This window comes from Ovis canadensis, chromosome 7 (genome assembly GCF_042477335.2).
Source record: "Ovis canadensis isolate MfBH-ARS-UI-01 breed Bighorn chromosome 7, ARS-UI_OviCan_v2, whole genome shotgun sequence".
Lineage (NCBI taxonomy): Eukaryota > Metazoa > Chordata > Mammalia > Artiodactyla > Bovidae > Ovis > Ovis canadensis.
The window spans coordinates 108,110,519-108,182,607 of record NC_091251.1 but is presented as its reverse complement, the minus strand read 5'-3'; positions in this window follow the sequence as shown (position 1 = coordinate 108,182,607).

The window sequence follows — 72,089 nt, the reverse complement described above, 5'->3', positions numbered from 1 at the left end:
CCACAGATTTTTCCCTTGATAGGATTAGTTTTCTAATAATTGTTTAATAGGTAGTCCAGTTAAAGTAATACAAACATGAGAGATGAGATTAAGCATATGAATAGCTTTTCAGTGCCATGTAAATTGACTTGATTATATGCCAACAAAATACCAATGTGGATGAATTATTAGCTGCTTACAACTTATCTGATTTTTTCTAGTGGTAATTTAAGAAGCAAAATGGCTTCCTTAGAGTTCTCTGTATTATGGTTTATGTGATGGGGTTGAAGCTGCTTTTCGTAAACTATGGGTTAGAAGGTAATGTTCTTTTAAAAAGTTCAACAGCAACAGAGAAATGTTCCTTGATCAAATAGATTTGGAAAAATGCTATGTTTCAGAAAATTAAGCATGATTTTTGCTGCAGCTTTGATCACTGTTTTTCTATTATTGGAGACTGTGATCTCAGAGGATAGTATAGCATACAGTTCTTTACAAACTGATTTTTTTCCCCATGGAATATATTCTGTGATGTATTAGTATATATTCCATAGAATATAATCCATGAAGCAAACATTTTCCTAAAGCTTAGTGGAAAATGTAAGTATCTGATGGAATTCAAATCAGAGTTTATCTGTTTCTTTTCAAGCTGTGAGAAAACTGCCTCAGAAAGTCCGTGAGCAACTCTGAAGATGTCTGTAAGGGATAATTTCCAAGAAATCTTGATAAATATTAACTAAAGGGAGGCAAGGTAGAGTGAGTCAACCTCAGCTGCTTTAATTTTATGGTATAAAGTCATCCAGAGAAGGGATTGCCAGGTAAGTTCAGGCAAAATCTCTAGAAAAGCTTTTGCTTTGATATTGTCACCAGCTAAATGGCCAAGCTCATACAAAGCCCTCCCAAGGCTCTAGAGAGAACCAAACTCATTTACTCTCTTAAGTGTTTGTCTCTATACAAATCCTTTCCTTCAGTCAATCTACATCATACTCGTTCTTCAAGAATGGTTCAGATCCTACCTCGACCACCAAGCCTGCCCAAGAAACCTTTCTTGACCACTCTAATCTCATCACTAAGACAGAGAAACGTTCATTTTGTTTTTTTTGTTCAGTCACTCAGTCTTGTCTGATTATATATGTATTATATATATAAACATATATCTATACACACACGTACACATATATAATATCTTGTTCAAAACAATCTAAAGTAACTAAAAATATGGAGCATATTTTTCTTTTCCATGAATTCATGTTCTTATCAGTAATTTGCTTCTTAATTTGCTGCTGCTGGTGCTGCTAAGTCGCTTCAGTCCTGTCTGACTCTGTGTGACCCCATAGACGGCAGCCCACCAGGCTCCCCTGTTCCTGGGATTCTCCAGGCAAGAATACTGGAGTGAGTTGCCATTTCCTTCTCCAATGCATGAAAGTGAAAAGTGAAAGTGAAAGTGAAGTTGCTCAGTCATGTCCCACTCATCGCGACCCCGTGGACTGCAGTCCACCAGGCTCCTCCGTCCATGGGATTTTCCAGGCAAGAGTACTGGAGTGGGGTGCCATTGCCTTCTCCTTTGCTTCTAAAGCTAGGGTGGCAAAATAGATTTTATATAATATTTTCAATTATCTTTAATTAACCAAATGTAATATCCCACACAGTTTCACTGAAAAGACCACAATTCCTTCAGGCATCTCAAATGAGTCTCAGTCTTCTCCCAGATCCAAGTGCATTGATGTAGCTAAGCTTAGTGAGGTGTGGGAAGAAAACAAAGTAATTTTATTTTAATTAGAAGGAATATTTTTAGAGCCTAGAGCTCCATAAAAAGGAAATGCACACAGTCATTCATTTATTATTGATGTGAGAAGAATAGCAACCTTTAATTTCTTCTCAGACACCTTTATTTGGGGGGCTTTCCAAGCGGTGCTACTGGTAAAGAACCTGACTAAAAATGCAGGAGATATAAGGGACTTGGGTTCGATCCCTGGGTTTGGAAGACCCTTGGAGAAGGAAATGGCAACCTGCTCCAGTATTCTTGCCTGGAGAATCCCATGGGCAGAGGAGCCTGGGGGGCTACAGCCCATGAGGTCACAAAGTCAGACACAACTGGGAGACTAACACTTTCACCTTTATTTTAAAAGATTATATTTCATTTGTAATTAATAGAATTGGATAGAATTGAAATGGATACAACCAGATGCCAAAACTCATGGCAGAGAAATAATTTCAGGTATTTGGGGGAAGAAATCTTGAAAAACATCAGCTTTGCCTGAGTATCCACTCACATCCATCCTAAGTCCCTAACTCCCTCATATTATTTCTGCTTTATTCAACTACCCTTTCTTTAAAAAGAAAAAAAAGAGGAAATTATTGAGAATGTATTATGTGACTAAACTTGGGGATAAGATAGTGAAAGAAATACAGTTTCTAAACTCAACTGGAGAAGGGCATGACAACCAGCTCCAGTATTCTTGCCTGGAGAATCCTATGGACAGAGGAGCCTGGTGGGCTACAGTCCATGGGGTCACAAAGAGTTGGACAGGACTGAGCGACTAACACACAAGGAAAAGGAACTCAGCATAAAAGCCCTGGAAATAAATAAAATGTAAAGGTGAACAGTTGGAGGGAACAAGGCCGCAGAACAACTTTTCTAGATCGAGTTCCCTTTGCACAACATTATAAATATCAGAGACGTATTAGTGATTTTGCTGAACTTTAAGGCAAATACAAGTTATCGAATCATTTAGCAAGTATTCCCCAAGCCTCTGGTGCGTATATTGCCATTGTTCAGTCACTAAGTTGTATCTGTATCTTTGCGACCCCAGACACTGAAGCATACCAGGATCTCCTGTCCTTCACTGTCTCCTGAAGTTTGATCAAATTCATGCTCATTGAGTCATTGATGCTATCAATATAAATAACTATTCACCTATACCTATTTATATTCAGGTGGGGTTTGGAAGATCCCCTGGAGAAGGAAGTGGCAACCCACTCCAGTATGCTTGCCTGGCAAATTCTGTGGACAGAGGAGTCCATGGGTTACAAAATAAACAGACATGACTTAGCGACTAAACAACAGCAACAAGATTCATTGAAGATTAACCATTGATCAGTATCTTTAATGTAAATATTCACAATTAATGTCATCATATAAGGATGACATGAAGAAGCAGTAACACCGTTTAATGAGATGAAGAGACTGAAGGCAAAGGATATGAAATATTAAATGGAGGGATAAGAATTCAAATTTAATCCTACTGTTCAATGCTATTACCTCCATATCACAAACAGTTTTATACTCAATAGCAGATAAAATAAAGAAGTCCGGGAAAGGAGGCCACATTTTAATCTTTTGGCAGAAGAGAAGGCATAACAAAGGAAGTCAAGGAAGACGGCCCATTTTCAAGAATGCTGGAGCTATCCAGCTAATCTTTCGGTGCCTTTACATGTCCTCCCTCTTTTACCTGACCAAAAAAAAAAATCTCTTTGTATCCCCTGGATCACATTTGCCCCATCACAAATGATGCACACTCTGTGGTGTAAATTTAACTCACTCAGTTGCTAAGTGAGGGTGCATATAGGGAGAAGATTAGAAGAGGGTCAGTGGGTATATTTTTACCTGGAGCTTGAGTAAGGAGCATATTATTCTTAATACAAATAGGAAAGGAAAGTATGTAAGTGAAAAATGAGGTTGGGGGAAAATAATAGCAGGGGTTTATAAAATCCTGAGAGGCATTTTGTAACATGAGGATGAAGCTAAAGTCATATATGTAGAGTAGGGAAATATTTTTTAGTCTTCTCTCTAGTATTTTTGAGTCATATCTGAAATATTCAAGTTTTAATTGCATTCAAGTATCATCACTACTTAAAACAAGAAAGAAATAATTCTGGGTTGTTTGTTTTGAAGTGCATTTATTAGCATACTGACAGCTTTGATTTCTTTGAATCCAAATTTTTTTAATGTTCTGCAAGAATTATTTAATATATTTTGCGAATTATAATAGCAATTAATTCACTAAGAAAATAATTACCTTAAACCATCTATTTGATATTTAAATTAACTTCATTTGAATTAAAATTATAATAATAAATTAGAAATGACATGAAGAAGATTAGGTATACATATATATATATTTTAATTATGGAGTGATCATTTTCTGGACTTGTGTAGCATATTTTTTCTACACATTTGCAGATGAGCAGGGTCATTCACTGAAAGACTGATTACTCCATGTGTACCCTACCATTTTGGGAGTAATGTAAATGTACAAAAGTTGAGATATCTTAGTAAGTATAACATTTGAGAATTTACAACGTTTTGATATAAAAAGTTCTCATAATACCAAATTACATACCTACTAAAAGGGTTATTCAAAATCCCTTTGTGGATTTTATTCTATGCCTACACGTTGACTAAGAGTTCTTTGAAATAAATCTTCTGGTGCAGGTACTATTCACTAGTAGTAGTACAGATACAAGTTTAGTTTGGGCAACTTTTGATAAGTTAGCCTGAGATCGCTGCCTGATAGACAGCTCAATTTCCTCAGAGCTCAGGAACTCATACAATAGAAAGCATCAGCTCTTTGCTTTCTAGGAAGCAAAGTTGAAGTACCCTGGGGTAAACCCAACCAAGACTCAGTGAAATTATCCTGAAAAAATATATGATAAGAAAAGATGAAACACTGAGCTAGTAACCCAGGTTCAATACAATGGGCTTAAGGGTCAGGGTGAAAAAGAGTAGTACTGTTGTCTCATCGCTGAGGCTGGGGAGTCCAGAATCTAGCCATCAGGTCAAGATGTTGCACTTTGAGGAAAATGGGAATTGGAAATGAGGCAGAAAGAGCGAGAAAGAAATTCAGAGCCTAAGAATGTGCCCACTGAGGGCAAGTATCACTGTAGACCTGGCATCACCCAGGCATAGACAAGGTCCACAAGAGGAAGCGCGATTAGTCTTTGAAACTGATTCTCTGAGGAATGATGGCTATGCGTCCAAACTCCTGCTTTCCTCTCGGCCTGACCTCAAAGCAACTGACAAAGTCAGCGCCTGGACTTGGACAGTTCAAGGGACTGTGCTTAAATTCGTGCTCAGCGGCCGAGTCCCGTCGACTCTGCAGCCCCATGGACCGTTGCCCACCAGGCTCCTCTGTCCATGGAATTTCCCAGCAAGAGTACTGGACTGGGCTGCCATCACCTCCTCCAGGGTATCCTCTCCACCCAAGGATCGAACCTGCACCTCCGGCATTGCAGGTGGATTCTTCACCACGGAGTCGCCTGGGAAGCCCTCAGGAAACCGTAGCGCAGCTCAAGAAGGCGGCATTAGATTTCCTGTTTATAAAACTTAGGGGAGGGGCTTATTAGTTACTTTAAAAAATTGCTACCATTTGTAGTTTTAATTTATGAACCAATTCATGTAAGTAAGCAAAAGTATAATGGGTGGGAGAAGTTTGATCATATAGATTTTGAACCATTTCAATCACTTTCCAGGGGCCGCAAAAAAGTCACACAAAAAAAATTGTTCAGTGCGTGTTCTTCTTTCCTAGGCTATCTCAAAAATTAAAATAAAAAGTATGCTAAATATTTTCCAGAGGGAAGATATACACGGGTAACTTGATAAATAAAGAACTCTCCCCCAAGACTTATTTATTGTGATTAAAGCATTATCTTTCAAAAGGTACATTAAATAATTTTCTTAAAATTCAGCATTCCTTCCCATGCATAAATATGTGTATATCATTAAAACAAATCTGATCTAGCCTGAATATTTAGATTTCTATAATAGATATATTTACTTAGTGAATAAATATTAATTGAACACCTGCACATATTAGATGTTCAGTTATTTATTTGATTGTTAGCTTTACAGAAGATTTTTTGTAAGTATTAAAAAATTCTACTATTCAGTAGGATCTTAGAAAATTACTCAGTCAATGTTTTTTAAATTGCATTTGTTATATAATGACCTATTTGTTCTCAAAATTTCATGATCATACCTGGCCTATTGAGCAAGCTAATAACACTCACTTGAGTGTTAATTTAACTCTATCCAACCAGACCGGGGTCACTTCAAGTGCCAACTATTGTTGCATAAGTTGTATATCTTGAAACATTCTGGAATTGTTTCAGACTATTTCTAGGCATTGCCCATCACAATTATTAATGTATTTCTGGAACACATTTTGGATGAGTGTTAATAAATTCAGATCAAGGTGATTCAAGTTATTGACCATCTAATCATTTACCAAAGGCAAGTTACTCTAAATCAATAAATACAGTAATTGGACAATTCATTGGAAGGATGCTTAGAATGTCACAATGGTTAAAATAGTCCCTTACCAATATTCAGCATTTCAGAGTACATGAATTGATTACATTTTTTTCATTTTTACTTAGCTGTTACAAAATGAGTCTTTAAAAAGAAACCACATAATTTGATGTGTATTAAGTATTCCATTTGACTGTAAAATAGTTTGTATTTATAGAGTTACAATTAAATGCAAGTGAACAATTTTTATTCTTCTCCCAAACAGGGGTCAGGTTAAAATATCTATAAGGATACATATATATGTGTTTCATTTATTCAAACTTGTGTTTCTAACAATATTGGTGGCTCAGAAAACATAATGTAAAAAGAGTGGAAATTGCTGTTAGTTTTTTTTTTTTTTAATTATACAACTTTGACCTATCTTGATGGACTGAAGGGATGGTGATGAAAACTGTAATCTTAATAAATCTCCCACAGCTAGAGGTTTAAAACTCATACTGTTTCAAATTAGTGAGGACAGCAATATTTATTTGCTGCTGAATTCCAGTCAGCATGGCATTTCAGCAGGAAACACTTTATAAGACTTAAACTTATGAGTAGCAAAGTTGAAAACTCTAGTAAAAGAAAAGGAACAGAAACTAAACACACTCAGTGATTCATTTTAAATCAAAAAGGAAACAAGCCACCCTTTATCATTTCCTTCTCGTTGTCTTGCCTCACTCCCATTGGCTTCTATTACAAGTAACAACAAAGAACCCTGGCTTTCACAGAGTACTCTGCAATGTTCAAAGGGCCCTGAAATGCATTATCTCATTGGCCCAACAAAGGATTAGTTACAGAATAAATGCTATCCTCTACTAATAAAAGAGGTAACTGAGGCAACATCCCCAGCTGAAGTTGTCAGATGACTGGACCTCTGTCAACAGCTGGTTTGACAGAGGCAGTGAGTGTGAAATCTGCCATAAGGTCAGGTAGAGTCACAGCAATTGTGGAACGAGAAGAGATGCAGGCAGCATGGTTAGGGAGAACCCAGTGAGGAAAAAAAAAAAAAAAAACATCATGCATTCACTTCTCTCATTTATTTCTTTACCAGGATAAAAAACACTCTTGGTTTTCCTCTGGTCTCAGTGGTGCCTTTTCTTTTTGTCTTAGTCTCTCTTACTCAGAATCATTTTTCTCCCCAGTTTGGGAGTGCCACCAAATAAATTTTTTGGCCCTTCCCCCGATGATACTTAGAGCCTCTGTGACTTTATTCAATCTACAGATTTAACATCATCTCTACACAGGTGACTCTTGCATTTATATTATAACTGCTTCCCTATCTTTCTCCTGGAAACTACATTTATATAGAACTGCAAATCTCTGATACTTCTCAAGCTTAACATGGCAATACTGAACTCAGTTTTCAACCCAAACCCATGCTTCCCCTTCTAAATAAATAGCACTGCTATTGACCATGTTGCTCAGAAAACAAACTGCAGAGCCGCGTTTGATTTTTCTTTCTCTCACACCCCATGGCTAAACCACAAGCAAACTCCGTCAACCTCACCTTGAAAATATAGTCCATGCTTACTATCTTTACAATTAAGCTACAACCCAAACCATCATCATCTCTCATCTGGGTGACGACAGGGGCCTCCTGCCTGGTTTCCCTGTTTCCACTTTCAACCCCCAGCAGTCTGTGGCTCACACAGCAACTAGAGTAGTCTTCTCAAAATGTAAATCAGATTAAGCCATTAATCTTGTCAAAACTAATCTTTTTTTTTTTAATATTTAGAGTAAAATGTAGGGGCTCTATGTAGTCTGTTTGCTGGATAATCTTCAAGTGCCATTTCCAATAACCTCCCCACTTACTAAGCTGACGTGCTTGGTCATCAAGCACATACCAAGTATACTGTTGTCTCAGGGCATTTGGCCTCCAGGTCCATTTGCCTGGAAGACTCTTCACTCACAGGGTGTAAAGGGCCCCTTGCTTATTTGTTTATTTACTGCCAGTCTTCCATATTTAAATGCAAGTTCCTTTAGAGTGATTTTCTGTATTGCTTTCTACCTGTATAACTGAGAACAGTGCCTGGTTGGGAATTGGCTGAAGGCAAGAGGCCAGGGAATAACAAGGGGAAGACTAGAGAAAGGAAGGAAGGCAGAGAGGGAGGAAGGGAAGAAGAAAGGAAAAGAGAGAGGGAAGGAAAAACAGAGTAACTTCGTGGAAATTTGTCTTACAGACCAATTTCTGTGCCAGGAATATGCCAAACACATCCCAAATATCTAAGGTACCATAACTGCAGAAGGGTTTGAAACTGGAATACCTTTCCATCAAACTGCAGTGGGCTAGACTAATAATTGTTTGTGTTACAAAAAAGGGCTTCCCTTGGGATCAGCTGATAAAGAATCCACCTGCAATGCAGGAGACCTTGATTCGATTCCTGGGTTGGGAAGATCTCTTGAAGGGAAACACTACCCACTCCAGTATTCTGGCCTGGAGAATTCCATGAACTGTATGTTACAAGAAAATATTCCAATAGGGCCATTTTTTTTAATAAGTAGCAATAAATAAGAAAAGCATTTTTGAGAATTTTTTTCATGGTGCTCTATTTAAAGCAGATGATTACTGGAGAATTCAGAAATCCTATCTTGAAATGAGACCATACTACAAATGATAAAAATAGTAACAGATATATTTACAGTTCCAATACTGAATTGATGATGGTGGGGCTGCCCAATCACTTCACTTGCAATAAAACTACTGAGAGTCTATCCTGTACCAGACTTTGTTCTAAGCTTGATATTTTTATTGAAAAAATAGTAACATTAGGTAGATTAAATAACTGAAGCTAATGATTAAATGCTATTAAAAAAAAAAAAAAACCCTGTGACCGTTTGGGCGACAGGTAATAACTCTCTGAGTAGGTGACATTTAAGCTGCCATATTAAAGACCAAGAAGAATCAGGCAGAAAAACCTTCTGTGGCAGAATGCAGTTTAAAAGGAAGAGAAGTGGATAGAATTGGAGTGAGCAATGTGGACGCAAGTCTGGTATAAAGTCCTCTATAACTATGATCAGAAATTTGAATTTTGTACTAAATTAAATGGGACAGCTTTGGATATCATAAACACTATCAAATAAAAACAAAACTAGTCTAAACCAATTAAATCTTCTCAAAATATCAATTGAATAAAAATTGTTCAATTTTACTATACACAGAGGAAAGCTGTGGTAGAGGTTTCACAATTCATCTAAGATCACAGAGCTGGGTAACAGTGGAGCCTGGACGCAAGCCTTGACTTGCTCCATTGCAAAAGTGATGCTTTTCCTACTCTAGCACTTTTGAGATGATCTTCATTCCCCTCAGACGGTAAAAGCATCGGCCTACAATGAGGGAGACCAGGGTTCAATCCCTGGGTTGGGAAGGTCCCCTGGAGAAGGAGATGGCACCTCATGCCAGTACTCTTGCCTGGAGAATTCCACCAAGAGCCTGGTGGGCTATAGTTCATGGGGTCACAGAGTCGGACACTTTCTTTCCTTCTTCTTTTCCTTCTTTTCATTCCCTAAAGACAATTACAATATTGGTGGGGTTTTGAGGTACATGAATAAGGCCATAAAAAGGAGTGAAACACATTTCACAATGATCAGAAATTTTAGTTTTAATTCTAAAGGCTGCTGGTGTTGCTAAGTCGCTTCAGTCATGTCTGACTCTGTGCAACCCCATAGACGGCAGCCTACCAGGCTCCCCCGTCCCTGGGGTTCTCCAGGCAAGAACACTGGAGTGGGTTGCCATTTCCTTCTCCAGGGAATCATCCCCACCCAAGGATCAAAACTAAGTCTCTTAAGTCTCCTGCATTGCTGTATATTGTCACCCTGCTTATTTAATTTATATGCAGAGTACATCATGTGAAATGCCATGCTGGATGAAGCACAAGCCAAAATCAAGATTGCCAGGAAAAACATCAGTAAACTCAGACATGCAAATGACACCACCCTTATGGCAGAAACCAAAATAGAACTAAGGAACCTCTTGATGAAAAAGTGAAAGAGGAGAGTGAAAAAGTTGATTTAAGACTCAACGTTCAGAAAACTAAGATCATGGCATCTGGTCCCATCACTTCATGACAAATCGATGGGGAAACATGGAACCAGTGAGAGACTTTATTTTATTGGGTTCTGTAATCACTGCAGATGGTGACTGCAGCCATGAAATTTAAAGACACCTGCTCCTTGGAAGAAAAGCTTTGATCAACATAGGCAGCATATTAAAAAACAAAGATGTTACTTTGATGACAATGGTCCATCTAGTCAAGGCTATGGTTTTTCCAATGGTCATGTAGGGAAATGAGAGTTAGACTATACTCTTGAGAGTCCCTTGGACAGCAAGGAGATTCTAACCAGTCCATCCTAAAGGAAATCAGTCCTGAATATTCATTGGAAACACTGATACCAAAGCTGAAGCTCCAATACTTTGGCCACCTGATGTGAAGAGCTGACTCATTTGAAACGACCCTGATGCTGGGAAAGATTGAAGGCAGGAGGAGAAGGGGATGACAGAGGATGGGATGGTTGAATGGCATCACTGAGTCAATGGACATGAGTCTGAGTGGACTCTGGTAGTTGGTGATGGGCAGGGAGGCCTGGCATGCTGCAGTCCATGGGGTCACAAACAGTCAGATGTGACTTAGCCACTGAACTGAACTGAACTGAAGAGAACTTTACCACCTTGGAAGCCCTATCCTCACTCTGTCCTGTGCTGTTCTTAATCACTCAGTCATGTCGGACTCTTTGCCACGCCATGGACTGGCGCCCTCCAGGCTCCTCTTTCCATGGGGATTCTCCAGGCAAGAATTCTGGAGCGCATAGCCGTGCCCTCCTCCAGGGTGTTGAACCCAGGTCTCCCACATTGCAGGCAGATTCTTTACTGTCTGAAGCACCAGAGAATCCCATTGCCCAAATCTAAGTCACCATCTTTTTTAACCACTGGAATAGCCTTCCAGGTTATCATGGCCTTGTTTCTTGTCACATTATAATCTAGACTTTGTTGAGCAGCCAGAGTGATTTCAACTTTTATAAAGGAAAATTATTCTTTAAAAGTCAAAAGGAGAGCTAGTTCCATTGCATAGGAGTTGATAAGGCCAACAATCAGATTAGAAGGGCATACTGAATATACAAAGTGAGATATAGATACCTATACTGCAAGAATTTGTAGCCAACTTCAAAATTTGTTATAAATTAAGATATGTTTAAACTACTGCTGCCAGTTTCTCATCATTTCATAAATTTTCAGCCAATCTAGAAGGGTGCAATCATACCATTCTTTGAGTTCATCAAATATGTCCAGTTTGTTTACACTTTCAGATCATTGGTTCGACTCAGGGTCGGCAAACTGTAGTCGGAGAGCCAAATCCAGCTGACCACTTAATTTTGTAAACAAAGATTTATAAGAACAAAGCAACAGCCATTGGTTTCTATAGTTCTGATGAAGCTGATTTTGTGCCATTACAGCAGAGTTGAGTTGTCATGAAAGAGACATCTGGCCCTCAAAGCCTAGAATATTTAATCCTTTGTAGAGAAGTTTGTTAAACCTTGGGCTCACTGGTTTCTCTGTATGCTCCTTTGTTTCATATTTACATAGTTCTTCTTTTTCTTTATTTCATTCAGATTCCTTTCAAAATATATTGCCTTATAGAACTTTTTCTCTGAATAACCAGCACAAGGCACTTTCTATCTTGGCACCTAAGTTTAAATGTCTTCACAGAATGTATAGCTATCTGGTATGTTACTGAAAATATTTTAAATTCCTCATTCATTAATTCATTGCCACATCTTATTGGAATATAAACAATATATGCTTTCCAACAGAAACAAGCTTATTGGTTTTTATAACTGCTTATGACCATTCTCAAAAAATATCTATTGAATAAGTAAATAAATATATAGAAAAAAATAAACTGCCATCTCAGGAAATGCCATGCTTTAATCCAGTTGACTTCACAGAGTATGTGTTAAAGAAGCAAAATAGAAGGAAGAACAAATAATTAGTTAAATGAGAAACTGAGAAATAATAGATCCCCAAATTCCAGAAATTTGGTGACATGAGGAAAGTCAGATATGTTCTCAAATGAAGCCTAAAATGCTTGGTTAAAGCCCATTTCACCCAGTCAAAACATGGTAAGGTACCAAGAACTGAGTTCAGGTTCAGTGATCCTTCAACTTAATTGAATGTGAAATCCCCTTGAGGTACAGAATGAATCCGCAACTCAACTGCTGACCCAGGTGCCTTGAATTCACAGGCATTGACAAAATGTCAAAGTCAAAGTACAATCATCTCAGCTTTTCCACAGGCCCTGAGCTGTTATGCATTGGAGTCAGTTAATAGTTATGCTGGGAAACACCAGAATAAAGTCATTGACTCAAAAGATATAGACTGGTTCCTATAAAGACATTCTAGAAAAAAGAACCACTGTTTCTCTCCAAGAATACTTGTGGGTTAAGTTTCACGATGAACAATTTGACCTCAGCAATCCTTCTTTCATTCACTCATTCCTCTGTATATTTGCTAAAGGTTAAGACCATAGATTTAAAAGGATGCCTATTCCCCTGAAGAGTTTACAGGTGAACCACAGATTGTCCATCTGTGACATCATGCCCTCTCTCTTCTGTATTTTTCTCTGCATCTTAAGATAAATAAATTAGGTGGTTACTGTAAACCATGTGGGACAGAGCTGGAACTGTTAGGGATCTTGCCATTTTGTAAAGTTTCTCAGTTCAGTTCAGTTCAGTTCAGTCGCTCAGTCATATCCGACTCTTTGCGACCCCATGAATCGCAGCACGCCAGGCCTCCCTGTCCATCGCCAACTCCCGGAGTTCACTCAGACTCGCGTCCATCGAGTCAGTGAAGCCATCCAGCCATCTCATCCTCTGTTGCCCCCTTCTCCTCCTGCTCCCAATCCCTCCCAGCATCAGAATCTTTTCCAATGAGTCAATTCTTCACATGAGGAGGCCAAAGTACTGGAGTTTCAGCTTTAGCATCATTCCCTCCAAAGAAATCCCAGGGCTGATCTCCTTCAGAATGGACTGGTTGGATCTCCTTGCAGTCCAAGGGACTCTCAAGAGTCTTCTCCACCACCACAGTTCAAAAGCATCAATTCTTCGGCACTCGGCTTTCTTCACAGTCCAACTCTCACATCCATACATGACCACTGGAGAAGCCATAGCCTTGACTTGACAGACCTTTGTTGGCAAAATAATGTCTCAAAGTTTCTAGGTATGTAGTGAAATGGGTTTGTTAACACGTGTTAAAGACGGAGGGCAAGATGTTAAGCTTTCCAAACTCTACAACTAAGAAAAATATACAGTGCTCCATGTTCTTGAGGTATGTTTGGTGACCAGGTATACTATATTTTGGTGTGCCAAATAACCTATTGGACTATGAGATGTAAAAGACTGAAGCAGGTTCAGGATCAGTGTGCCGAGAGCCAGCACAGGAGATCCCACCCATGGCAAAGGTCATGAGGAAGAGCCCTGATGGGCAAAGGCGGGTCAGGACTCAAGGGACCTTGACCCCACCCATAACAAGGTCATGCAGGCAAGGCGGATCAAGAACTCAAGAAGTCCCTTAGATCTACTCGAGCATCTACCCCCAAAACCAAAATCTGTCTGTTATACTACACTCTTCTGACATTAACAGGGGCTATCCCCGACCACCAGCACAGGAGATCCCACTCATCAGTGCAAATGAGTTTTATTTAGACCTCGCACCCAGCTGATTAATTCATGGCCAAACTATCTCCAGCAGATATGGACCATTTTGTCAAGCCACAATAGGGAAACAGGGCACACTCCTTCTGAGGCTAAGTATAGTGCAATAGGTTTTGATAAATAGCAACTGACTTACTACTGGCTTATATTAAGACTGAATGTTTGCCCATGAGATGCTAAAATCTTATGGGAACTGAGTTGCCCAGCATGAATGAAGAGTTATCTGATCCATCAAACTATAAATTAGGCCATGGCAATAGAACTCCAATGCCAAAGTGGAAATGGTATATATAATATTGGGTTCCATCAGAGACTGAAGTGCAAGTAAGTTGCATTAGCAATTGCCTTAGCTTTTTATGTTTCTTAAATGGGTAAAATTGTCATATCTCCTTCAACCCATGCTTAATGCAACACTGAGTTCCTTATGATAGACCAACTGATAAAAGAAAATTGCAGAAATGAGGAAAAATTAGATACATATATTCATTTTCTTGTTATGTTGTGTATATGTTAAACATTAATCAACGTTTTCCTCTTTCTTGCTTATTTTTTATGCAGGTTTTGTCCATTTTGTTTAAGTTTGTACTTAGAATTTACAACTTAATTATAAATATATTTGTAACTATAATAAATTATTGCAAGTTATTTAAAAAATTGTGATTGAGTTAGGAAAAGAATGGCCATCTCCAAAAACAAGCACTCTTTTTGGGAAAAGAACAATCACTTCTGCAGAGGAAGAAGGCTAGTCATATAACATTAGGGAAAGAATGATACTGTTGTCCTTATCATTTTGCAAGTTTAATACAGTAGGAGGAAGTGTTTGAGTTAACAAATGAGTGGACTATACAATATCATCTATTATCAACTCCAAGTCATATCTGTCTTCCCTTACATTCACCTATTCATCCTAAGGGAGAAGCCAGCAATTTATTTTCCAGTCCTCCTTTTCATTATATTACTGTGATTATGTTAATGAGAGGTATTTGAACAACAGTTGAAAAGTAGGAGAAGAGAGGCCATTATTCTCTGTGTACAGCTGAGGGAAGACGTGGACTTGGAAGGGTTCTCAGGGAAGCTCTTGTGAACCCCCTGACCCAGAGCTGTATGAAGCTGAGACCTATAAGGCAAATGACTTGGGCTTCCTGAGCTTTACAGAGGCTTCCTTGCAAATTCCCATCGGATTGCTGGTTCTGTGCTTCCAGCAGCTGAGATCACACTCAGTCTTCCCTGAAACAGGCGCTTCCTGTCTTTATGACTGTGTGACTCTACTAGCAACTTCCTTGGTCTTTGCTGTCCCAGCATTTTGTAGACTTTTAAGCTTCTCATGCACTGTATTTTTATTTTCTATGTTTTATAATGAGTGACTTCTGTTTTCCTGAAAGAACTGTGACTGATGCTACAGTGCAGTTGGAGGCAAATATTTGAGCAATTACAGTAATTTGTTATAAAATCTCTGAAAGATATCAGTCATAATCTAAATGAAAACTGAGAGAAAACTATATTATGAAAAGTTCCTCAGGGTAGCCAGAAATAAATATACGTGTGTGCCCAATAAATGATTAAATGAAAGAATGGATATGAATGAATGAATTTATAAAGAAGGAATCTGGGTAGATACTAAGTACTTATCTGAAGAAGCAAGGATTGAAAGTACAGTGTTATAATAAGGTAAGCTGGGATTCCCTGGTCACTCAGCAATAGAGAATCCATCTTCTTGCTAATGCAAGAGACATGGGTTCGATCTCTGGGTTGGAAGATTCCCTAAAGAAGGGAATGGCAACCCAGTCTAGTATTCTTGCTGGAACACTCTTTGGACAGAGGAGCCTGGCAGGCTGTAGTCCATGGGGTCACAAAAGAGTTGGACACAACTTAGAGATTAAACTACAGCAATAAAGTATAAAAAATTGCCTAACTAACACTTGCTTCAAAGGTCCCACCTCTAGCAAGAAAGAACTAGAATCTCAGACTCCCTTGCAGCTTGAGTTCTGGAGGGAATTTAGGTTCTACCTACCAGATGGCCTTGTGCCGCTTTGTCACTGAATTGCTTGGGGGAGAGAGGCAGAACTTGAGCCTCCATGTTTCTGGCCCAGATCAGATCAGAGGCAGTATTCCTCTAAGGTCAGCAGCTCTGCCCCCGCTCCTGTTGTACAGTTTTCTTCATGGAGCAAATGCAATGGCCCCCTTGGTGGCCAGATATATGATGGAGTTTAAAAACTGTTTCTGAAAGATCAGTCTTGAACCTGCTTCTTCAGCCCTTCCAATAATTCTGTGCAATCTCTGATCTCTGCACATTTATTTTTGTTGAGCTGGAATAGATGCTGTTGTCTCCAATAGTAATCTTTACCATTTCACCAAACAGAAAAAAGAACAAGGAGAAAACACAGCAGAATGAAGATGATAGTACATGGAAGAATGTAAGTAGGTCCCTATAACTGAAATATAAGTGGCCTATGATGAAAAGCAACACAGAGGTTGGAGCTTGGATTTCCAGAAGATGAATCATAAGAAAAATATAGCAGTGAAGTCACAGTATCACTGGACATTTAAATCACATTTTATAATTCTAATAAATATTTTCAAGTCTCTCCCATTCCTCTCTCTAGTCAAGTTTATAGTGTTAAATATGCATGGACTATTTCTGTTGCACTTATTATGGAGAAAGAAATACATAATATGAGTTCCTATTGAATGCCATGTGTGTGTGCTGTGGCTTCAGTCATGTCCAACTCTTTGCAATCCATAGGGTTGCCAGGCTCCTCTGTCCATGGGATTCTCCAGGCAAGAGTACTGGAGTGGGTCGCCATGCCCTCTCCAGTAGATCCTCCTGACCCAGGGATCGAACCCATGTCTCTTATGTCACCTGCATTGGCAGATGGGTTCTTTACCCACGAGTGCCACCTAGAAAGCCCAATTAAATGTCAAGCACTGGCTAATGCCTTTACAGATGTCTTGTTATTTTATTTTATTTTTTTTAAGATTCAAGTATGGGACTTTATTTTTAGTTCAGCTAATAATCTTGGCTTTGGCATCAGTTTCAAAATGACTGAGTATGAGGCCTCCATTCATTTATTCAGTTACTATTGAAGACAAAGGGTCATGACAAAAGCTTCTAGTCTAATGGTTGGTAAGATCTTTGTAATTAGAAGCAACTGAAAATTCTTCCCAATTGCTATACCCTACCCTGTTTTACTACACTAAGATTTGCCATTGTATTTGAGTTATAGTAGGCCTTCAATTTTGGTTGCTAAGTGACTTAATGCAAAGACTTCCCCAACTATTTTTATTCAGTGAAATACATTCTTTGTTTGAAATTCTGGAAGAATTATTGTCAGTAAGACATTTTTTAATTTGTGTAGCATTGCTGTCCAATGTTGCCCAGTCCCTAGGACATAAGGCAGTACTTTGCATAAAGAAAATATTATACATACATACATATATATATATATATATATATATATATATATATATATATATATAAACAAATTTAAAAGCTGATTCAGATATCAGGTCTAATACATCCAGAGAATAGCGTATGGCATAGTAGAGTGGCTCTACCTCAAAGGGACAGTGGCCTTATGGCTTGCCAGAACTGTTAAGACATAGCCACTCACTTGTGAAAAAAACTGAGTACTTTCAGAAAATCAAGATGTTAGCCACATAAGATACAGTATGTTTGCCAATGTCTGCCTCCTTATGACGGTAACTAGGAAACTCTGTGTGTTTTATAAAACACTGTTCAGTGTTTCATTAAAAAGCATCTTACTAGGATGATTGCCAACTTAATTATCCAGAACCTATTACCCTTCACTGAACTGATACAGTTAAGTTGCAGGACCTGAAAAGACGAGGACAATCCTAATGGTATCTTAAAAAGCTGAGTCACAGTTAGATTAAAACCTCCAGGGTAAAGTCTTTTGAAATATGAAAATCTCATATGAGTTCAGTTTTTCCTGTAAAACTCTGACATTTTGAATGGTGATAGTATCGGAGAGCCTGTTTTCAGTGCCTAGTTATTGGAATGTTTTTCCTTACTGTACTTAATTTTCTTTTATCTTCAGTAGTCAGAAACACTAAGGTAATACAATTCCTACAGAAAATAAATTGAACCAAACTCTAAAAATTGAAGCACCTGTTCACAATTTATATTTATTAAAAGCTTAAAAGGGAACATTATGAGCAACCTATTTCATTTTCCCTGGCCCTACTTCTGAGTCAAGCTCTTTATATCACAAAGGGGCACTGACATTACGAAAAATAATTGAAGAGCACGTGCATGCAGAGTGTACATTTGAGGCCTAAGGAGCGATTCAATTCAAGGGAAACAGAAACCACTGTCTCAGTCAATGAGCCACTTACCATTATGTAGCGTTATTAACTGAAGGGTAGCCAAGATATTCATTACATTTTTCTCATTATCAAAGATCACATAAAGAGGGTATATACTACTTTCCTAATCTCTGAATATGAAGCTTCCCCCCCCCCCCTAATTTTTCCACATTTTAATATCTGGGCAATACGACTAGTTCCACCCAAGGAAATATTCTTCTGGTTATTTAGTATTCTTTCAAAATATAACTTTTTTTTTGTTTGTTTCATGCAATCTATATGTAATGTAAATGAAGAAGTAAACCAAAGTAAACAAAAGGCATCTTTTTTTCACCCTGTTCTCCTAGGAAGTGATTGTCCCATCAATGCTGTTTGGAAACTGAAGTTACCAGGAAATATATGTGCTATGAAGTATAATACAGAAAACTTTTTGAGCAATAATCTGTCAGAAATTCAAATGTTTCTCTAAATTGATTCACATCCTCATGGAAATTTTCTTTCCTTTTTTTTTTATTTTCAACTACAGAGAATCTCTTAAGAAGATAATCCCATTGGAAAGTCATAAAACAAGGAATTAAGAGTAATTCTTATTGGGTCTTCTCAGTCCTCTCATTCCTCTTCATTCATTTGTAAGAATTTCTTCTGTATATATGCTTAAGAGTGGAATTGCAGTAATAATTACATACATATTCACATTCATCAAATTAACAGGATAGAAGATATCAAATTAGAAGACCTTTGTTTTTCAACCATCAAATTTACAAACCTGATTGTATCTGAACCCTTAATATCCATTTCGACTATTACCTTTAAGAAATTATATCTATACTTTCATCAGAGAACCTCTTCATTCATTCTTGGATTCCAGGTTCATTCTATCAATCAATATATCTATCCATCACCATCATCTATCATCTGTTTGTATATTCATTCTTAAAGAGAATAAATACTCTTCTATTGTTGAAAGTGCAAGTGAAAGTCACTCAGTTGTGTCTGACTCTGTGACCCCATGGCTGTACGTTCCATTCAGTTCTCCAGCCCAGAATACCAGAGTGAGTAGCTGTTCCCTTTTCCAGGGGATCTTCCCAACCCAGGGATCAAACCCAGGTATCCCACATTTCAGGCAGATTCTTTTACTAGCTGAGCCACCAGGGACGCCCAAGAATACTGGAGTGGATAGCCTATCCCTTTTCCAGGGGATCTTGCCAACCCAGTAATTGAACTGGAGTCTCCTATATTGTGGCAGATTCTTTATCAGCTGAGCTACCAGGGAAGCCCTTCTCTATTGTTAAACCCTTGTTTTACATTTTCTGCATTTAAACACATTTCGAAATTTTATTGCACAGTTTATTTGTTCCTCTTTGTATCCAAGCATCTTCTCTTAGTTATAATTAAATTCAAGTTTCCAAGATATAAAGCCCCAAATAAGACTGATTTAACAGGTAGAAATTTACTTCTGTCTTTTGAAAGATAATCTGAAATTTGGTGGTTCAGAAATGATACTACAGCTTAATGGATTTGTAAAGGTACCAAGTCATTCTAGCTCACCACAGTGACATCAATAAGTTGTAGCCCTCATCAGCTTGGACAAGAATAGCAGCTGAAGCTTTTGCGATTGTGTCCTTTCCAGGTGATAGGAAGGAAGACAGGACTGAGGAGGAGGACACCGTGAGTGTTTGGCAGCGCTCCTTTAAGAAGACTTCTTTGTTACACGTTCAGAGACTAGATATTAGCCTAAGCTAAAAAAGGAGGTGGCGAATGCAATCTGTATGCCAAGTAACCACAGGATTTGCCAAATTTAGGGAGTTCAGTTTCTAAGGAAGAAGCAGCACTATAATCGCATTGACTCGCAATCTCATCTGTATTTCTCTAAAACCTTTTTTTGGTTTTACTTCTCCCTCCCAAGTCTCCTCTTTCATTCTCTCTTATTGTTTAAGCATTTCAACTAAAACTTCTTGTAAAGGACATTAGCAAACTTTCAATTATCATACCTGCCATTTCTCTCCTCACTCAATTTTTCTCAGTAAATACAAGATAGTTAATGATGAACCCCTTCCTGAGAGAGCTTAATGACTTGTAGAGCCAAATAATTCTCAGATATGCTTACATGTATATCCCATTTGTCTTCTATACAGGCTCTTCTTCATCCACCTTAATTTTTAATGTTGGAATCCCTCAAGGCTAAGCTCCATGCCCTCTTCTCACCTGATTTCTTTTAAAGTCATCTCATTCAGTTATATGGTAGCAAGTATAATCTTCAAAATCATCTAAATCACATCCAATTGCCTACCTGAGATCCCAAGTTGACCTTCTCAGAGACACCCAAACCAAAGACATTCTGATCGCACTTGACTCTATGTAATTAGACTTCTCCATTATAGATTCCTATGGTCCTGGGATTTTTTTTATCAAGTGCATATCTACTTACGTATTTGTTCATTTGATGTTTGTCTTCTTCCTCTTAGTCCTAAAATCAAAAGATAGGGACTGGATTTTGCTCACCCTATATCCACAACTCCAAGCACAAGTCCTGACACATGGTGTCATTCTAAGTATTTGTTAAAAGATGAGATGATTTAACCAGCGACATAGAGCAAATGCCATGATGGGGATCTTCAGAAAGTATACAGGGCGCATGTGTCAGAGAAACTATTTAAAAGTTCCAGCACAGGAAATTATACCATAGGGGAAGGAGTGAGATATTCAGGCAGCAGGGTGGGAAAACACCATCATAAAAGAAAAATAAATAACCTTCTTCAGAGAATGGATGGAAATACGTCCAGTAAAATAACACAGGAAGCAGAAAGTGTTAAAGGGTTGGGGGGGGTGCTTTTAGAGAGATCTGAAGGCTGGGCGGTAAAGTTCTCATAAGCAGACATTGTGTTAAAGCAGGGAAAGTGAACCCCCCACACAACTTGTGTGAGAAGCAAAGAGCTGGTAAATAAAGACATCTGGAAGGGCACGGAGAGAGTCACCTGCCCCCAGAGCACGTTCCCCACCACCTGGGTGGGCGCGGCTCTACAGCATGTTTGTGAGTTGCTTCAGGATTCTTTCCTAAACTTAATATATAAAGTTTGCATTGTAAGACATTCAGGCTCCTGAACCGCATGGAAACAGTTTCTAGTTTCAAATCCCAATCTAGTAATTACAGCAAACATTTGTGAACCATTCGTCTTTTTGCAAGAGATTTTCTAAGTACTTTGTTTGTACCAACTGATTTAATCTTTTTAATAACTTCATAGGAAGGATAGTATTATTCTCCTTATTTCCAGATAAGGAATTGAGGCCCCCAAAAGTTGAGCAATCTGCCTTTGGTCACAGATAGCAAAAGAAGAAACTGTATTTAAACACCATTGGCCCAATTTCAGCAATTGGACTCTTCATCGTCATATTACGCTGCCTTTCATTTAAAGAAAATGTTGCAGAATTAATAATATTTAAAAATGTAAGTACTAAAGGACTCCGATAAACTTTTCAGTTAAGTAACAAATTGTCTAAGCACATCATCACCTGAGCAGTTGTATAAGATGCAGAGTGAACTGTCGATTCTTGTACTTGTCCAGCTCCTCAACCCCTCTCTGTATAATAGTGTTAGTCTATCAGTCGTGTCTGACTCTTTGTGACCCCATGAACTGTAGCCCGCCAGACTGCTCCATTCATGAAATTTCCCAGGAAAGAATACTGGAGTGGGTTGCCATTCCTTTCTCCAGGGGATCTTCCTGACTCAGGGATTGAACCCAGGTCACCTGCATTGCAAGCAGATTCTTTACCATCTGAGCCACCAGCTAAGCCCTCCTGTGTAAAATAGGAACTCTAGCAAATAATATTTTCAATAAAACTAAATATTTGAACAGCATCCCAGCCAAGCAACAATCAGCTTCACCTAAATTAGCATGCCAGAACTTTAAAATCTACTTAGGGAAATAAAATACATCCTCATGAAATAAGAAGTAAGCAAGAGAACATATACATTTTTAGACAGCAGGCTAGTTCAGTTCAGTTCAGTTCAGTCGCTCAGTCGTGTCCGACTCTTTGCGACCCCATGAATCGCAGCACGCCAGGCCTCCCTATCCATCACCAACTCCCGGAGTTCACTCAGAGTCACGTCCATCGAGTCAGTGATGCCATCCAGCCATCTCATCCTCTGTCGTCCCCTTCTCCTCCTGCCCTCGATCCCTCCCAGCATGGTTTTTCCAGTAGTCATGTATGGATGTGAGAGTTGGACTGTGAAGAAGGCTAAGTGCAGAAAAATTGATGCTTTTGAACTGTGGTGTTGGAGAAGACTCTTGAGAATCCCTTGGACTGCAAGGAGATCCAACCAGTCCATTCTGAAGGAGATCAGCCTGGGATTTCTTTGGAAGAGATGATGCTAAAGCTGAAGCTCCCATACTTTGGCCACCTCGTGCAAAGAGTTGACTCATTGGAAAAGCAGGCTAAGGATAGTTATCATTAAAGAGATTACCTAGAGAAAACTCCAACTCAAAATATATACTCAGAGGAAGTCTTGACAGGTGAGTGACAATTTGAGTTGGTTTTAAGTAAGAGATAGGTTTGGGCTTTCCAGGTAGCATTAGTGGTAAAGAGCACTTCTGCCAATGCTAGCGACCTAAGAAATTCAGGCTCAACCCTGGGTCGGGAAGATCCCCTGGAGGAGAGCATGGCAACCCACTCCAGCATTCTTGCCTGGAAAAAGCCATGCACAGGGGAGCCTGGCGGGCTACAGTCCACAGGGTCTCAAAGAGTCGGTCACGAGTGAAGAGTCGGGCATGACTGAAGCGACAACACTCACACCCTCAAGAGATAGGATTAGACACGTGGAGTGAAAGCGCAGAGTGGGAGAAGACTAGAGAATGATAGCTGTGACATTTTCCACGAATTTCAATCATCCAGATTTCAAAAAGAAAAATATCTGGTTTTGAAGTTGGATGTTATTTCTGCTATCTTGGATGCAATGCAGTCATGCCCAGTAAGAATTGTAGTGTCACTATCAGTTATTATATTTTGCACTTATCTGATATCAAGTAACAGGTCTCTTTCATCTTCTTTTTTTGCAGCTTTATCAAAGCTCTAATGAGTTTTACTTTTCCTAGCGATAATTAGGCAGACCATATGCTGGGCTTATTAGTTCTTTTAGTTAAGCTGACATAAGTGGAAGGAAATATTGGCATGATACAAAGACAAGGCCATGGCTGGGCAGAGGACATTGCCCATTGTTCTATTAAGCTGTGAAAACCGGCTTCTCTCTCCAACCCCCACCCCCACTATTTTATAGTTTCTGTTAAGATAAGTTGAACTAACATAGAGTTTATGTCCATTTGGGGTTCAAATTCTCAAAAGTTAACGTGACTTTCTGTACCAGTTTTGAGATTTTCTTAATTCTTTTAAATGCTCTTATGAACAAGTTGCAAAAATTATGCTACTTGAAATGTGAATTGCAAGCTGTCTCCCTGACAGGACAGTGGTTCATGAAGATATGGACATGGTCACCATTGAGCCCCAGCATGCACTCAAAATGTCCAAGATTGTCAGTGAATATTTATGGAACATGAAGTGAATTAGACAATGAAAGAATGATCCTAAAGCCCTCAACATTTCATCCCCTTCAAAACTGAGGGCAAAATATATCCTTTTAAAATAAGGATTAAATTTAGGGGCAAGGATGTCAAGACTGCATAAAATATAAGGAGATCTTAGAAACTGTGATTTAAATTTCTCAGGTCCCAGAGGAATCAGAAATCCAGAAAGGAAAATGATTTGCCGAGAAAATACATAAATGTGTGTGCCAGAGCAGGGACTGCAAATCTACATCCTGTCTGTGGGTATTCAGCATGTCATCACATGTATGGAGTCCTTGAGCCGCACATAAAGTTGGCTTTATTCACAGCTTTCGACGTGGGAGTCACATAATCCACCTGCTTTACCTACGGATGCTGGGTGAGAGGTTTATATTTTTCTTCCTTGCCTCTGACTTTGAGTTCTGCATATGCTGAAGTGTTTCCTTGAGTTCTGCTTTTGTTGAATATGTTCATTTCTACACATCTATACCTCATCACCCTGCACAACTGCCCTATTCAAGTTTTCCCAGCTACAAAAATTCAGTTCATTTCAGTTCAGTCACTCAGTTGTGTCCGACTCTTTGCGACCCCATGATTCGCAGCACGCCAGTCCTCCCTGTCCATCACTATCTCCCGAAGTTCACTCAAACTCATGTCCATCAAGTTGGTGACGCCATCCAGCCATCTCATTCTCTGTCGTCCCCTTCTCCTCCTGCCCCCAATCCCTCCCAGCATCAGAGTCTTTATTACTTTATTTGATTTTCACAATCCCTACTCTTCTCTGTCCTATTTATTTATTATGTAGAAGAGTTTATTTATCTCTTTTTCTTTACAGATGAAGCCTGATATCCAATGTCCACCATCTCCAAATATTCAGCTAGGTATTTTCCAAAATACAGATATCTTTACTCTTTCTCTAAAAAGCAACTGTTATTAAGAGTAGTAAAAAAAATACATTTCACCTTTAGTACCCACTTCCTTTACATGATCACCAAAAATAGAGTTATCATATACAGGTCATAAAATTTTTTAAAAAAGAATTTTTCTTCCTTCGTCAGGATAATATTCAATCTAAAAAATAAAGCTCCAAAAATGAAAACTTCTACTGTGGCTATTGAAAAGATCTCTTCTCATCAGAATTCTGATGGATTTAGCAGTCAGACCTGGATCTTAAATTTTTCCCTTAAAGATGCACTCCTTATCACATTCTACATTGCTTCTGAATATACACAGTAGAATTTATATTTTTTAATAATTTAAAAAATAAAATACATACATTACAAAATTCAGCTGATAGACAATGACATTAGTTGAATGTGAGAGTTCATGACATTTCTTCACTCAGGGTCACCTAAGCACAATATGACATTATCACATGAAAGGTGACATAACGGGCCACTGAGAAGACCAGTTCAGCCTCAGGTTGGATATGTCTTCACCCCTGACTTCACTTTTGAGTTAACTCCTATTTCAAATCAACTTTAAAAGATTATTTATTCACAATAGACTGAGACTATTGAAAATGTACAATTTGATAATTTACATTGATAACTGTTGAAATTTTATAATTTCAACAAATGCATACAGGCATGAAAACAGCACTCCAAACCATCAAGATGCTCAGCATTTTCTCTGCTCCGAAAGTTTCCTTATGTTAGTTTCCAGAGTGTAAAAGCTTTAGTTGCTCAATTGTGTCCTACTTTTTGTGGCCCCAAGGACTGTAGCCCACAAGGCACCTCTGTTCATGGAATTCTCCAGGCAATAATACTGGAGTGAGTAGCCACTCTCTTCTCCAGGGGATCTTCTAGGCTCAGGCATCAAATACACATCTGTCCTATTGCAGGGAGATTCTTTACCATCTGAGCCACCAGGGAAGCCCCAGAGTGCTCACATGATCATAAACCCCTAGGCAACCACTAATTTGCTATCTGTCACTAAGGTTTTGCCCTTTCTAGAATTTCACATAAATGGAGTCATAAGGTATACATGCTTTTGAGTTTAGTTTAGGTCCCTCAGCATATTTTTTTAGATTCTTTCATTCTATGCATTCATGCATTGATATCACCAATAGCCATTCCTTTAGAGAATTAAAAGAGTATTTCATCGTATGCGTATTTCATGGTTTGCTTATCCATTCACCTGTTTAGGGACACTACATTGTTTCTCTCCAAGAGGTTATTGTGAATAAAACTTCTATGAATATCCTAATGCAAGCCTTTGTATGTTTCCACTTTAAGTATGTTTTCACTTCTTTTTGATAAATGAAAGTGAAAGTTGCTCAATCGTGTCCAACTCTTTGGGATCCCCATGGACAGTCCATGGAATTCTGCAGGCCAGAATACTGGAGTGAGTAGACTTTCCCTTCTTTAGGGGATCTTCCCAACCCAGGGATCGAACCCAGGTCTCCCGCATTGTGGGTGGATTCTTTACCAGCTGAGCCACAAGGGAAGCCCCAGAATACTGCAGTGGGTAGCCTATCCCTTCTCCAGCAGATCTTCCCAACCCAGGAATCGAACTGGGGTCTTCTGCATTGCAGGTGGATTATTTACCAACTGAGCTATCAGGAAGAAGTGAAATTGAAGAAAGATTTAATTTAATCTTTCCACCAGTAATATATGAACACTCCTTTTACTGCTTATCTGCCCTAACCCTAATGTTGCCTTTCTTTGAAATTTAAGCATATTTAGTGGGTTTCTATTGGTAATTACTTTGATTTTAATTTATGTGTCCCAAATGACTAAAGATGTAACCAATTTAAATATTTCTTGGGTCCATTGCTATATCTTCTTTTATGAAGTGTCTGTTCACACCACTTATCCCTTTTATTGAATATTTGTACTCTTATTGTTCAGTTATATATATATATATATATATATATATATATATATATTGTTGATTGATATATTCTGGGGAAAGTCCTTTATCAGATTTACGTATTATGAGTATTTTCTCTTGTTCTTTAGAAAACAAATGAGTTTCTTTCTACCTTTACATTCTACAGGGAATTCTTCAATATATTGGGTGAGATTAAAGTGAAAATCAAGAAAATTTTTATTTTAATTGAAGTTGCATGGGTCAATTAAAAAGGGATGGACTCAGGGTTAATCATCAAAGCTTGTCTTTTTGCTTTTTTAACATTATTTCAAGGGGTAAACAATTTTTTAATTTTAAGTGTGATTTGTTGATACTTTATGGTTCATTCTTCTTTGCGTCTTTTTGAATCCATTTAAGATCTCAGAGATGTTCTCCTAAGTTTTCTTCTAAAAGTTTTAAGCTTTTGTCTCTTACATTTAGGAGTATGAATCAGTTAATTTTTGTGTACAAAGTACAGTAATTGTTGAGGTTCATTTTTCACTATTTAAATATATAATAATTCTAACATATTTTTTGAAATAGATATTTATTTTTTCATTTCTTGTCAAGAATCAAGCGATTATAAGTGTGTGAGTATATTACTCTACTCACTCTGTTGTTCTAATGATCTGTATGTCAATCCTTCCCCAAGATCATGTTATTTTGATTACTACAATTTTATAGGAAATCTTGATATTGGGTAATATTCATATTTCAAATTTGCTGTTTAAAAAAATGCTTTTACTATTCTATGCCCTTTGAATTGCTATCTAAATTTTAAAATCAGATTGACAGAGTTTTCAAAAAGAAAAACAAAAGCAAACAAAAAGAACCCCTAAAACCTACCACCGTTTCAACTGGGGTTGCAGTGAATCTATGCTTGCATTCAGGGAGAACTGACATCTTAACAATACTGAGCTGTCTAATCCAAGAATACATGAATCTCCAAATTTATTTATCATTTTTATATCTGTCAGCAGAGTTTATAATTTTCAGTGTAGAGTTTTTGCACACATATGTCTTTTAACTTATCTCTAAGTATCTTATGTTTTGACACTGTTTTATTTGGAATTGTATCTTTAAAGTTTCTTTGCTAATTGTTTGGTATGAGTACACGCAGATGTTGTTTATTTTGAATATTAACGGTATGTTTCTCAATATTGCTGCATTCAGTTTCTGGTAGAATTTGTTGGTAGATTTGTGATCACTCATTTCGATTATGAATGAAAATGTTTCACTGGTTCCTTTCAATCCTTTTCCTTTTCTCACTGTGATGCCAGTACATTGAGTGAAAGATAAGAGCAGAAACCCTTGTCTTGTTTACTTTTTTTTGTTGCTGTTTTGTTTTTTACTGTTAATAAGTATGTTACCTGTGGGATTTTAGATACCTTTTAGCAGATTGAGGAAGTTCCCTTCAATTTTATTTGGCTGAAAACTTTTGTCATGAATGACTATTGTCAAATGTTTTTCCTGTTTTTATTAGAACACTCCTTTTTCTTTCTGTTTTAGTTTAATTTTGTTATGTGAATTGATTGATTTTCAAATATTAAACAAATCTGGACTCCTGGTATAAATACTATTTGGTTATAATGTGTAATTCTATGTATATAGTGTTGGATATAATTTGCTAAGATTTTAATAAGGATTTACATGTCTGTGTTTATGAGAGATTGCGGTGTTTAGTATTCTTTTCTTCTAGCCTCTCAATCTAGTCTTGGTAGCAAAAGAACGCTGATCTCATGAAGTGAATTGGAATGTATTACCTTATTTCGAGTGATTCTTTGTAGGCTTGGTATTATCGCTTTCACAAATATTCAACAGATTCCACTCTTGGATATACTTAGGTTTAGAATTCTTTGCTCTCAAGTTTTGAATGTTTAATTTATATAAGAGATAGCTATAACAGACAGAATAATGGCTTCTCAAAGATGACCATATACTAATTTCTGGGACCCACAACTATGTTACTTTACGTGGCAAAAGGGGAATTAAGATAGTAGTTACTAATCAGCTGACTTTAACACAGGAAGATTATCCTGAATTAGCCACTTAAACTGAATATAATCATATGGGTCCTCAAATATGGAAGAGAAAGGCCAGTATCACAGTGGTACTATTTGGGAAAGACTCAACCGGCCATTTCTGGCTTTCAGAATAGAGGAAGGGGCACAAGCCAAGGAAATCAGATGCGATTTAAAAGACAGAGAATGAAAGAAGACAGTTTTAGAGCCTTGGGGAGAAAGGCAGCCCTGCTGACACTTTGATTTCAGTCCAGTGAGGCATTTTGGGCTTCCAACTTCCAGAACTGTAAGATGTTGCTCAGTTGTGTTGTAAATGAATCTCAAGTCACTGTTTGTGATAATCTGTTATATTTATCAGTTATAAGAAAACTAATACGAGAGTTCCTGATATTTTCTATTTCTTCTTGTGTAAATTTTGGTGTGTCTTTCCAACAATTGTTCTATTACTTAAGGTGTCAAATTTGTAATCATAAATCCATTTAGAATAACTTATAATATCTATTTATTCATTTTGGTGACTAGTGTATGTAGTAGTATCCCTTTCTTCATTTTTAATTGATGCTGTTGTTAAGTCGCTAAATCACATTTGACTCTTGTGAATCCCTGGATTGTAGCATGCCAGGCTCCTCTGTCCTCCACAGTCTCCCAAAGTTTGCTCAAATTCACATTCATTGAGTAAGTAATGCTATCTAACTATCTCATTCTCTGCTACCCCCTTCTCATTTTGCCTTCTGTCTTTCCTAGCATCATACATATTCTCCATTTATCTTGAAGTCTAGATAAAATTTTCTATACATGTTTTTACATTTTTAATGAACTGCTAAGTCACCTCAGTTGTGTCCGACTCTGTGCGACCCCAGAGATGGCAGCCCACCAGGCTCCCCCAACCCTGGGATTCTCCAGGCAAGAACACAGGAGTGGGTTGCCATTTCCTTCTCCAGTGCATGAAAGTGAAAAGTGAAAGTGAAAAGTAAAATTGAACTCGCTCAGTCATCTCCGACTCCTAGTGACCCCATGGACTGCAGCCCACCAGGCTCCTCCATCCATGGGATTTTCCAGACAAGAGTAGTGGAGTGGGGTGCCATTGTCTTCTCCTTTAATGAACTATATTGACTTTCATTCATTTTTTCTATTGTATTTTTCTACTTCTTTTATTTCACGCTCTTTATTCATTACTTTTTTTCTCTTGAGTTTAATCTGCATTTAACTTCCAAAGATGAAAGTTCAGACCTTCAATTTTATAATTCTTTCTAAGATAAAGAATCTCACTGATTTTAATGTATTATGCTTTCATCATTGTGCAGTTCAAAAATACTTGCTAATTTCTTATACATTGTTTGAAATGAGTTAATTAATTAATATCTACATATTTGATTCTGTTCAAGAAAATTTATGGTTTTTAATATAGATTTTAATCTTATGGTTTTCTGTGATCACAGAATGTAGTCTAACATTTAAATTCTTTTGAAATCTACTGAGACTTGTTTTGTAGCCCATCACTTAGTCTCTCTAGGTAGTTTTCTCTAAGAGATTGAAAGATTTATTCTGCAGTTACTGGGTGTGGTGTTTTATAAACACAAATTACATGAGGAAATAGGGAGTGTCATGCATATCCTTTTATTCTTAGTGATTCTTTGTCTAAATAACCAATTTATTACTGAATGAGAGGAGTTAGTCTTCAATTACAATTTGAATTTGTAAACATTTCCATTCAGTTATGAACATTCGGGCTTCACCGTTTTTGAGACTTTTTATTAGGCTCATGTTGTTGCTGCTGCTGCTGCCAAGTCACTTTAGTCTTGTCCGACTCTGTACAACCCCATAGATGGCAGCCCACCAGGCTCCCCCATCGCTGGGATTCTCCAGGCAACACAATGGAGTGGGTTGCCATTTCCTTCTCCAATGCATGAAAGTGAAAAGTGAAAGTGAAAAGTGAAAGTGAAGTCGCTCAGTCATATTCAACTCTTAGTGACCCCACGGACTGCAGCCCACCAGATTCCTCCATCCATGGGATTTTCCAAGCAAAAGTACTGGAGTGAGTGGTCATTGCCTTTCAGGGTATTTGATCATTTTTATCATTATAAAATGCCTGTTTTTTTCATGTAGTACTTCTTATCTTGGATTTGATTTTATTTGATATTGCTTACTCTAGTTTTCCTTGTATCCGTGTACTTTTTCCCATCCTTTTTTTTATTTTTCATCTTTTTAATCTATTTACCTAAAGTGCATCTCTTATAGACAATGCAAATTTTGCCCTTTTTTAAAATCTAGTTAGACAATATTTTACTGAAATAATTATTAATATGCTTTGTTTAGATCTCCCTGCTTGCTATTGGATTTCCATTCATCTCATTTACTGTTATTACTTTATATGTCCAACATGTCTTGCTTTCCTTGGGTTAATTAAATTTGGGGATATGCCATCTTAATTATTCTACTATATTTATATGTACGACTTCCCTGGTGGCTCAGAAGGTAAAGCATCTGCCTACAATGTGGGAGACCTGGTTTTGATCCCTGGGTCGGGGAGATCCTCTGGAGAAGGAAATGGCAACCCACTCCAGTACTCTTGCCTGGAAAATCCCATGGATGGAAGGGCCTAGTAGGCTACAGTCCATGGGGTTGCAAAGAGTTGGACACGACTGAGCAATTTATATGTATGCCATTACAATACTTCAGTGATTATTCTAGAAATTATATCATGCATCTTTCAGTTCAGTTCAGTTGCTCAGTTGTGCCCGACTCTGAGAGTCATGCAGACCCATGAACTGCAGCACGCCAGGCCTCCCTGTCCATCACCAACTTCCAGAGTTTACTCAAACTCATGTTCACTGAGTCAGTGACGCCATCCAACCATCTCATGCTCTGTCCCCCCCTTCTCCTCCTGCGTTCAATATTTCCCAACATCAGGGTCTTTTCAAATGAGTCAGCTCTTCACATCAAGTGGCCAAAGTATTGGAGTTTCAACTTCAGCATCAGTCCTTGAACATTCAGGAACATTCAGGACTGATTTCCTTTAGGATGGACTGGTTGGATCTCCTTGCAATCCAAGGGACTCTCAAGAGTCTTCTTCAACACCACAGTTCAAAAGCATAAATTCTTCAGCACTCAGCTTTCTTTATTGTCCAAATCTCACATCCATACATAACTACTGGAAAAATTATGCATCTTTAACTTATCTTAATTAATTGTCTTAAATTAGGTAAGGACTTTAATGAATTTGCGTTTATATTGCATCAAACTTACCTTTGTGAAATTTTTGAAATCTAAAATGAAATTGATTTTAAAGAAAAATAATAAAAAATAATAAAAAATTTAGTTTTAATGCAAAACTAAATCCAATCCAAATTCATTTATATGCAATATAAATATACTGTTTACCTAGCAAATTTATATATATAATAATAAATTTCAGAATTTACAGTAATAAACTGCAAAATTCAGCAAATCACAATAGAACTGTGTATAACAGTTCTATTTCAGCAACTGAGAAATATGTTCAAAATGCAAATATTAGAATTGATAAAAGTTATTGAATGCACATCCCATCAGCCATGACCAGAAACCCTCTGTTTTACAGAGAAACACTGTCCATTGCCAATGTAATGATCTACAAAGATAAAATTAATATCTAAAATAGTAAGACATATATAGTCTACAATGAAATAGAAATTCTGAAATAATGCATGACTAATGGTTCTGAATAATTATTTTATAATTCTTGAATTAGAAGCCCGCTGATAATTGAGATATATTTTTTCTTTACATTAAAAATAAGAAGGCAAATTTATGTGTTTTAATCAAAGTCTTTACTATCTTGGTCGCTAAAACAAAGTCTTTACTATCTTAGTCTGACTGTTGTGATACCATGGACTGTAGCCTGTGGATTTTTGGGTGCCACAGTACTGCAGTGGTTTACCATTTCTTTCTCCAGGGCATCTTCCCAACTCAGGGATCAAACCCAGGTCTTTTGCAATGCAGGCAGATACTTCACCTACTGAGCAATCAGGGGAGTCTTAAAGAAGCAAGAAAATTTAAATACTGCTACATTTTCTTTCCAAGTAAAATAAAGGGGGTATTCCCTTTTCTGTATATATGGCTTTTAGTGTAGTTTTTAGAAGTATTTTGTGAGGTAGGCAGGAATTTTTTCTATTCTCTAGATGAGGAAACTGTGAAATATACTGTCAGACAATTAATAATCTTTAGAGTCCAGTTCAATTCCACATGATTAACCCTGAGTCCATCCCTTTTTAATTGACCCATGCAACTTCAATTAAAATAAAAATTCTCTTGATTTTCACTTTAATCTCACCCAATATATTGAGGAATTCCCTGTAGAATGTAAAGGTAGAAACAAACTCATTAACTAATTCTGCGTAATAGCAAAACTGCTGAGTTGCTCTCAAGCTGATCAGAAATATTTCAACCCTTCCCAAAGAAAACCTCAAAAACCAGAGGAGGAAAGACATACATGGCTATGAACAGAGGAAAACTGGAAGAAAAAGCACTGCTTGGGGAGGGTTTTGAAGATCAAACTGTAGCCTGGTGGGCAGTTCGTGCTCCCCAGGAATGACAGCACTGGGGCTGTCCAGACACCATCTCTGACTCTAAGTTTAAAATAAAAATTATGCCTGGTTGTGAGAGGAGTTCTGATTTTAATTGACACATTTGATGCATGTTGACATTTTATGCCATATACATATTTACCTACTGGTTTGGGGTAGAATGGACAAATGTGAAATAGAATTAAGTGGATATAGCTTCCCTGGTGGCTCAGAGGTTAAAGCATCTGCCTCCAATGTGGGAGACCCGGGTTCGATCCCTGGGTTGGGAAGATCCCCTGGAGGAGGAAATGGCAATCTACTCCAGTATTCTTGCCTGGAGAATCCCATGGACGGAGAAGCCTAGTAGGTTACAGTCCACAGGGTCTCAAAGAGTCAGACACGACTGAGTGACTTCACCATATACATATACACACACACACACACACACACACACACACATACATATATATATATATATATATTTTTTTTTTTTTTCTCTACACAGGGCAGAGACATACAGGAAGCCATACCAATCAAGGCCTTTGGGTACTTTGTGATTCAATTAAGACCAAACTGCAAATTCTAATTACCTGTCACCAATGAAGATAGCATGAGAATGTTTGTATTCTAGTATTCAATTCACAATCAGAGTATTTCTGTTCTCAAATTTAGGTAGTCTCCCATTAGAAAAAAGACATGAAAATTTCATGTTAATTAATTTTTCCTATTCTTGTTTGATGACATTATAATAGAAATGTTGCAAGTCTATAAATTGCATAATTGAAAGCAGTTAAACTATCACTTTTATAGAAGATATTGCATTTTACAATTACCTGTAAACTGGCTGTATCAATATTTGGGAAAGAAAAATGAAGACTTAGCATAGACTGTTACATTTCCAAACACTTGACTGGAAACTTCAGAGATATGTTCTTTCATTTAAATGACATGGCAAATGTAAACAGTAGAGATGATAAAACAGTAACAGGGTAGATAAGTAAAATAAGCATCTTTGAGCCAAGATTTAACCCAAAAGACATGTGTTCTCAAAGTCCATGCTCTTTTTAACCATCACCAACCATTTTGTTTTCCTTCCTTTTCTTCCACCATCCTCAAAAGGTTAATTACAGTAATTTTGATGCTCTATGTCTTTCCTTAATAAAATAAAATTCCATTAATGGTACATTAATAACTAAACCAGATCATATTGGGTTGAGATATGAAAGGAAAGTACAGAAATCTGAAAAAATAAAGTATCACCTCCACAATAGCAATTCCACAATCAAAAGGACCCACTTATTTGGTGTTTAATCAAGCCTCCTTTGATAGGATTGTTTTCTTTGGATCAAATGATTATTTAAGATAAAAGAATCAGGAAAATATGGGTCACTAAATCTTTGATTCTTAGGAAAGGCTTTGACCATAAACTTAGAGGCTCTACTATAGTGATTCCAAGTTTTATTCTCCATTTTCAACACTAACATAAAGGTTATTGTTCTACTCTGAGTGTACATTTTTTGTTATATTTTTGAAAGATAAATGGTCAGGTGGCCTCACAAATCAGTGGGTCTTAACAGTTGAGATTGTCAAAACTGGCCCAGCCTGAAGAAAAAGAAAACAGATCAATGGCATGTTTTGGTGAAATCTTGCTAGGTCTTAGAAGATCCACAAGTGTCAAATGCTAAATTTAATTGAAAAAAATATAGAGTAACACATTTATGGTATCAGAGTAGGAAAAGACTTTTGAAGCAAAATTCACAAAATACTAAACTATAGGGAATTCAACTTAAGTTCTAAAAAGGATTTATCTTAAACAAAGATCATCATAAATAAAGGTGGGAAATACAATAAGAACCACTATCTACAGGAGACTCACTCTGTGTCAGGAAACATTTATATTACTATGTCCATTTTGAATCAACAGCAAGAATAACAAGAGGTTTAAGTAACTTGTCCAAGATTATCTGGATAGTTAAACAGAGTCCATCCATGTTCTTTACCCAAAAAGCATACAGTCTCTCCTTGGCCAACTGGGGATAATATTTGCAATACTAGAAAACATTAAGGGTTGACTAAATGGAATATGGGCTTCCCCAGAATTTACCTGCAATGCAGGAGACACAGGAGACATGGGTTTGATCCCTGGGCCAAGAAGATCCCCTGGAGCAGGGCATGGCAATGCACTCCAGTATTCTTGCCTGGAGAGCCCCATGGATAGAGGAGCCTGGCAGGCTGCACTATGTAGGGTCACAAAGAGTCAGATATGACTGAAGCAAGTGAGCACACACACACACACACACACACACACAGAATATACAAAGAATAACTGCAAATCATCAACAACAAGACTAATACATTAAAGGAAAAAAAGAGAAACAGCTCATATTAAAGCAATTCACAAAAATAAAGGCATCAAAACAATGGATTGTAAATCATATTGTTAAACAGGGAAGTGCAAATTAAAACAAGAAAATGCTTCTTTAGACTTCTCAAGCTGGCGAATTTTAGAAAGCTGGATAGGTCAAGGTGATGAAGATGTTGAATTTCAGAAACACTCTGGCATCACAGGTAGGTGCAGTCATCCTAGGCAGTCAATTTAAATATTTGCTTACACTTGAGCATGTATCCCAAAGAAATGCTTGCATAGGTCCCTCAGGGTGTGTGTGTGTGTGTGTGTGTGTATGTGTGTGTGTGTGTGCATATTAACCATCACTCCATTTGTGAGCCACAGAGTGTCAGAAGAAATGTGCTGTGCTGTGTTGTGCTTAATCGCTCAGTCCTGTCCAAATCTCTGTGAGCCCATGGACAATAGCCTGCCAGGCTCCTCCCTCCATGGGATTCCCCAGGCAAGAAGGCAGGAGTGGGTTGCCGTTAACTACTCCAGGGATTTTCCCTACTAGGGATCAAGCCCAGGTCTTCCTGCATTTCAGATGGATTCTTTACCACCTGAGCCACCAGGAAATTTTCTATTACTAGGAGAGTATATTAGTAAATTGTGTAGATATATATTATAGACGATAAGGCAACAAAGGGCTAGATGGTTTGTGTGCAGCAAACCAGATAGATTCAAAGAAGGAAACACGCAGAGAAAAGTTAAGGAAGACATGAAATTTATGATGCAGAAGAAATTTATGTGTGTAAATTAAAATCATATGTACTCCCAAAACAGACTTTTTGTGAAAGCATACTCAACCAAAATAATACATAAGAAATAGTTTTGTAAAGCAATTGTTGAATGAAAATAGAAGATAATGCATTTAAAAAAGGGAATGAAATCTTCAACCAATGAGGATAATTTTCCATGAGATGAGAAGTGCAATTATTTCAAATAATTGCATCCTAGGTCTAAAGAGAAAGAAAAAACAGCAACATTTTCTTTTTTGGTTTCTGTGCTCCTTGGAAGTCTTACTATTTATTAATATTTATGATTGGACTATAGTTGACTTACAATATTATATTAGTTACAAGTGTACAACATAGCATTTGCTACACTTGTAACAAATACATACTTGATGGTGTTTCTATAGCTTAAATTGCATAGAAAGTTATTATTAAAAACTATTCCCCATGATTTAAATTATATTCTTGTACCTCTAATCCCCTTTACCTATTTTACCCCTTCAGCCCTCCTCCACTGGTTTCTGGTTACAACTAACTTGTTTTCTGTACCTGAGTCATATTTTTCATTTTTTAATTTTCATATTTTAATATGAAACAAATAATTTTATTAATTATATACTTAATTTTCAGTAACTGAACTGGACAATTTACAAATATTATAATCTTTTATTCTTGCCCTCAAAAGTACTTATAACCAAAATGTTAAACACTGTTACAGAATGACAAGTGTGGATCTAAGATACAAAGTAATCTTCTAGGGATCATCAAAACTGGAAGGCAATCCAATCTCCCTCAGCCTTTCCAAATCATTACTTGTTTCACCTTATCCAATGTGTTCAAGAGCATTTCCTCAGGGATTTACATTCAGATTTTGAGAAACACAGGGAAAAACAAAGTTATTTACTACAGGATGTCCTCCAACCTGTAACTCTCTAGTATAGACAGTTTGCAGAAGTTCTTAAAGAAAAAAATAGCGTCAAAAACATACTTAAAACCCCATTTACCTAGCCTTTTAAAAGAAAACAACCACTTTTTTTTTCCTTCTTATTCAAACCTTCTAGAAATTAGTTTTCCCTCTGCTCCTTGGTGAGCTCCTTGATTAGTCCTTGAATCTCATGCTGTATGTCCTCTTGGGAAAGAAAAAAAACACCTGATCAGTTATGCTCACAAAACAGTCTCAGTTTAGTTATTAATCCAATGCAATAATCAAAATTACCCACCATTTCTTAACCTGAAGCTCTGTTCTGCCCCCATTGTGGTCCTGCCTTGGGCTGGCTGCCCAAACTGGGACTCAGTAACTGACTTCATCATGCTGTCTCCTGCTTTGCATTTTTAGCCGACTTCAGCAGCTTAGGAGGGGGGAACAGGAAGGATAGTTAAAAGGAGGAGGCAATATTTGCAATAATCCAGGTGAAAGATAAGAGCAGTTACCACCTTGGACGAGATACTGTGATTCTCTCCTGAACTCTATTAGAGTGATCTTCTGCCTCCACCACTTTTGCTTGTTTTCTATCCTCAACACAGAAGCAAGAGTGTTCCATTTCAGACATCAGTTGGGTCACAAGGCTCATCTGCTCCAAATCCTCCAATGCTCGGTGTAAAGTCAAATCTTTGAAAATGCCTACATAATCTGGATAGAGTGACCTCTCTCACCTCATTTTATATGGATCTAGCCTCTATCCCTTCACTCTAGTGAGCTTTAGAACCCTGAATGATCTTTCTCAAACACACCATTTCAGGTAAAATCCAAGATCTTGCACATGTTACCAATAAGTTATCTTTCAAACCACAGTCCTCTTTCCACTAACCCTGTGACCTTTCAACCAGACTCTCACCCTTTACACTTCTTGGTCCATTGTCCTCAGGCTCTACAGAACACATATTAAACTTTGTGGACTGGACATGTTTGCAAGTCTTCTCATTAAGCTTAAAACAAATCGATACAACCTTACTCATCTCCTATGTTGGAGTAGGGAATAATTCAGGCAGTACAATATTTTTTCTCTAACAGTAAATGGGTAATTAAGGATTTTTTAACAGTGCCTTATGGATTTAAAAGATTATGACACAGGAAATATAGGCTTACAAATGGTAGCTTATGCACTGATTATCTGACTATTATTCATTCATTCATTCAGCAAATATTTGTAGTTCTGATGATTTGCTGTGGAAAAAAGATTCTAAGGAACCTCATCTTTTAGTTGGAGGAAGACAGAGAACAAGTGAGTCAACCAGTGAATGAAGAGAACTTCAGGATAGTAATCAATCCCTTGGAAAAAAATTAGATGTGATAAATCGATAAAGAATGATACAACATGCTTGCCACAGCATGTTTATGGAAACTGTCTCCAAGAATGTGCCATTTCAGCTGAAAATGGAAATCAAGATATTTTATAAGCCATTAAGATTAGAGCATGCTCGGATTGTATTTAACAATCTATTGTGTTTAAATTATTAGGGCATTGCCTATGCACATACACATGTGTGTGTGCACGCTCAGTCACTTCAGTCGTGTCTGACTCTGCGACCCCATGGACTATAAAGCCCTCAGGCTCCTCTGTCCATGGGGTTCTCCAGGCAAGAATACTGGAGTAGGTTGCCACGCCCTCCTCCAAGGGATGTTCCTGACCCAGGGACTGAACCCTCATCTCTTGTGTCTTCTGCACTGCAGGTGGATTCTTTACACTGAGCCACCAGGGAAGCCCTCATACACATATATATATAAAGACACTTATACATGTACACATATCCATTCATATAGAAACTTGTTTATATATAAAAGTACACAATGTGAACAATAAATATTGCTGTTGTTCAGTTGCTAAGTCATGTCCAGCTCTTTGTGACTCCAATGTATCAATATATTTATATAATATAGAGACTATCAAATTTTATAAATCATATATACCAAAAATATGTTTACTTTTATGTGTATTTTCTAGGATCTGTCCCATAAATTGAGTTTTTTTTCCCTACTAGTATGAACTGATGTGCTTTTTAATGACCCCACACTTTTACAGGTTAATGATAATGAGAGACTACTTAAAATGCATATGTGTATATTTAATAATTCATTTGTATTTATCCAGTTATATTTTTAAGTAATTAAATTACTGACTTCAAATCTTCTGTGTCCTTATTTACATCTTTATTAGTTGTAAATGTTTCTTACTGCATAGGTACATATTGAAGGATCTCAAATAAAGTCTAGCTGGTAGTGAAAATTATTTAAATTAGAATATAGTTTCCCTCTTTGAACAGTGGGTACATTAATATTCTGATTCTAAGGTGGTTTTTGGTTTTCTTTTGCTTTTTTTAATTCAGTTTCCATTCCCATCTCATTGTTGGTAATAAGTTTTTTTTTTTCCTCAGCTTATATCTTCTTTTATTTATCCTCACCCCAAACTCTCCATTTCCACCGAGACCAAAAAACTTCTAGGTTGGAAATTATTTTATCACTCTCTTCCTTAGTTTAAACTTTCCATGAATATATTTCTTCTCCAGCTTTTTTTTCCATTTATAATAAGCACCATTTAGTGATACCATACTTTTACTTTCTAGTACTCACAAATGATTTAAGAGTTGGAATTTATGTTTTTTGTCCTTCAGCAAATTTTAGAAAGGAAAAGAGTATAACATACAAATATCATTCATCCACATAATAAATTACAAATTCACACATCCTTGAAAAATGTTCAGTTTCCCAGCAAAAACAAATGTGTACATTCACACCCATCACAGAGGGTAACACAACTACAGCTCTTATGAAAGGATCTTTATGCACTGTACAGAATTTATGAAAAGAGTTCCTTTTACACACTACTGAATGATGCCATCTGTGGTTGAAAGTACAGCAAGTATTCAGAACAGCATCACAGAGAAAAGGGCAATATGAGTTAGAACCCAGAAGTGTCATGTATCCCTTTTGCTAGTTAGAATAACTCTACATAAACTTTTTAAACTAAGCAATACGTATTCATTCTAAAATACAAATAAGAACACACAAAAATTCATGATATCATTCAGTTCAGTTTAGCTCAGTCATGTCCGAACTCTTTGTGACCCCATAGACTGCAGCACGCCAGGCCTCCCTATTTACCATCAACTCCCGGAGTTTACTCAAACTCATGTCCGGTTGAGTCAGTGAGGCATATTTTCTACATAAAACGCACAGCATTGTGCTTGACATATTAAAATAATTCATTAAAAGACAGTTATGATTATTAATAGTGTTAATTATATTTTCAATTGACTATTATAGATCACTATAACCTCTTCTTACCTAAGAAAACTTTTTTTTTTCCTGCCTTATGATAAATAATATAAATCAATCATCTTACATTTTTGTGGACATCTAGTATTTCCTTTATGTATTTGTTTCCATATGCATTAATGATCAAAATAAAAATGACTAATAGCCTTTGGGGTTCTCAAGGCAAGAATACTGGAATGGTTTGCCGTTCCCTCCTCCAGTGAGCCATGTTCTGTCAGAACTCTCCACCATAACCTGTCCGTTTTGGGTGGCCCTGTATGGCATGGCTCATAGCTTCACTGAGTTATACCAGCCCCTTCACCACATCACCGACTCAATGGACATGACTTTGAGCAAACTTCAGGAGATAGTGAAGGACAGGGGATGCTGGTATGCTGTAGTCCTTGGGGTCTCAAAGGGTTGGACACGACTAGGCAACTGAACAAGAAGAGCAACAGTCATTGAGCATTCAGCATGTGCTAGGAGCTATAATAAACACCAATCACTTCTGGTAGCGTGAAATACGCAATAATAACCCTTTTGTTGTTCTTGTTTAGTCTCCAAGTCGTGTCTCACTCTTTGTGAGAATCCCAGTCTTCCCTGTCCTTCACCATCTCCTGGAGTTTGCTTAAATTCATGTCCACTGAGTCAGTAATGTTATCTAAACATCTCATCCTCTGTCACCCCCTTCTTCTGTTGCCTTTAGTCTTTACCATCTTCAACATCTTTTTCAGTGAGTCAGCTCTTTGTATCAGGAGGCCAAAGTATTGGAGCTTCAGCTTCAGCAAGTCTTTGCAATGAATATTCAGAGTTGCTTTCCTTTAGGTTTGACTGGTTTGATATCCTTGAAGTCCAAGGGATTCTCAAGAGTCTTCTCCAGCACAATTACAAAGCATCAGTTGTTCAGTGCTTGGCCATCTTTATGGTTCAGCTCTCAATAAGTATTTTACGTAACTACTGATGTAGAAATTGAGACATAGAGAGGCTAAGGAACTAACTCCAGAAGACACAGTAAGTACAGAACAAGTTAGAATCCAAACTGAGACAACTGTTTCAGAACCTGTTGTTCTGTATACTATAAGGGACTATATGTTCCTATTGATGACACTAGATATTACCACCTGTTCATCTGAGGACCTGCATCACCACAATACATCTGACGGACTGAAGATGATCCTTGTCCAGTCTTTTCAGGACTCATGCTTCTGGGTAAGCCCACATATGACAGATGTGGAAGTGTGAAAAAGGGTCTTCACTGCTTAAAAATTTTAAGGAATTATAAACATGGGAAATAGAAGAAATGAAATGACTGGCGATAAATGCTAATATAATCTGACGAGTGAGACTGATTCCTTACCACTCAATTATCAAGAGGTTGATGCAAAAATATCAAGCTTTCTTACTCCTACAACTATAATTTTTGCATAACTTCAAAGTCCCCTTAAATTTTGCTTATCCTGATACTGAATTAAATTAATCATTTTAGTACTTAAGCATACTGCAAGCACCTTGTAAGTTGACTCCATTTCTTACAATCACTTGGGATGCTAAAGAAAGCAGCTCGGTATAATGAACAGTGTCCCATAGTAGGAACTGGTCCACAAGCAATCATTAACCTCAGATCCTCCGTTCCCACTGTGCCACTCCCGGAGTGTACTGGGATTCAGTGATGATGGTAATGTTCATGATGACACTAATGACGATAGAGATGTTTTCAGATAAGATATGAAGACATGGCTCTAACAGATGATTATATTGTCTATCACCTTATCCAGAACCACATTGCATCAGTATTATGGCATAAAGACTTGAACCAACTGGTTTAACTTTCAAAAATGATAGGAAAAAAGGCTCTGTTTGCAAAACAATATTAAAAGGCTGTATCATTATCAAAAGACTGCTCTTGATCCACTTAGGGTGAATTCATTCTGCTTCCAAATGTCTTTCTTTCTCCTAACTCTGTGCCTGCTCTTTTTCTTCTTCGATTTCTTATTGATCTAGTTTTAGTTCTGTTATTTAAAATCATAAATAAACACCACAAAGGGACATGGGAAATTTCTTGGGGATGGAAATATTGTAAACGGTGTTTATGGTACTGGCTTGTTGTTGTTCAGTTGCTCAGTCACATCTAACTCTTTGCGACCCCATGGACTGCAGCATGCCAGGCCTCCCTGTCCATTACCAACTCCCAGAGCATGCTCAGACTCATGTCCATTGAGTTGGTGATGCCATCCAACCATTTTGTTCTCTGTCGTCCCCTTCTCCTCCTGCCAGTGACTATAAATATTTGTGAAAATGTATTAAACTGTACCCCTTAAAAAGTGAATTTTACTGTATTTCAAGCCTTAAAAAACATGACTGGAAAAAATGCAATAGCAAAAATATTTATTTCAAAAGCTTTTTAATATGTGCCCTTATATGTTCTCAAGGGCTGCCCTGGTGGCTCGGACAGCACAGAATCTGCCTGCAATGAGGGAGACCCAGATTCGATGCCTGGGTCGGGAAGACCTCTAGAGAAAGGCATGGCTACCCACTCCAGTATTCTTTCCTGGTGAATTCTGTGGACAGAGGAGCCTGGTGGGCCATGGTCCAAGAGTTGGACACAGCTGAACAATTAACATTTTCACTTTCATATGTTCTAAAATTTATTTTTCTAAATATAAATTTATTTATTTTAATTGTAGGCTAATTACTTTACAATATTGTATTGGTTTTGCCATATATCAACATGAATCCTCCACAGGTATACACATGTTCCCCATCCTGCACCCACCCTCCCCCCTCCCTCCCCGTACCAGCTTTCTGGGTTGTCTCAGTGCACCAGCCCAAGCATCTGGTATCAAGCATCGAACCTGGACTGCCGATTCATTTCATATATGATATTATACATGTTTCAATGCCATTCTCCCAAATCACCCCACCCTCTCCCTCTCCCACAGAGTCCAAAAGACTGTTCTATACGTATGTGTCTCTTTTGCTGTCTCGCATACAGGGTTATCGTTACCATCTTTCTAAATTCCATATATATGTGTTAGTATACTATATTGGTGTTTTTCTTTCTGGCTTACTTCACTCTGTATAAGAGACTCTAGTTTCATCCACCTCATTAGAATTGATTCAAATGTATTCTTTTGAATGGCTGAGTAATACTCCATTGTGTATATGTACCACAGCTTTCTTATCCATTCATCTGCTGATGGACATCTAGGTTGCTTCCATGTCCTGGCTATTATAAACAGTGCTGCGATGAACATTGGGGTACACGTGTCTCTTACAATTCTGGTTTCCTTGGTGTATATGCCCAGCAATGGGTGTCATGAAAAATTCTGTGTGCTTTTCAAGATTTTCAATGTCACATTTCAATATACATTTTTATTATATTTGTTTTTCTTGAAAACGTACTTAACTCTGGTATCTTAAGTACACAACACAACAAAACTTTGCAAGCATCCATTTTAACAACCGAGTGTATTCTGATAAAACTTGTTTGCTTTGTAAACATGTAATTCTGAGATGCTTTATTAATGAATATAACAATCAAATTAATTTCAGATATTTGGATTTTTTTTTGTTAAAATCTGTCAAGAATACAAGGAGTGACTGAAGTCTTCTCTCTTCTGTTTTATATTTTATTCAAATTCAAAGATTTTGAAGTCTTCTCTGCAATATATTCTGAAGCAACAAATTTTCATTACTTCAAAAAAGTTGACAGTTCATTTATTAATGTAAAATGACTCATAATTATCCCTTTCAATAGTTTTTGCTTTAATTTTCATTTTATCTGACATTGATATTGAATGGTAACTATAGTGATATGATGGTTTCGTTTTTCTGATACAGCTTTTCTTTTCCTTTCAACACTTTTTTCAGCAACTTTGTTTTACTTTCATAATAGGCATGACATTGTTTTTATGCATCCTTAGATGAGTTTTATTATGAGAAGTTTTCATCCATTTATTATTTTGCTTAACATATTTGAACTTTTGTCATCTCTGCTTTTCTCCTCAAGCATTTGTATAAGAACTGCATATTCAATAACAAACACTTGATGAGTCAATGCCCAACCTTGCCTTACCTTTCCCATCATCCCTCGCAGGCATCTGATATTACACGTGAACTCTCATTATAGGCTCTCATAGCAGTGCCTTCAGCTTCTCTTAGCCTTCTGCCAACATCAAGTATAAGCTGAGAGTGAGTGTAACAGCTGGGCTTTACTTAGTGGTGCCTGTGTACTTCCCAGGAAATGCAGCTACACTGGATATCTACTTTCTAGATCAATGGCTCATAACCATCTCTATACAGCTCAAATCACCTGAAAAGGATGTACAATGTATAGATTCCCTCCAGTTAGAAAAACTATGACCTAATTGCTCTGAGAAGAGATGTGAGCATGATCAGATTTGAAAATGTCCTCGGACAACCTAATCGCAGCCCAGGCTGAGACTCTCTGTCTCTCTAGTTCCAGTCTCGTCTTCCCCACTCACTCCAAGATCTGGAATCAATTTCTTCTCATGTTGTAATGCATGTGCTTGTTGATTTTTCTGCAATGATACCCCTGAACAGTATCTTCCCAAATTCCTTCAGGCACAGAGATGCAGTCCTCTCTGGTTTCCAGCTCTGCTATCAATTTTTCTTGATATAGAGTCATTTTGGTATTTTGGTAGGAATTCTGAAAAAGGAAATGAGCAGATTTAAATACCTGGGTTGGTTTTCATTCAGAACCAAGTCTTAACACAGAATTGTCATCAGACTTACTGTTTGCTGGTACTTTTAGAGTTCTGATAGTAGAGTATATCCCCATGTATTCTTATATCAAGCATCCAAAGATTACATTAATATATTAGAAGATTAAAGTGCTTATTATTTGTAAGATAATGTACATCTTATGGGAAAGAAAAATCATAAAATCGATATCTATATAGCTTCAAGAAAATTTTATAGAGAAAATGTCTATATTTTCTCTAGTGGGATTTAGTTGGGTTGTTGGTAACAACACAGATAATAGTAGTAGGTGTGTTAGTCACTCATTCATGTTCGACTCTTTGGGATCTCATGGACTGTAACCCACCAGGCTCCTCTGTCCATGGGATTTTCTGGGCAAGAGTACCAGAGTGGGTTGTCATTTCCCTCTCCAGGGGATCTTCCAGTTCCAGGAATTGAACCTGGATTTCTTGCATTGCAGCCAGTTTCTTTACCATCTGAGCCACAAGGGAAGTCCAATAGTAGTATATGATATTTATTCATTTAAATTCAAGAAAAATAGTTGTCTTTGTATTCTCAAAATAATAATATTTAAAACCTACTGTGTCATTATTATAAACCAGGGCCTGTTCTAAATCTATTAACATTTTAATTCTTAAGATAGTACAATTAGGTGGGCAGTTTTGTTAAATAATGAAGAAATGAAAACAGAGTTTAAATCACTTGTTGGAGATCACAGTGTTGGACCCAGGCAGAAGAGCTCATGAACCCAGCTTCTAAGCTACTGTGATTCCTTCTGGTGCATGAATGAACTTTATTTTTTTTTATCATATTTTTGGTTTTCTTGTCAACATCTTACTGTAATAAATGTTTATTACTATTAATCTAAATAAAGTGTTAATAATAGTTAAGAACTTTTTAAGCTCAAACCAAACAATTACTTCAAACACTCATATGGGCGTGAAGCCATGTTAAAGCATGTGTCAAAATCATTTGAAATTCTTCATGTGAAAATGTAGCGCATTTCAAGTTCACTCTGGGTCTAGATTCTATAGGCTAATAGAGCTGTATCCAACTGTTTATGATAGGTTAGGAATGATAGATTTCTGTTGACTGCTGGTATTTTTAGATAGAAAAGTTCCCCAGGTATTTCTAAAAATTTGACATAAACATGTATGTGTCATATAACAACACGCATGGTAACATGGTGGCTTTGCCAAGGGCAGCTCAGTCAGTACCATCCAGTTTCACAGGCTATTGCACTATTTAGTTAATTAATAAATTTCTCCAGGTTTTCTTTCATATAAGAAACCATTCACAGCAGAACTAGAAGGCTCAATTTTAGTTTTATGGAAGATCAACTAAATGTGCCAAATATTAGCAGTCTATTTTCAAGGACTAGAAAGTATTTTCGTGACTATTTCCCAGAAGACTGAATTTGGGAGTGACAATGACCTATGGTTTGGACCACTTGATTCTTAACGTGTCAGCAACCAATTGAAGGGTCAGTCCTTTATTAAGAGAATTGCATCATTAATGTGTGTTTTTGCAGCTTTGGGGAGAACAAAATCAGTGGCAGATGGAAAGCCAAAGTAGAACTAAGATTTTGATGTCAGCCCTCCTGGCTGTTCACTTACTTAGATATATGTCTATGGCACACCTGCTGGGTGTTAAGCCCCACGCTCGGTATTGTTGTGCAAAAATATTGAGACAAGGTCTGCTCTCAAAGAGTTCAGGTCTAGTGGGGAGAAAAGACCCATTATCTGACAAATTATAATTCAGTGTGCTTGATATGATACCAGGATGTTGAGAGGGTATGGTGAAGAAACACAGAAGACAGAGTGGCTAACGCTGCCTGCAAACATTGAGAAATACTGTGAATATTGGAAGAGGAAGTTGAACATGACCACTATTAATATCTGTCCTCTCCCCAGAGCTAGAAAACAGAGGCAGGTCTAGATGGATCATCTGTACAACTATTTGAAAGGTATCATTCAGAGTAACAAGCCATTAAGTAACATCTCTCTTACCATGTATTTATAATGTCATAATAGCAAATGTGTGTACAGCTATGGCTATGTATGCCAAAGCTAGTCAAACATCAGCGATGATTAATTATTATTGTATTTGCCTTGATGGTCAGTGTGTACACTAGCAGTATCCTGGTGACCAATAAAATACATACGTGCTACATGAAGGGATATATATATATATGTGTGTGTGTGTGTGTGTGTGTGTGTGTGTGTGTGTGTATTTTCTATACTGCCTTTCTGTTACGGAAAATTAATCAGCACAAATTTTTCAAAGAACAGGCCAATTTTATGACTCCACATTTTCTGTGGGTCAGGAGTTGGGTTCCTGGTTAGCTTACTAGTCTGCACAGTCTCAGCAAGCTGAAACTGCTTGGTCAGTCAGGATAGTGATTTAATTAGGGCACGCAGGCCCTCATTTCAATTCAGTTGCTCACTCATGTCTGACTCTTTGTGACCCCATGAATCGCAGCACGCCAGGCCTCCCTGTCCATCACCATCTCCCGGAGTTCACTCAGACTCACGTCCATCAAGTCAGTGATGCCATCCAGCCATCTCATCCTCGGTCGTCCCCTTCTCCTCCTGCCCCCAATCGCTCCCAGCATCAGTCTTTTCCAATGAGTCAACTCTTCCCATGAGGTGGCCAAAGTACTGGAGCTTCAGCTTTAGCGTCATTCCTTCCAAAGAAATCCCAGGGTTGATCTCCTTCAGAATGGACTGGTTGGATCTCCTTGCAGTCCAGGGGACTCTCAAGAGTCTTCTCCAACACCACAGTTCAAAAGCATCAATTCTACGGTGCTCAGCCTTCTTCACAGTCCAACTCTCACATCCATACATGACTACTGGAAAAACCATAGCCTTGACTAGACAGACCTTAGTCGGCAAAGTAATGTCTCTGCTTTTGAATATACTATCTAGGTTGGTCATAAATTTTCTTCCAAGGAACAAGTGTCTTTTAATTTCATGGCTGCAGTCACCATCTGCAGTGATTTTGGAGCCCAAAAAAATGAAGTCTGACACTGTTTCCATTGTTTCCCCATCTATTTCCCATGAAGTGATGGGCCCAGATGCCATGATCTTCATTTTCTGAATGTTGAGCTTTAAGCCAACTTTTTCACTCTCCTCTTTCACTTTCATCAAGAGGATTTTTAGTTCCTCTTCACTTTCTGCCATAAGGGTGGTGTCATCTGCATATCTGAGGTTATTGATAATTCCCCCAGCAATCTTGATTCCAGCTTCTGTTTCTTCCAGTCAAGTTAAATAAGCAGGGTGACAATATGTAACCTTGACGTACTCCTTTTCCTATTTGGACCCAGTCTGTTATTCCATGTCCAGTTCTAACTGTTGCTTCCTGACCTGCATATAGGTTTCTCAAGAGGCAGGTTAGGTGGTCTGGTATTCCCATCTCTTTCAGAATTTTCCACAGTTTATTGTGATCCACACAGTCAAAGACTTTGGCATAGTCAATAAAGCAGAAATAAACACAGGCCCTTACTAAGCACTTATTATTGGCAGAACCTCGTTCCTTGTGCTTGAAGGACTGGGGCTCTTGTTTTTCTTGCTTGTTCTTACCCTGAACCCATTCTAACCTTCTGAAGTCCTCCTGCCATTCCTACCCATTTATACAAAGTGTATATATCAGGAGAGCAGGAATACAGAACAATGCTTAAAGTAAGTGACTCTAAATGGTAACCCACTCCAGTACTCTTGCCTGGAAAATTCCATGGACTGAAGAGCCTGATAGGCTACAGTAGATGGGGTCGCAAAGAGTCGGACATGACTGAACGACTTCACTTTCACTTTTGCTTTTAGAAAACACAGACTTCTTTGAATCTTATATATAAAATAAGGATGTTGATAAAATGGAAAACTGAGGAAAAGAAGTCTTTAATTAAAGCTCTCCAAGATGCCTCCATATGAAAATCTGATTGAAACTAAAGTATGAAAATATAAACTCAAGAAAAGAAAATGGATCTATGTACTTCACTCTGATCTTAAGAATTGAAAATGCCCAATGAACTCACTGGAAAAGACCCTGATGCTGGGAAAGATTGAAGGTGGGAGGAGCAGGAGACAACAGAGGATGAAATGGTTGGATGGCATCACGGACTCAATGGACATGAGTTTGAGAAAACTCCAGGAGTTGGTGATGGACAGGGAGGCCTGGCATGCTGCAGTCCATGGAGTCACAAAGAGTTGGACACGACTGAGCGACTGAACTGAACTGAATGAACAAATCTCTATTCTCTCTCCTTCACTTCTTTCTTACGCTAAGCCTCCTAAGGAGCTTCCCCAGTGGCACAATGGTAAAGAATTCACATGCTAATAAAGGAGATTCAAGGTACACAAGATGGTCATATAAACTTTAGTAGGACTATTTAAAATTCAGGTAGCAGGGCAATTTCAAGAAAGCTGCCACAGTGGGATTAGTGACAGTTTGCAAAATCCAACGAAGGTGACAGCGGCAATGCAACTAGGCTTTCCCGCAGCATGGACTGGCTCTTACTGCAGCCATCCTCCTAGGGTACCACCCATCACAGTTTGCCAAGGGCTAAGGGATTTCCCATGCATGGGACTTTCAGCGTGAAAATTTGGAATGTCTCAGGCAAACCAGCATGAATTGGTCACTCTACAGCCAGCTCTTCTGGTTTCTTTTCCAGTATCTGAGGTTTGTTCTTCCAAGGGATCCTGTGACCTACCTCAGTTATTTCCTTAAGAGCCCTTTCCTGTTGAAATTAGCACAGGTCTGTTTCTGATTTCAGTATTACAGAACCCTGACTGGTATATCAATTGGCACAGGGTGTGGGTTGCAGGCAAGAAGCCTTCTGGGAAATCAAATAACCTGATATCGGTTATCTGGCTAAGTGAAAATTCATTTAATATTCAGGGAGGGGATATTATGTGGGACAGAAAGTCAAGTTCTCACCGATTTTAGCCTGAAATTAAGTGCTGATGGAGCACTGGCTTTGAAGAAAGTGAGAGGCCCTGGCTACAGGAAGACAAGAAGGACATGAGACTCTGGGGACTAACGTGGAGTGGCCTCTGTGAATAGGTCTGCAGAGCTGTAAAGGGAGAATCTTTGAATACTTGGTAGAATAACAACTAAAGCTTGAGACTTTTCCAGGACTATGATAAAGAAACTCTAATGTGTAGCAGCTGCAAAACTAAAATAGGAAACTCTAAATCCAAAGTCTAAGCCTAAGCATCATTGTAGTATAAATTAGTGCAATTCACAGCCCCGCCTAATACTTTCTGTGAAAGCCAAGACGCTGACCAGAAAAGAGTGGGATCCTGGAACTGAGACCGAGCTTTGGGGTTCGGTGCCCTGGATTTGGAATACGGCAGCGTCAAATCGCCGCCAAACTGCCCTGGCCATCCAAAGAGCCTCTGCGTATCTTGAAGAAGCTTACGGCTTCCTCGGTGGAGGGAGTGACCCTATGTCAAGGACAGAATTTTCTTCATGAGTCCTTCACTTCACTCCAACTTCTTCTGGTCTCCATATCTATAACTAGAATCAGCTCCAAGTTTATCTTGGAAGAAAGCTTTCTGTAACAAAAAGAGAAATTTGCTAATTTTGTTTACAAAATTCTACTGAGAACACAGCAAAAGGAATAAGGATCTAATTCTTGGATTAAGCTGGTTCTAGGAATACCATCTAACTTACCCCAATTCTGGATTCCATGTGTTGGATTAACAGCTAAACTAGGACTGCATGCTGCCTCCAGACATCCCTGAGTTGAGAAAAACCATTTGGGAGAAACATCAATGACCTCAGACATGCAGATGACACCACCCTGATGGAAGAAAGCAGAGAGGAACCATAGAGTCTCTTGATGAAGATGAAAGAGGAGAGTGAAAAGGCTGGCTTAAAACTCAACATTCACAAAACTAAGATCATGGCATCCGGTCCCATCACTTCATGGCAAATAGATAGGGAAACAATGGAAACAATGACAGAGTTTCTTTTCTTGGGCTCCAAAATCACTACAAATGGTGAGTGCAGCCATGAAGCTAAAAGATGCTTGCCCCTTGGAAGAAAAGCTATGACCAACCTAGATAGCACATTAAAAGGCAGAGACATTGATTTGCCAACAAAGGTCTCTCTAGGCAAAGCTATGTTTTTCCAATAGTCATGTATGGATGTGAGAGCTGGACCATGAAGAAGGCTGAATGCTGAAGAATCAATGCTTTTGAACTGTGGTGTTAGAGAAGACTTGAGAGTCCCATGTACGGCAAGGATATCAAACCAGTCCGTCCCAAAGCAAATCAATCCTGAATATACACTGGAAGGACTGATGTTGAAGCTGAAGCTCTAATACTTTGGCCACCTGATGCAAAGAACTGACTCATTGGAAAAGACCTTGATACTGCAAAAGATTAAAGTAGGAGGAGAAGGGGATGACAGAGGATGAGATGGTCAGATGGCATTTACTGACTCAACGAGCATGAGTTTGAGCAAGCTTGGGGAGATGATGAAGGACAGGGAAGCCTGGAGTACTGTAGTCCACGGGATCGCAAAGAAGCAGACGTGACTGAGTGACTGAACACCAACAAAGATTAGAGTGGAAGCAATCAATAAGAGGCTTTGGAATTTTTTCCACATCCTGGCTGTTGCAAATAGTGCTGCAGTGGACACTGGGCTGCATTTGTCCTTTTGAATTATGGTTTCTCGGGGTAAATGTGTAAAAAAAAAGATGTGCTACATATAGACAAAGGAAAATTACAGAGCCATTAAAAGGAGTAAAGTTGGGTCATTTGTAGAGATGTTGATGGACCTAGGGACTATCACACAGAGTGAAGTAAGTCAGAAAGAGAAAAACAACTATTTTATATGAATGTGTATATGTGGAATCTAGCCAAAGAAAAATGGTACAGATGAAACTATTTGCAAATCAGAAATAGACACACAGGCATAGAGAACACACGGATGGACACCAAGTGGGAGAAGGAGAGGGATGAATTGGGAGAGTGGGCATGACACTTTTACACTGCTATTCATAGAACAGATCAATAATGAGAGCCTACTGTACAGTGCAGGAAACTTGATGATCTGCGGTGACCTAGATGGGAGGCAAGACCCGAGGGAGAGGACATATGTATGCACATGGCTGATCAATTTCCCCGTACAGATGAAACTAGAACAAGACTGCAAAGCAATTATACCCCCATAAATAAAATGAAAATAATTTAAAAGGCTATAGATATTCAAATAATTATACGAAAGCTTCTTGTTCCTTCATTCACTCAATCAAACTACAGTCCCACAAAGGACCGAGAAGTTACCCTCCACATCGAGGCCCATTGAAACACACTGGTGAGTGGAGGGAAGGTATTTCAGAAAATTATTTTAGTAATTGGTGGAAAGGCAGCAGTTAAAGTGGTCGCCCCGACAGAATGGGAAGCAAAAGATAGTAAAGGTGCAGAGGCCATAGAGCAGCATAAATGTTGGAGGGAAGTTGAAAATGGGGCCCATGGAAGAGAGCAGGCCACCATAGTAATCTGAATGGTGGGGCACGTGGAGGCTGGTCACATGCAGGAGTTTGTCTCCCTGACTGATTAAGGAGGCTGTATGGCACAGGTGGGCATCCTTTTTGTAGGGACTTGGAACACCTCATCCAGTTTCTAGTCTTAAATTATTTCATGGGCCTACAGCCTCTTAAATGAAGAAAAAGGCTGATAATTTTGAGGAGACAATTGTTATATTTGCAAATAGTGCTGGTTCTGTAAATTTTCTTCTGTAAGAAAGTTCAGTTCAGTTCAGTTGGTCAGTTGTGTCTAAATCTTTGTGACCCAATGGACTGCAGCATGCCAGGCCTCCCTGTCCATCACCAACTCCCGGAGTTTACCCAGACTCATGTCCATTGAGTCAGTGATGCCATCCAACCATCTCATCCTCTGTCGTCCCTTCCCCCCCCCCCACCCCAGCATCAATCTTTCACAGCATCAAGGTCTTTTCAAATGAGTCAGATCTTCACATCAGTTGGCCAAAGTATTGGAGTTTCACTTCAGCATCAGTCCTTCCAATGAACACCCAGGACTGATCTCCTTTAGGATGGACTGGTTGGATCTCCTTGCAGTCCAAGGGATTCTCAAGTCTTCTCCAACACCACAGTTCAAAAGCATCGATTCTTTGGCACTCCACTTTCTTTATAGTCCAACTCTCACATCCATCCATAACTACTGGAAAAACCATAGCCTTGGAAGGAGATAGGGAAATACTCAGAAAACAGTGGAATTTTATCTGCCTGTGGCTACTAGCTTCTCTTAAATCCTGGGTATGTAGAAAGCCACTGTGATCCAGAGATACAGCTTATAGAGTGGAGTAATAGGCAGCATCAGAGAAGGCAATGACACCCCACTCTAGTACTCTTGCCTGGAACATCCCATGGATGGAGGAGCCTGGTAGACTGCAGTCCATGGGATTGCGAACAGTAGGACAGGACTGAGCGACTTCACTTTCACTTTTCACTTTCATGCATTGGAGAGGGAAATGGCATCCCACTCCAGTGTTCTTGCCTGGAGAATCCCAGGGATGGGGTTGCCTAGTGGGCAGCCATCTATAGGGTTGGACAGAGTTGGACATGACTGAAGTGACTTAGCAGCAGCAGCAGCAGCAGCAGCAATAGACAGCATTGCATTATTTTTTTTATATCACGATAGATCCTGCTGCAGGCAAGAATTCTGGAGTGGGTTGCCATTTCCTTCTCCAATGCATGAAAGTGAAAAGCAAAAGTGAAGTTGCTCAGTCGTGGCCAACTCTTAGCGACCCCATGGACTGCAGCCCACCAGGTTCCTCTGTCCATGGGATTTTCCAGGCAAGCATACTGGAGGGGGTGCCATTGCCTTCTCTGACGATAGATCCTATTGGACTCCAAAAATAACACTTGCTTTCTTTGCCGGATCTTGAGTTAATATTTAAAATATGTCCATAGCAACTGCCATGCTCCTACTTTAGCTCCCTGGACCACAGGCTATTTTCATAGAAAAGGTCATAGAGACGTCTTCAGCACTTCCTTTACATGCTGACATAAGTAAGACTAGCTGTGTTTTTAGGGAATCACAGGCATTCCCACCACTATCAGAGATGTGAAATGAAACTGGCAAAGGGAGCAATTCTAGTCACATCCATTCTAGCTTCTCAGCTCAGCTGGTGCAGGAGATAGGTTTTGGGGACCAGCAGAGAACCATCAATGAGCGCAACCAGAGAAAGACTTCAACTGCAGCTGATGCTGCAAATGAGCAAAACCTTGCTAGCTGGCATGTGCTTATTGATCTGGAGAGTGCTCTTTTTTCTACATCCACTTTGCTATCATATCATACACACTCCTTGTTTTGCCTTAGGATTATTTCAGCCCTCTTGCTCTGAGACACAGTTTAGCTGGGAGAGAAACTGACCATTTCATAGTCCATAGACCTGGAGGCAGTTCTATCATTGAAAGGATCAATGTTAATTGGATTTGGAGAGCAAGAAGAAGCAGATGTCTTAGACACATTAAAGAGGGAGAAGATAAAATCTGTGAAAATAGAGAAGCTGGCTTGTGCCTGAATTTTCTGGGAATCAAGTGCTCTGGGCTGTGTGAGGACATGACCTGAAAGGTAAAGAACTCATGGCTGCCTCTTGCACCTCTTACTGACATAAAACGGCCTCCTGATTTTGAAGCCAACAAATGCCACATGCGGGAGAGCCGCTTTGTTACATTTACCAGGTGACCAAAAAGGCTGTCAACGGTGGGAATGTCCTAGGGCCAGAAAAGTCCCTGTGGCTGATTTTGGCCAAAGTACAAGGAGTCCTTCTTGACCCTTATGAACCAGCCATTTTTGTGACAGATCAAAATGCTGAATAAAAACTACAGCTTTAAGATTATGCAACGAAGCTCTGCTCTTTTGTGCACACACATTACACATACACTTTCTACATATTTTGTGCAGAAACAAAACGTTGGCTCTGAGAGAAACTTAAGTTTAATATTCAGAGCTGAGACGGTGCTCTAGTTCCAACCTGGTCAAAGTCCAAGTGACCGGAAACAAAGGAATACATCCAAGTCACAAAGCTTTAAAAGAATTGTAAAAGGTATACCTTCCACGTAGTCCATCTGTTCTCCAAAGTTAGAGGAGCAAAGTAAAAGACAAAACAAAACAATAATAAAAAGAAAGACAAAAAAAAGTGTTGTTTTTTTTTTTTTTAAGGAGAAGATCCAGACAGCGCTAGTTAATCACATACATCTATAACCCCCTGTGGCATTCAAAATCAACTGCTCACTTCATGGCAAATATATGGGTAAACAGTGGAAACAGTGGCTGACTTTATTTTTAGGGCTCCAAAATCATTGCAGACAGTGATTGCAGCCATGAAATTAAAACAAGCTTACTCCTTGGAAGGAAAGTTATGACCAATCTAGACAGCATATTAAAAAGCAGAGACATTACTTTGCAAACAAAGGTCCATCTAGTCAAGGCTATGGTTTTTCCAGTGGTCATGTATGGATGTGAGATTGGACTATAAAGAAAGCTGGGCACCAAAGTATTGATGCTTTTGAACTGTGATGTTGGAGAAGACTCTTGAGAGTCCCTTGGACTGCAAGGAGATCCAACCAGTCCATCCTAAAAGAGATCAGTCCTGGGTGTTCATTGGAAGGACTGCTGTTGAAGCTGAAACTCCAATACTTTGGCCACCTGATGCAAAGAGCTGACTCATTGGAAAAGACCCTGATGCTGGGAAAGATTGAGGGCAGGAGAAGGAAATGACAGAGGATGAAATAGTTGGATGGCATCACCAACACAATGCACATGAGTTTGGGTAAACTCCGGGAGTCTGTAATGGACAGGGAAGCCTTGTGTGCTGTGGTTCATGGCGTTGGAAAGAGTTGGACACGACTGAGCAACTAAACTGAACAGAATGATAGAAAATATTTCCATCACTTGCACAGTAACTACAATTGTTTCACGTACTGAAAACTATTTTATTTGTCTTTCTTCTCGTTTTGTTATTGTTTTGTTTTGTCTTTTGCTTTGCTCCTCTAAATTTGGAGAACAGATGGAATAGTTCGAAGGTATACTTTTTACAATCCTTTTAAAGCTTTGTGAGGTAAATTTCTCCAAGTTCTTCACAATGAGGTAAAACAGGTTTGCTAGAAATTATCTTTAAAATGTACAAAAGACCCTGCCTCCAAAACTAAATGTAATGTTGGTAATAAAACACAACAGCTTTTCTTTTTCTTTGTGTGTATGTGTGTGCGTATGCTTTTCATAGAAGTCCATAACCCACTCCCCAAACTGTCATGCATAATTTGATACAAATGGGTGATCTGCCTTTTAGGTTTTAACACAGAACAGAACTGGCAGGGGGAACAAAGTCACCTGTAAGTTGTTGCAAAGGCAGTCAGCTCTCTGTGAATCAGGATAAGGGTAATTAGCTGGGAAGTCCACACTCTAATTTGCCTGGAGAGAAACAAATGAAAAAAATTATATACAATATGTACGTATGTGCACGTGCGTGTATCCATATATGTGTTTACATTTTCGGTATTACTGTTGCATTGATTTGCCAAGATCCAGTTTTCTCTCCCCCAACACTGAATAAAACCCAGGTGCCACTGCCAATATCGTAATACTTGCTCAATAGGGAGCAGTGGGTGGCAGTCTTTTTTTTTTTTTAAACCTGCTGAATTTCTCTTATTTCTTGCCAGGCATGGCCGTCACCCTTTACATGCCTGAACTTTGCAGAACAAGTCAGCTGTAAGATGATTTTGTATGCCTCTTACTTTTTAGCTCCCAGTAATTTGCTCAACAAATAACAAAAACCCCAGTTATTTGCTGCAAACCCTAAGGCAGCTGACTTAAAAATACACTTGTAAATACAGTATGCAGCACTTTGATCTCAAATATTGAGACACTATTATCTTTTTTCAACATGTGCATCTTTTCCTTTCCCAACTCCAGCTACACTGTATTTTCACATTTCACTTTTTCCTTCTCATTTTTCACCATCATGTTAAGAATAATGAAATATTTATTTCTTCTTTCATTCAAAAAGTGTTGACAAATTTTTCTCTGTCTCCTAAAAACGAGCTCGTGGCAGAGAAAACCGTGTAAATGTATGGATCTGTGTATATTTTGCAAATTCATAGGAATGATAGATCATATTTTAATCAAACTGAGAAATCTATCTGACGGGCTTGTGTCCTTACCTGTCAAAGACTGAGAGGTAGGCAGGCAATCTAACTGAGCAGACCTTTGGCTTCTATGTAAACTTTTAGATCTGTGAATGCCAACTTTATCCTGCATTTGTCAATGAACTATTTACTAAAATATGACTTCAAATGCACACACGAAATATATGAGATACAGATGTCTTCTCCTTGATACTCTTATCAGATCTCCCTCTTGCTTGACCCGCCCTCCCTCGAGGACTGGTACTCTGCAGGTCACCTCACCAGTCAAATATAGCCAGAAATATCTGCTATTTTCACACCAAACCAGAAAACCAGCTGTTTCTTGGCTGGTGGTCCCCTCCCAACTCTACTTTGTCACCTCTCCAATATGATGGTCACAACAGAGTACTTTTCTCCCAGCTTTAGGGAAAAGAATATGCCAAATACACACATACTGTCTCGTTCGTCGTCCTCCTCCTCCTCTTCTCTCTCTTTCTCTCTTTCTCTCTCTCTCTCTCTTTCTCTCTCTCTCTCTCTCTCTCTTTTTCTCTCTCTCTCTCTCTCTCTCACACACACACACACACACACATACTTACTTTATTTCTGCCTGCTTCACTTCAGCAAAATATAAAGTGGAAGATTTTCTCAGAGCCCTTTCTCTCTTCTTTACACCTCCTTTTTGCTAATGGACAATGTTCATATCAAACCTCTGCTCATATTCACTAGGAAAAGGATCCTTCCCACCTTTGCCTGCAGCTCAGGATTAAAATTCATGTTTGAGGAAAATCGCAAATTGCAAGACACTACAGACTTTAGTGGGTTTCCCTGGTAGCTCAGACAGTAAAGAATGTGCCTGCAATGTAGGAGACTATGGTTCAACCCCTGGGTCAGGAAGATTCCCTGGAGAAAGAAATATCTACCCACTCCAATATTGCCAGGAGAATTCCATGGACAGAGGAGCCTAAGGGGGCTACAGTCCATAGTGTCACAGGTCAGACAATACTCAGCAACTAACACTTCACAGACCTGGATGGTGTCACATTAAACAAAAGAGGGATGTTAACTCTTCTCTAATTATGCAAAGAGAACGCACTGTTCATAGCAAACACCCACTTCCAACAACACAAGAGAAGACTCTACACATGGACATCACCAGACAGTCAACACCGAAATCAGACTGATTATATCCTTTGGAGCCAAAGATGGAGAAGCTCTATACAGTTAGCGAAAACAAAACTGAGAGCTGACTGTGGCTCAGATCATGAGCTGCTTATTGCCAAATTCATACTTAAATTGAAGAAAGTAGGGAAAACCACTAGACCATTCAGATATGAAATAAATCAAATCCCTAATGATTATACAGTGGAAGTGAGAAATAGATTTAAGGGACTAGATCTGATAGACAGAGTGCCTGATGAACTACAGATGGAGGTTTGTGACATTGTACAGGAGACAGGGAGTAAGACCATTCCCAAGAAAAAGAAATGCAAAAAAGCAAAACGGCTGTCTGGTGAGGCCTTACAAATACATGTGAAAAGAAGATAAGTGAAAAGCAAAGAAGAAAAGGAAAGATATACCCATTTGAAATCAGAGTTCCAAAGAATAGCAAGGAGAGATAAGAAAGCCTTCCTTGGTGATCAATGCAAAGAAACAGAGGAAAACAACAGAATGGGAAAGACTAGAGATCTCTTCAAGAAAATTAGAGATACCAAAGGAACATTTCATGCAAAGATGGACTCAATAAATGACAGAAATGGTAGGGGCCTAACAGAAGCAGAAGATAATAAGAAGAGGTGGCAAGAATACACAGAAGAACTATACATAAAAGATCTTCATAATCCAGATCATCACTAAGGTATGATCACTCCCACTCACCTAGAGCCAGACATCCTGGAATGTGAAGTCAGGTGGGCCTTAGGAAGCATCACTACGAACAAAGCTAGAGGAGGCAATGAAATTCCAGTTGAGCTATTTCAAATCCTGGAAAATGATGCTGTGAAAGTGCTGCACTCAATATGTCAGAAAATTTGGAAAGCTCAGCAGTGGCCACAGGACTAGAAAAGGTCAGTTTTCAATCCAATCCCAAAGAAGGTAATGCCAAAGGATGCTCAAACTACCACACAATTGCACTCATCTCACAGGCTAATAAAGTAATGCTCAAAATTCTTCAAGCCAGGCTTCAACAATATGTGAACTGTGAACTTCCTGATGTTCAAGCTGGTTTTAGAAAAAGCAAAGGAACCAGAGATTAAATTGCCAACATCTGCTGGATCATCAAAAAAGCGGGAGAGTTCCAGAAAATCATCTATTTCTGCTTTATTGACTATGCAAAAGCATTTGACTGTGTGGATCACAATAAACTGTGGAAAATTCTGAAAGAGATGGGAACACCAGACCACCTGACCTGCCTCTTGAGAAATCTGTATACAGGTCAGGAAACAAACAGATAGAACTGGACATGGAACAACAGATTGTTTCCAAATAGGAAAAGGAGTATGTCAAGGCTGTATATTGTCACCCTCCTTATTTAACTTATATGAGAGTACATCATGAGAAATGCTGGGCTGGAAGAAGCAAGAGGTGAAATCAAGATTGCTGGGAGAAATATCAACAACCTCAGATATGCAGATGACACCACCCTTATGGCAGAAAGTGAAGAAGAACTAAAGAGCTTCTTCATGAAAGTGAAAGGGGAGAGTGAAAAAAAATGGCTTAAAGCTCAACATTCAGAAAACGAAGATCATGGCATCTGGTCCCATCACTTCATGGCAAACAGATGGGGAAACAGTGGAAACAGTGTCAGACTTTATTTTTCTGGGCTCCAAAGTCACTGCGGATGGTGATTGTAACCATGCAATTAAAAGACGATTGCTCCTTGGAAGGAAAGTTATGACCAACCTAGATAGCATATTGAAATGCAGAGAAATTACTTTGCCAACTAAGGTCCGTCTAGTCAAGGCTATGGTTTTTCCAGTGGTCATGTATGGATGGATGTGAGAGTTGGACTGTGAAGAAAGCTGAATGCCAAAGAATTGATGCTTTTGAACTGTGGTGTTGGAGAAGACTCTTGAGAGTCCCTTGGACTGCAAGGAGATCCAATCAGTCCATCCTAAAGGAGATCAGTCCTGGGTGTTCATTGGAAGGACTGATGCTGAAGCTGAAATTCCAGTACTTTGGCCACCTGATGTGAAGACCCTGATGCTGGGAATGATTGAAGGCAGGAGGAGAAGGGGACGACAGAGGATGAGATGGTTGGATGGCATCACCGATTCAATGGACATGAGTTTGGGTAAACTCTGGGAGTTGGTGGTGGACAGGGAGGCCTAACGTGCAGCAGCCCATGGGGTTGCAAAGAGTCGCACACGACTGAGCGACAGAACTGAACTGATGCTTGCTGCTTAGTCGTGTCTGACTCTTTGTGACCCCAGTGGCTGTAGCCCCCCAGTCTCCTCTGCCCATGGGATTTCCCAGGCAAGAATACTGGGGCGAATTGCCATTTCCTTCTCCAGGGGATCTTACCTACCCAAGGATGGAACCCAGGTCTCCTGCATTGGCAGGTGGATTCTTACCACTGAAACACCAGGGAAGCCCTCAGCCATATATAATAATGAAAATAGAGACAGTTAACAAGAGAATTTAAAATGGATAGTTCTACAAAGGCTGATCAAAACAGCATCTATTAATTTCAACTGTCACAGTTGAAGGGAATGAGAGTACACTGATTTTTTTTTTTTAAAGTGTGTTTAGATTACTTGTTTGTAGAGGAACAAAGATTTGACTTTGGTTATGCATTGTGCAAACAAATTATTAAGTGACTTTAGTGAGTGGATTTTGGTGGTATATCTGATATTCTGTAATTTATATCTGACCTAAAAATTCTCAACTTAACCCTGGAGCTGTCCACCTGTGAGGATGTCATTCCAGTTCTAGAACTTAGACACGTATGCTAAGTTCTATACCTTAATATGTTCTTAAGAAAGTAGAAATCTATTTTCCTAAACAAATGGAGGTATGATCAATATTTTTAAGCAGAGGGAGAGCAAATCATTCATAAAAATTAATCAATTCAATTCCATGGTTTATGTGTAGCAAAATACAGCTGGTTGACCAGATGTTTTACTTATTTTTCCGGTTATATGATTACACTGCGGCTGAGTGTCTTTTGCAATGCTGCTATAGTCCAGTCACTCTTTAAAATAAGCTCATTTGATGCCAGTGATAAATGTGTATATCAGTTTTTTAGTGGTGATAATAATTTAGGATTTTTTAGGACACAATTTTTGGAGGAAAAATATTAAATTTACTGACAGCTCTCTAGAAATGCCACTAGAAAGTGTAAAATACTAAGTAGTTATTAGTAAAATATTTGACAATTACAGAGTTCTGAAACTAAATGAACCCAACAATGAATACATACAATCATCTCAAATTTTAACAGCACAGAAGCCAGATATCTGGGGTATCACTAGCTTTTCAAACCCAGGGACCCTTCCATTTTGGTCTTATCACCTCTTATTTCAACCAGGTAGGAAGGAACCTCCAAGTGTGATTAATTCCAGGCCTTACACCTACCTCAGATTTGGCCCTGAATGGTGCCTTTGAAGGTGAATGGGGGTCCAGATGAAAGAAGGGCTGACTGCAAAAGCTCACAGAGAAATGTGTTGCGAAGATTAACATGCCACAACCTCTTAATCAAAAACACTGAACAAAAGTCAACAGGCCGCAGAGACCATATTCTGAGGTTGCTGAAGTGAAAGTGTGGGGAGAAAGGGCATCTGGACAGGAAGGAGGGGTTGAAATAATCCTGACCACTCCATGCTAACTAAAGTAAATCAGGAACTGCAAAAATCTGGGAAAGGTGAAAGAATTACGAGCATACTGAGTGGGGAATTTTTTACAGATATATAAGCATGGTACTTCATTGGAAAAGACTTTGATGCTGGGAGGGATTGGGGGCAGGAGAAGGGGACGACCAAGGATGAGATGGCTGGATGGCATCACTGACTCGGTGGACGTGAGTCTGAGTGAACTCCGGGAGTTGGTGATGGACAGGGAGGCCTGGCGTGCTGCGATTCATGGGGTCACAAAGAGTCGGACACGACTGAGCGACTGAACTGGACTGAACTGAACTACATTTCAGAAAGAATTACTTTTTTTATACCTACCACATTCTAAGCACTATGATTTGTTATATAAATAGCTCATTTTACCATTTTATGAGTCTATTGATATAGATGATATTGCTCTATACTAAAGATGGGAAACCTATTTTTAGAGGAAAAAGGATTTGGTCAACTTGCAAGAATGGATATATCTGAGAAGGATTTTGGCTAAAAAGTGTGAAACCTGAAAATTCAATTCTGGTTTGAAAGCCCAGGTTTTCTTCATTAAACTACACTGGCTCCTAAACTTCCCTATTTTAAACAGGGAGTATGAATTATACTCACATCCTTGAAAAGGAAGAGGCCATAAAATCTATTCTTATATAAACATAACATTAAAATCATGGATTCAGGTATTTACTGGGCAGTAAAATGACCTAGCAATAAATGCAGATTCACTGGTTCACTTTATTTCATTTTTTTAAAAAAATTCTTGTCTTTTGTCCTATAGTTTCATTTGTTTTAAGATTAACTTTTATTGGAGTATAGTTGCTTTACAGTGCTTTGTTAGTTTCTATTGGACCACAAAGTGTATCAGCGGTACATATATAAATATCCACTTTTTTTTGGATTTCCTTCCCGTTTAGGTCACCATAGAGCATTGAGTACAGTTCTCTTTCCTATACAATAGATTTTCATTAGTCATCTATTTTATATATAGTGTATATATATAAAATCAACTATATATGTATATATATGTATATATATGTGTGTGTCAAGCCAATCCACTCTCAAACAGTCCTACTGAGTAGGTCTAAGGTGGTCTCTGGGTACACTGAGCACACATTTAGAAACCCTGGGGTTTCAGTTATTATTATTTTTTTTTAATTGCAATTAACTGAAGCTAGCAATGGCAACCCACTCCAGTACTCTTGCCTGGAAAATCCCATGGACAGAGGAGCCTGGTAGGCTGCAGTCCATGGGGTTGCTAAGAGTCGGGCACGACTGAGCGACTTTACTTTCACTTTTCACTTTCCACTTTCATGCATTGGAGAAGGAAATGGCAACCCACTCCAGTATTCTTGGCTGGAGAATCCCAGGGTCAGAGGAGCCTGGTGGGCTGCCGTCCATGGGGTTGCACAGAGTCGGACACGACTGAAGCGGCTCAGCAGCAGCAGCAGCTTTGGCTGGTATAAACAGAAGGTAGACTGGTCTGGCTGGCAGGGTAATCGCTCCCCAGAGGTGCCCAAATCTTAATTCTTGAGACCAGAAACTATGATCGTTTACACGGGTAAAGGGACTTTGTGGACGCAAACTAAGTCTCTTGAGATAGGGATGAGATTATTCTGGCATGTACCAGATGTAATCACCAGATTCGCTAGAGGTGAAAGAAGAAAGCAGAAGAGTCGAAATCAGAGGAGCTGTGATGAAGGAAGCAGAAGGCCAGGAGGAGTGTGAGGCATATAGTCCGGAGACATGCACTTGTTGACTTTGGCGATGGAGGAAAGGGCCGTGAGTCAAAGAAGCTTAGCAGCTGGAAAAGGAAAACAAAGGGATTCTTCACTGGGCCTACCGGAAAGAATGCGACTCTGTCAACATCAAGAGCCTAGTCCATTGAGACTCATTCTGCACTCTGACACCTGAAATTGTAAGATAATACATATGTGTTGCTTAAGCCACTATGTTCGACGTGACTTTTTCACAGCAACAGTTGAAGTGCTCAAAGTGTACTTCAAAAATACATACAGTTCTATTTCTGGGTTTAACACATGCTCTGCTCTCTGATCAGATTATTAGTTTAGAGTACCCATACTCTCATTATCTTTTTTTTTTTTTTTTTAATGGCTTTAGTACCTAGGGGGTTTCCCAGGTGACACAGTGGTAAGGAATCACCTGCCAAAGCAGGAGACTCAAGGAGAGAGGGATTTGATCCTTTAGTCAGGAAGATCTCCTGGAGAAGGAAACGAAACTCTGCTCTAGGATTCTTACCTGGAAAATTCCATGGACAGAGGAGCCTGGAAGGTGGGCTAAAGTCCATGGGGTCGCAAAGAGTCCTACACACCTGAGCATGGACACACATACACAAATGCCTGGGCATTTTTCCAGATTTCTCTTGGGCTTTTGAGTAGTTTATATTGAAATTTTAACTATACCAAGCCCCTCCCAAATGCCAAGAAATATATTAATACTGCAACATTCAATTCTGATCTTGGTGTTTAATTTCTAAGTTGTGTCTGACTCTTTAAGACCCCATGGACTATAGCCCGCAAGGCTCCTCTGTCTGTGGGATTTTCCAGGTGAGAATACTGGATATGGGTTTCCATTTCCTTCTCTGGGATTTTCCCCAAGTCAGGGATTGAACCCATTCATTCAATAGGGACCTCTTTAGCTTTTTCTTCTCCATGCAAATTCACTCATTTGTCTGTAAATCCTGATAACTACTTGATTGCATTATCACTCATATTTATTTCATATATTTCAAAAGAATGCATCATTGAATGGAAAACATGAATGAAAATTCCCTGACAGGACTAATCCTGTTTAGTTTTGACTAATATAACACAATCATTTCAATAAATATATATTATTCCTAGCAGAGTACTCTAAGGTATATAAGGCAATTCATTGAACTGGTTTGTTTTTTCCTTTTTGCTATTAATGGGGTGTGATAAGTGGGATCGTATTTTGGGCCTCTCTCTGGCATACTTACACACATGAATAATATCCACTGTAGTTTCTTCTCAGGCAAAGAGAAATTTCATCTCTGATGGAATGACAATAGTTGTCTGACTCCACAGTTCTTCTGTAAATCTTACACGAAAGACCCATAAATGGTTCAGTATACTTAGCTTGAAATATGGCATTGGAAACAAAACAATGTCTGCTTCAAAAGAAAATTCCAGAAAGTCAACAGATTGACATTCAAATTACTCAGGCTGACTGGAAATATATCCATTATTTCCTTGGCTCGCTAGAAATTATCCCTTCTTAATGACAAAAGAAAGTTATACTGATTTTATTTTGTCTGTGTCTATTCTACCATTTCTAGTTTTATCTTTTTGACTGAAATAATGGCACTTCTCTCAAAATGGATGATTTGTTTGAATATCCAGGCTTATAGGACATTTTACAAGTTAATTGTTTTTCTTCTTTTAATTTAAGAAAACACCAAGGGAATGGATAATTATTTGCTTACAGAAACACTATCTTATTCAAGTCAATTATAAACTAAGTATGTCTAAAAAATTATGATGCTTATCATTTTGGAGTACAGCAACACAAAAATCAACAAATGAGACAAAATGAAGTAAAGCAGTCAACTTGTTTAAAGAGATTTGCTTTAATACCAGAGAGAATTTCAACTTTTAGAAATCACTGTGTAAGTGTAGAGATTCCTTAAAAACCTGGAACTAGAACTGCCATATGAACCAGCAATCCCACTGGCTGGGTGTACACACCGGGGAAAGCAGAATTGAAAGAGACACGTGTACACCAATGTTCATCGCAGCACTGTTCACAATGGCCAGGACGTGGAAGCAACCCATCAGCAGATGAATGGATAAAAAAGCTGTGGTACATATACACAATGGAATATTACTCAACTGTTAAAAAGAATGCATTTGAATCAGTTCTAATGAGGTAGATGAAACTGCCTATTATACAGAGTGAAGTAAGTCAGAAATAAAAACATCAATATAGTATAATAGTGCATATGTATGGTATTTAGAAAGATGGTAACTACGACCCTATATGCGAGACAGTGAAAGAGACAGAGATGTAAAGAACAGACTTTTGGATTCTGCGGGAGAAGGCAAGGGTGGGATGATTTGAGAGAATCGCATTGAAACATGTATATTACCATATATGAAACAGATCACCAGTCCAGGTTTGATGCATGAGACAGGGTGCTCAGGCCTGGTGCACTGGGATGACCCTGAGGGACAGGATGGGGAGGGAGGTAGGATGGGCGTTCCGGATGGGAACACATGTACACCCATGGCTGATTCATGTCAAAGCATGGCAAAAACCACTACAATATTGTAGAGTAATTAGCCTCCAATTGAAACAAATAAATTTACCAAAAAAAATCACTTTTTAATGAATAGTTAATAGAAAATTCGCTATAATGAAAGAAAATTGAGCTAGAACTACACTCCATGACATACACAGCAGTAAATATCTAATAGTTTAAATAACTAAAATCAAACTATTAACAAACATTTAATAGATGTTTAGGTGATATTGAATTATAGAAATTCTTCCTAAAAAGAAACAAAACCAAATGCCATGAAGGAATAAACCAATAGATTTGACCATTAAAGTGAAATCGCTCAGTCGTGTCTGACTCTGTGCCACCCCATGAAGTGGGGCCTACCAGAATCCTCCATCCATGGGATTTTCCAGGCAAGAGTACTGCAGTAGGGTGCCATTTCCTTCTCCAGGGGATATTTCCGACTCAGGGATCAAACTCAGGTCTCCCACATGGTAGGCAGATGCTTTATCATCTGAGCCACCAGGAAACCCACGTTTAAAATTTCATTATGATGTATCTAAAAACATTAAAATACAAATTGCAGTTTGAAAAAATAATTTGCATCATATTTAATAAAAATTAATATGGGCTTCTCTGATAGCTCAGTTGGCAAGGAATCTGCCTGCAATTCAGGAGACCCCAGTTTGATTCCTGAGTCGGGAAGATCTGCTGGAGAAAGGATAGGCTACCCGCTCCAGTATTCTGGGGCTTTCCTTGTGGCTCAGCTGGTAAAGAATCCACCTACAATGTGGGAGACCTGGGTTCAATCCCTGGATTGGGAAGATCCCCTGGAGAAGGGAAAGGCTACCCACTCCAGTATTCTGGCCTGGAGCATTCCATAGACTGTATAGTCCATGGGGTCACAAAGAGTTGGAGATTATGAATGACTTTCACTTCACACTGTGCATAATATATGCATTCTAACACGTAACTGGGAAAATTGCAGGCACTCCAATAAAATATTATTATAATATTTAATCAATCAATACACAATTAATAAAACACAATGACAATAAAATCACTAAACTTATATTCTTATTGAGAGTCAGGAAAATAATAAAACCATAATGATATTAGGCAAAAATTTTAAAGAGTTGAAAAATGATATTGGGAAAGAAGAATACTCCTCTACAATTGATGTAATGGATATCAGCAAAGATTATACATTGGCTATATAATTGGTTCAAAGAATGAGCCAAGGTGGTGATATATACAAAATTTTAAGTGAGTCTCTTCTTGAATTATCATAGGACCTCCCTTATATGTGGAAACTAAAAAGAAATGATACAAACGAACTTACAAAACAGAGACTCACAGACTTAGGGAATGAACTTACAGTTGCCAGGTGAAAGGGATACTTAGGGAGTTCGAGATGGACATGTACACAGTGCTATATTTAAAATGGATAATGAAAAAGATCTACTGTATAGCACATGGAACTTTGCTTAATGTTATGTGGCAACCAAGAGGGGAAGGGAGTTTGGGGGAGAGTGGACACACGTATGTGTATGCCTGAGTCTCTTCACTATTTGCCTGAAACTATCACAATATTGTTAATAGGTTATATTCCAATACAAAATACAAAGTTCAAAATAAATAAATGAGTCCCTCCTTAAATTCAGAAACTTCATCTTAAACTTGATAGATATTTTCATATCATTAATAAAAATGTTCACATGTGAACAATAGTGTAAATATGAGGTTTTATTGTGACATAGTTTCATAATTTTGAAATAGTGAAACCACCTAAGTGTCCATCAAACAGGAAGATTGTATATTATATATTTTAAATCTTTATAATATTGACTGTGACACAACCATTAAAAATAATGAAATTTTTTGTGAACTGTCATTGAAAGATCTCCAGAATATATTATTAAAGATAAAACTAGGTCTCAAAACACATGTATCATGATCCTGTTTGTTTTTTAAAAAATTTTTCTGTTAAATGCACATCTAATGAAAGTGAAAGAGGAGAGTGAAAAAGTTGGCTAAAAGTTCAGCATTCAGAAAACGAAGATCATGGCATCCTGTCCCATCACTTCATGGGAAATAGATGGGGAAACAGTGGAAACAGTGTCAGACTTTATTTTGGGGGGGCTCCAAAATCACTGCAGATGGTGATTGCAGCCATGAAATTAAAACACGCTTACTCCTTGGAAGAAAAGTTATGACCAACCTAGATAGCATATTCAAAAGCAGAGACATTATTTTGCCCACAAAGGTCCGTCTAGTCAAGGCTATGGTTTTCCCTGTGGTCATGTATGGATGTGAGAGTTGGACTGTGAAGAAGGCTGAGCACAGAAGAATTCATGCTTTTGAGCTGTGGTGTTGGAGAAGACTCATGAGAGTCCCTTGGACAGCAAGGAGATCCAACCAGTCCATTCGGAAGGAGATCAGCCCTAGGATTTCTTTGGAAGGAATGATGCTAAAGCCGAAACTCCAGTATTTTGGCCACCTCATGAGAAGAGTTGACTCATTGGCAAAGACTCTGATGCTGGGAGGGACTGGGGGCAGGAGGAGAAGGGGACGACAGAGGATGAGATGGCTGGATGGCATCATGGACTCGATGGACGTGAGTCTGAGTGAACTCCGGGAGTTGGTGATGGACAGGGAGTCCTGGCATGCTGCGATTGATGGGGGTCACAAAGAGTCAGACACGACTGAGCGACTGAACTGAACTGAACTGAAGTATGCATTGACCAGTCCTTTAAGTGGGGATGTCTCTTTAGAGAGAATTATATGAGGAAAAAAAAATGGGAGATACTCCATTTTTAAATTTTCAATAGAGTTTGAGTGTCTTATGAAATGTATGCCTTTTACTATTTAAAAGTCAAAAATGATCATTTTAAAAAACATTTTCACATTTGGTAAAATCAAAAATGTTCCTTGAAGTGAGAATATTCACATTTTTAACAGCCTATTACCCTTTAACTTCTGTTGTTTTTCTTGCCAGAAAAAAAACCCAGCAGGGCTCTGATCATTGCACAGATTATACAATTTAAATGTATGATACAAAATACACAACAAACACAAGCTTCTCAAGATGATGGCTACTAATATCTCACAGGCTAACTCGTGACACACAGCTTTCCACTTGGATCATTCTGAGGTTCCTAAATTATATTAATTTTATTTATAATTTATACATTTTGAAATTGAGGAGAGCAGTCCCTTCTGTATTCTCATTTCTACTCTGTATTGGATTTTAAATTTTTGGTCTGTAGTATCTGATTCTTTTAGGGGTTGTTCTCATTTTTCTTAGCAAAGCAATCCAGTAATGAGACTCTCAATTTAGTAACTTCCTCTCTTTCCTTCTTACCTTCCTTGGCTTCGTTTTATATCAGTGTACCCATGATATATCCCTATGATCCTCTAAATAATTTATTGCTTTGCTTTAAGAGGTATTTGACCCTGTTCCATGCAGCCATTCCTTCTAGGCTAAAATTCAAAGTATATTGAAGATGATATTTAACCTTATAAAGTAAAACACTTATACGAACATCTTAAGATTACAGGGGAAAACACACACACACACACACGCACATTGTGGAGTGGGCTTTGTGTATGATACATTCCCTAGGCAGAAGGAAGAATTTCTTCAAGACTCAGCATGACCAACAACAAAAAAAATAAATAAACTGATTGTGGTGAACCTCAGCCCAGCGGCGGCATCCCAGGAAGCCAACAGACCTGAGGCAGCTCCTAAGACGTCAAAGCAAAGGTTGACAGAGCCTGCCGAGGAGCCAGATGCTGCTGTCAGAGACAGGAAAAATGGACCACGGCTTGGTGTCTGTTTCCTATGATCAGCATCAGCAGCATCCGTCACTCCCTTTTCCAGATTCATTAGTAAAATCTGGTGTGCAGAATTTCGGTAAAATGTTTGTGCAAAAGGGGGAAAAGAAACATCTGTTTCAGAGTTGCTTCCCCCTCAGTCAGAGTCCGTCAGATGTCCCTGCCTGTTGTTGTTTTCTGTATTTTGTCACTGTGCTTACATTTATTGGACATTGAGACAACACTCAGATGTAGTTAAAGGCAATAACGTTTTGTCCTTATTTTATGATGCTTTTACCAGTACTAGTTTCATAGATTAACAGTCGTTGTCTCTTCACTTTTCCTCTTTCTTTCATTTCTGTCCCCTTTCCTTCGTCTTTTTTTTTTGTTTGTTTGTTTTCATCATAGAAGCAGGCCTTGAGGCCACCTATCAGTTTCATTTAAGAAAGAGAACAATGTATTAAAATTAGTAACACCTTCCACAATGATTTCCTTGATGACTCAGTGGTAAAGAATTTGCCTGCTAATGCAGGAGACTTGGGTTTAATCCTTGCGTTGGGAAGATCTCCTGGAATATGGAAATGGCAACCCATTTCACTGTTTTTACCAGAAGAAATCCCATGGACAGAGGAGCTGGTGGCTACAGTCCATGAGGTCACAAAAGACTCAGACAGGACTTAGCAACTAAATAGCACCATCCAATTGCACCAAGTTCAAATGGACTCACTGTACACTGTGAGATGACAAGGAGGCTATGTCTTACCTCTTAACTATAAGGGCCATGTTGAAAAAAAAAATGCAAATTTCTTTTCCCTTCAACCTCTCAGATGACAGTTACCAGTTGTTTAGGGAAAGAAAAACACGTAATGACCAAAGGCAAGAACACAGTACAATCAAGCTTAGAGTTCATTAATTAAAAGCTCATTACATTGAATGCTTTCTCCCCTTCTATAAAGGACATGCCAAAAACAATTCACATTTGAATAGAGCTTATAATCTGCATATACCTGTCATGCATATTACCTTATTTTGTCTTTACAACAGTGAAAGATGAAGAAACTGGATATCAAAGAAGAGGAATCTGGATATCCAGTGAAGAAACTGGATATCATAAACTTGCCCAAAGGCAGCCAGCTGAAAACTTCGAGACCAGGGACTCAAAATCCTGAATGTCCTTCTCCATTCCAGGGTTCTTTGAATTACATTTGCATGATTTCTGAGCGAGAGCACTGTTTATGGTTTAAAAGTCTGTCTTGTGATTACTTTGAAATCAGGTTATCAGTCTTTCAAAGGCAGCTGCAATCTGTTTCTAACATGATTCAGAAGAACAAATAAAGGAATATTGGTAGATATTTTTTCTAACTCCAAGCCATGCCTCCCCTTTTTCTTCTTTTTCTTACATACGATCCCCTGATGAAAGGAATGGCTACTCACTACAGGATTCTTGCCTGGAGAATTCCATGGACAGAGGAGTCTGGCCACAGAACTACAGGGATATAAAAGAGTGACCAAGAGACTAGCTCTATCACTTTCAAGGATTTAGAGATGCAGATTCCCCACCTGTAGATGGGTTATCTCACTGTTAAAAATCAGAAGAGGCTAGATGGTTCCTTTAGTGGCTAGTGAAGATAAGGCTAGGCAGCCATATACAGACC